The sequence below is a fragment of the Miscanthus floridulus genome, chromosome 9, assembly GCF_019320115.1.
Source record: "Miscanthus floridulus cultivar M001 chromosome 9, ASM1932011v1, whole genome shotgun sequence".
NCBI classification, from domain to species: domain Eukaryota; kingdom Viridiplantae; phylum Streptophyta; class Magnoliopsida; order Poales; family Poaceae; genus Miscanthus; species Miscanthus floridulus.
The window spans coordinates 47,265,681-47,337,398 of NC_089588.1; the positions used below are offsets into that span (position 1 = coordinate 47,265,681).

Here is a 71,718-nt window from a genome sequence, read left to right on the forward strand (position 1 = left end):
AATAAAAAAACCCGTTAACAAAACGAAGAGGCCCGCTAAGCGAACGAAGAGCCCCGCTAAAAAACGAAGAGCCCCGGATGCCAAGCCTTATACGCGCGCGTATATTTGCGCGCGCGAATGGAAGATTTACCAAGTTGTTTTGCCAAACTGTTGTAGGCTATTTTTTCTTGTTTTACTGAAATTATATGGATGCTAAATTAAAATAGCAAACACTTGGAGATGCTCTTAGGAAGGCAAATAGAACTGTTGATGCTCTAGAACCCTGTAGCGCATCGCCGCCAGAGCAATCCCCAGAGGTTTACGATTCCCGCAGCCTGATCTCGATCTCCGGCCACAGCTCCGCGCGCGCGCTTCGCGATCTCGATCCGGCGGCTCCCTCGATCGATTCCGGCAAGGCCGCTGGGGCTCCTCCCTCCTCGCGCGATGTCCGCAGGTGCTCCTCCCTCCTCGCCCGATCCCCTCTCCTCTCTAGTCGTCGCCCCTTCGGATCCCGTTGCGATGCCGAGCCCGCCTCCTCCGTCCCCACCCGTGGTGGCGGAGGATGAGGAGCGGCCATGGCCGCCGATGAAGATGAAGCTCTTTCCGTACGCCATGTACTGCGTGTTCGGCGGCATGGGCCGCATCGGGGAGAACCTCCTCTGCGCTTACGTTGGGATCCACTATCTGAACGTCATCGTCAATCTCCTCTCCTTCTACACAGACGGAGAGCAGGCCCGCCTCTGGACACTCGTCAGCCGCGTCGTGCAGTCCCTCTGCTACGCCTCCACGTGGCTCATCGCGTGCGTGTTCATCCGCTACTACATGCGCGTGGATGGCATGTACCACGTGACGATCGATCCGCCGCAGCAGCACCGGGCGCCGGCAGCGGAGCAGCTCCCACCTCCCCCTCCGGAGATGGACATGTGTTAGGTTTGGTCCGTGTGTGCGGTATGTGTTTTCTTGCTGGCCCCAGGTGCCTTCTCTAACCCATTCTTCAAGTATCTGTTTTAGTTGCTTACTTACAGGTGTTGCTGCTCTCCTTGTTCAAGGTACATGCCCTCCCCTTCCCGGCACGATCTTTGATTGTATTCAGCACCTTTAATGTCGTATTGCTTAATTATGCAGCTATATAAGTATCTGAAATCTGAAATCCTAAGTTTTCAAACAGAAAGTATCTGGATTTTAGGTTCCATATATAATATAGTTTTCTGTGGCCCATATGATTTGGTGCAGATTTCTTTGCTTGTGCTAGACAATCTGTTTTCAATTTGTGTAGGCACCACTAGAAATTGGAAGATGCTTCAGGTGCTTCTGGTTTAGCTAGCTATTAATTGGTACTATGTTCTTCATGTCTATGCTCAATCTATCTTTTATAAAACAATGAATCCACAATGTATTCATACTTCAATAGTTGCATTGTGGGAGCACTTTCAGTGGATAGAAATTTATTAGTATGTTTTCCTGTGTTTATTACTTTCTGAATTTTGTATTATTTGTGATAAACAGGCTTTGTGATGAAAGCAACAATGGGAAGGACCAGCGTGCTGAAAAGATTTTGCTTTCTCTTGCCCCACCTGCCGAAGCAAAGATAGAAGATAGATGGTGGCAAACATCAGTGAAAGCACATCACTTGATGGCCCGATCTGAACGTGACCATCACAGAGAAGTGGAGTAAAAGAGCAACCTGTTGAGTGCCATGATAACAAAAATGCCAGCGCGCTAAATCAAGACAGAACTCAAGTAGAGCTGGAAAATACTGCTAACCAAGTGGGAGAAGAACCAAGTTCGAAGTTTTTAACTGGAATAGCTATTACTTTTGTGCAGTTCGAAGTTTCTCATTTGCAATAGCTACTTTTTATTTCATAGTTTGTTCAGTATCTTTAGGAAAGATTGAATAAGATATAGTTTTTTATGTCTCTAAAAGAATTTCCAGTTGCCACTGTCTGTCCTGTAGTAGTGCTAGAAATAAATTTGTTTGAGTTCTTAATAATTTATCACTTCGTCTCTTGTTACTTGGGTTTCTTTTGTTTTCTGTGTTGTTTCTGCTGGGTTTTTGTCACTCCTGGTGACCCAAGTGTGACCCCTGTAGTATATGCACAGAAATATTACTAGTGTTGAAAAAGGTCTGAAATTTTTTTAAAAAATGATACAGAAGAAAGGTTTCTATAGTTTATTTGTTACATGCTTTTTAGTATCTGACTGTAATGTGAAAATGGGACAATAGGCAACTAGCATCTGGTACTTCCATTGCACGCTGATTGGGAAGTCTAATTGAATTGTGGTGACTGCCTGACTGGTGGTATTGGGTCTCACACAGAGGTGATATGCGACATGTGCCAATGGCTATGTGACCCTTTTCCGCAAAATGGAACAGCTAAGGATTTTATTTTCCCTTTCTGTGCACATAAAAAATGAAATGAACTGACTATTAATACAATTGTACTGTGTCACACTAATTCTGTTTTATGTTTTGGAATCAGCTAGTCACTTGATATATGCCAAAACTGCTAATCTGATAGTATTTTCTTGTTAGTGATGCTGATAGTTAATCTAACATTTTGTTTGCGTGACCTTTTGAATTATTATTTTGCAAACCTTTGAGGTCCGGGGACAAGGATAATGCCAAATATCGCCTAGTTGGTGTCATTGAGCATTGCCGCAGGACCATAACATGGGGGCACTTTGTCGCTTATGTGAGAGAAAGCAGGATTGTCAGTGAGCAGGAGACGAGCAGTAGCTCTTCCTCATGGTTTCGTGCAAATGATAAAAGCATTAGAGAAGTCTCCCTAGACAAAGTTCTCAAGTGCGAGGCTTTCCTTCTTTTCTACGAGAAGGTAGAAGCTTGAGACATGCATCATATTATGCCCAAGTAATAACACAAGCAATCAAATGGCATTGGTAAGCATGGTTTGGTTTGCTAAGGATCCATTCAGTGCACTCAGTCCATACATGTACTGCTTTTGCTGAGGCATTGCAGGGCACCTGGTTAATGGAGGCTTGTAACCAGTTGGGGAAATTGTTACCTAATCTGCTAAGTGTTTCTTCTTGCTCTTTTAGAAGGAATTAGGGCATGCTGTATTGGCTGAACAGGGTAGGAAATTGATCATAGAGTCACAGCATGGTCTGGTTTTGTTAGATGATACTCGATCTTACATGCCAGGGATTCACATTTTGTGACCACCTGCAATTTAATACAGATGTAAGGTGACAGGTGTTCATGATTTTGGTTATGGAAGCATTTCCTTGTTTTGTGAATGGTGGTTGCCAAGGATTTTTCTGTTTGATTGCCTTGGAGAATGACAGTGTAGGGTGCTCCTGGTTGATCAAGATGGCTTAATTCTGATTGCAGGCTGCTAAAGCAATCGATTTTTCACAACGCTGATTTGAAAGAAGAGCTCGATGAAAATTCAAGGGGATGTGTGTATCATGGTTAGCTGAGTGTGGATATATTTGTTTTGGTCCGTGCATGTGGTATGTGTTTGCTTGCTGGCCCCAGGTGCATTTTCTAACCCATTATTCAAGTCTCTGTTTAGTGTTTAGTGTTGTTGCTCTCCTTGCTCAAGGTACATGCCCTCCCCCTTCAGACCATATCTTTGATTCAGCATCTTTAATGTTGTAACTGCTTAATTGTTCAGCTATCTGAAATCTAAAATATTTAAGTTTTGAAACAGAAAATATCTGGATGTTAGGTTCCATATATAGTTGTCTGTGGCCCATATGGTTTGGCACAGATTTCTTTGCCTGTGCAAGACTTCTGTTTCCAATTTGTTTAGGCATCAATGGAAACTGGAAGATGCTTAAGGTGTTTCTCGTTTAGCTATTAAATGGTATGTTTTTCAAGTCTTTGTTCAATCTATCTTTTATAGAACAATGAATCCGCAATTCTCAATGTTGTGGATGATTGACTTGCTCGTTAAAGATCTTCCTGGTGTAGGTGCTATGGTGCCTAGCTCTCCCTGGGATGGAACGAAGGTTGTATGTGTGTGTGATTGCTGGACGAGGCTTGAGGACGCCTGGAAGACGGCGCGGCGGCGCCATGGCTGCTTGCGCACGCAAGTTAGGGCGAGATTACGATGAGACTCCCGGCTCCCTTGGGGAAGCCGAGAAAACAATATGTTTTCTGCTTCCCTTCTCAAAAGAGTCTTACAAGAATATTTATATCTCTTTTCTCTACTAAAAATAGAAATAACTCCCTAACAATACCAATATTTCTAATAATAGTATATAACGATAATTTGGGCCTGGAGCCCAACTCAGCGTACGCACGTAGCCTTGCGTCCTCCTGCTAGCCACCTGAGCTCCTTCGTCGCGTATAAGAGATGCCGGTCATAACATCTCTCCCGGCCTGCGAAAACAGCTCATCCTCGAGCTGGAAGTCGGGGTAGGCAATCTTGAACTCGTCGAGCCGCTCCCAGGTGGCATCGTCAACAGCCATGCCACGCCACTTGATCAAAACCTGCCAAACTCCGCGACGCTGCAGCGCTTGCAAAGCGCGGTCCGGGACTGGCAGGATGCGGCCATCCTGCGTCGGAGGAAGAACACCGGACGACGCTGGAGGATCGCCGCGATGCGGCTTCAGCAGGCTGACGTGGAAGACATCATGCAAGCGCGCGCCGGCGGGTAGCTGAAGACGATAAGCGACACGACCGATGCGTTCCAACACGCGGAACGGACCAGCCCATCGTGGCCCGAGCTTGTACTTGGCACGGGGGTCCAGAGACTGCGCCGTGCGGTGAAGAAGGCGCAGCCAGACCCACGCGCCGACGTCGAACTCCACCTCCCTGTGGTTGGCGTCGTAATACTTCTTTGCAAGCTGCTGGGCTTGAATAAGGCGTTGGCGAACCTCAGCCAGCATCTCGTCACGACTGCGAAGAAGAGCATCCGCAGCCTCGGTACGTGCAGCCCCCGGTCGATAAGGCAGGATGGCCGGCGGGGGGCGCCCGTACACCACCTCAAAGGGCGTCGCGCGGAGAGCAGTATGGAAGGAAGTATTATAGCAATACTCCGCCCACGAGAGCCAATCCACCCAAGCGCGAGGCCGATCACCTGTAACACAGCGCAAATACATTGCGATTACCTTGTTCACCACCTCCGATTGCCCATCCGTCTGGGGATGAAACGCCGTGCTCATACGCAGAGTCACGCCCGCCATCTTGAATAAGTCACGCCACACATGGCCGGTGAACACGGGGTCCCGATCGCTCACGATGGAGGTCGGAAACCCGTGAAGCCGGACGATGCCGTCGAAGAAGGCGCGGGCGACAGATGCCGCGGTGTAGGGGTGGCCGAGCGCGATGAAGTGTGCGTACTTCGAGAAGCGGTCGACGACGGTGAGGATGACCGACTTGCCGCCGACCTTAGGCAGCCCTTCAATGAAATCCATGGAGATATCCGCCCATACCTGGGACGGTACCTCCAGCGGCTGGAGCAAACCAGCGGGCTGCAGGGATTCGGTCTTGTTGCGTTGGCAAGTAGTGCAAGCACGCACCCAATCTTGGACCATCACCTGGAATATAAAAGTCCAAGCGAAGGCGGTGCAGTGTCTTCTGGACCCCTTCATGGCCGGCACCATGGGCGAGCTGAACGGCCTGGTGCCGGAGATCACCAGAGTCAGGCACAAATATACGTGTGCCATGCAGCAAGAGGCCACCGTCCACGTGCCAGGGAGTGCCTAGCTCACTGGCTTGCAGGCGCTCCAGCAGCAGTACAGCGTCCGGAGCAGCGGCTGTAGCACGGCGCACGTCGTCGAGGTAAGCGAAGGATGGCCCGGAGAGGGCCGCAGCTGCTGGTAGGTTGCCGTCATCCCCGAGGGCGGTCTCGGCATCACGGCGGGACAGCGCGTCCACGACCGTGTTGAGGCGCCCCGGCCGATATTCCACGGCGAAGTCGAAGCCGAACAACTTGCTGACCCACTGATGTTGCGGCACCGTCGACAGGCGCTGGTCCAGCAAGTACTTGAGACTGAAGTGGTCCGTGCGTACGAGGAAGTGGCGCCCCCACAAATAAGGCCGCCAATGCCGCACAGCCTGCACCAGCCCAATAAGCTCGCGCTCATAAGCAGCAAGCTTGAGGTGGCGAGCGGCGAACGGATGGCTGAAGAAGGTGAGGAGCCCGGCGCCCTGATGTAGGACGGCGCCGAACCCCGCACCCGAGGCGTCACTGTCCACCGTGAAGAGCCTGTCGAAGTCGGGCATCTGCAGGACTGGCCCCGTAGTGAGGGCGCCCTTGAGCGCCTGGAAGGCCGCGGCGGCCTCGTCGTCCCAGGCAAACGCGTCTCGCCGCAAGAGACGCGTTAGGGGCGCCGCGATGATCCCGAAGTTCCGGATGAATTTCCGGTAGTAGCCGGCGAGGCCCAAGAAACCCCGCAGCGCCCGAGCAGACCGCGGCACGGGCCAAGAGGCAACCGCCGCGATCTTGTCGGCATCCATGGCGACGCCTGCTGCAGAGATGACATGGCCCAGGTAGGCCACGGAGGAGGCCCCAAACGAACACTTGGAACGTTTGAGGTGCAGGCGGTGGGCGCGAAGAGCGTTGAGGACGACGATGATGTGCTGCAGGTGTTCCGCCCAGGAGAAACTATAGATCAGGATATCATCAAAAAACACCAGCATGAACCTGCGGAGATATGGGCAGAGGACGTCGTTCATCAGTGCCTGGAACGTGGCCGGGGCATTGGAGAGGCCAAAAGGCATCACCAAGAACTCGTAGTGCCCCTGATGCGTGCGGAAGGCCGTCTTGCTGATGTCGTCTGGGTGCATCCGCACCTGGTGGTAGCCGGAACGTAAGTCCAGCTTGGTGAAGTAGTGGGCGCCGTGGAGCTCGTCGAGGAGCTCCTCCACCACCGGGATGGGGAACTTGTCCTTGGAGGTCTTCGCGTTGAGGGCACGATAGTCGATGCAGAACCTCCAGGAGTTGTCCGCCTTGCGAACAAGGAGAACCGGGGCAGAGAACGGAGATGTGCTGGGACGAATGATCCCCTGGTCCAGCATAGGGGCGCATTGCCGCTCCAACTCGTCCTTCTGGAGCTGCGGGTAGCGGTAGGGGCGGACGGCAACTGGAGCGGTGCCCGGAAGGAGGTGAATCCGGTGGTCGTAGCGGCGCGCCGGTGGCAGGCCGCGCGGCTCGTCGAAGACCGAGCCGAACTGGAGCAATAGCCGATCCAAGAGGGGCTGGTCGGAAGAGGCGCAGACCGCCCGAACCTTGGGCTCCCTGGTGTCGTCGCAGGGGGAGCCCAGGCCCTTCCACAGGATGTGGCGTCCGGCTCGCGTGAAGGCCACGGAGAGGTTCGCGCAGTCCCACAGAACAGGGCCGAGGGTCTTCAGGAATTCGAACCCCAGGATGAGGTTGAACTCACCGAGACTGATGCCGAAGCAGCTGATGGAGAACTCCTCGGTGCCGATGGTCAGGGCGACGTCACTGGCTAGGCTGTGGCAAGGCACGCGGTCGCCGTTGGCCACGAGCACTCGTAGCGATGGATGCGGAACGGAGGGCAGCTGTAGACGACTGAAGAGGTCGGCGTTGAGGAAGTTAGTCGTCGAGCCGGAGTCGAGGAGAGCCACCAGACGGTGGCCACGCACTGTCGCGTGCAGCAGCATGGTGTGCCCCTGCGGACGGCGCGTTGTTCGTGGGCTCGAGGACAGGGGCGACGGCGGGCTCCTCCCGTAACACCGCCGCCGCGGCGACCTCGACCGGAATCTCGGCGTCGACGTAGTCGTCGTTCTCCAAGTAGAACAAGCGCTGACAAACATGTCCGCGGACATACGGCTCGTCGCAGTTGAAGCAGAGGCCCTGGCGACGCCGTTCCTGTTGCTCAGCCGGTGACAGCCGGCGGAACCGCGGCTGCCCTGGATGTGTAGGCGCGGCCGGTTGCTGGCCCTGCTGACCAGCCCCCGCAGATGGAGCTGCCCCAGGTCTGGGCGGTGTATGGAGCCCAGGGCGCGCCGGAGGACGAAGGCCGCGTTGCTGCTGCGGTTGTTGCGCAGGCAGGAAGGCAGCCGCGCGACGCTCGTAAGCCCGCGCGTAGTACATGGCGGACTGCAAGTCTTGCGGATGGTGCAGCTCCACATCCACCTTGATGTGCTCCGGCAGGCCGCCGACGTAGAGTTGTGCCTTCTGACGAGCATTGAGGTCGCGCTCATGGCAGAGGACGGCGTTGTAACGCTCCGAATAATCTTGGACAGTGGAGGTGAAGGGCAGCCGAGCCAGCTCCGCCAAACGAGTACCCTGCGTGGGCGGACCAAAACGCAGCTGGCACAGCGCGCGGAAACGCTCCCAGGCGGGCATGCCTTCATCTTGCTCGAGCGCGTAATACCATGTTTGGGCAGCGCCACGAAGATGGTACGATGCCAACCATGTGCGAGCTGAAGCCAAGGTGCGCTGCCCGCGGAAAAATTGCTCGCACTGGTTAAGCCAATTGAGGGGATCCACGCTGCCGTCGTAGGTAGCAAACTCGAGCTTGTAGAATTTCGGCGGGTCGAGAACGCCGCTGAACGCTGCTTCCGCATGGGGCAGGGCACCCGGGGGGCTGCCGCCTCTGAGGACCACCGACGCGGTCGCGGCAGGAGCGCCACCGTAGAGGAGCGTCCCGTCCGTGCCGCCGTAGAACGTCCCCGAGGTGGGAACTGAGGGAGCGATGGAGGCGGTCGCTGCGGACGGTGTAGGCGAGGTGGCCGTTGTGTAGATGGGCGCGGCCACCGCCCCTGCCATCGCCCAGGTCGGGACGGGGGACGGTGAGGACGGCCACTGAAGAAGATGGAGGGGTACCCCCGTCCCGCTCTGCGGCATGCCATAGGGGAAACGCGCCTGCTGCGACGCAGAGGGTATAGCCGGCGGTGGTGGTGGAGGAGGAGGCACCGGTTGCGATGGGGGCGGTGGCGGAAGGAGACCCGCCAAGGCCGACTGCATGGCGGCCATGTTGCGGCTGATCTGATCAACCACCCCGGCCAGGGACTCCAAGGTCAGAGGTCCCCTGGTGGAGGCGTCCGAGATCTCGGAGGACGCTGCGGCCAACGGCGCGGAGAACAGCGGCGCAGAGGCCACCGGCGGCGAAGTAGCGGCGCTCGGCGGGGCAGTGGTCATCGTGCCTGAGTCTGATACCAAGCTGCTATGGTGCCTAGCTCTCCCTGGGATGGAACGAAGGTTGTATGTGTGTGTGATTGCTGGACGAGGCTTGAGGACGCCTGGAAGACGGCGCGGCGGCGCCGTGGCTGCTTGCGCACGCAAGTTAGGGCGAGATTACGATGAGACTCCCGGCTCCCTTGGGGAAGCCGAGAAAACAATATGTTTTCTGCTTCCCTTCTCAAAAGAGTCTTACAAGAATATTTATATCTCTTTTCTCTACTAAAAATAGAAATAACTCCCTAACAATACCAATATTTCTAATAATAGTATATAACGATAATTTGGGCCTGGAGCCCAACTCAGCGTACGCACGTAGCCTTGCGTCCTCCTGCTGCCACCTGAGCTCCTTCGTCGCGTATAAGAGATGCCGGTCATAACAGTAGGTTATCCTCTCCTCGATGCTAGAATCTGGGAGCATTTTGATGTTGCTGCTCCCTGCGTAGTATTTCTGTCAGTGTTTATAGCGTGGATTGTTCTGTTTACAATTCTACTAGTGTATGTTGCTTTCTTAGTTTCTTTTGTTAGTACAGTCGTCGATTGGGTGCATTGCGCAATAGTTTCACTGTGTTTGACCATTTCTTGATTTTACAGCATGTAAATTCTTTTGTCACATGACCCATCTTTTAGCTGTGAAATTAAATGCGAATGTATTTCATATATTTAACAACCTGACTTGATTACAAAAGATCATGAGTCCATGTTGCATCAGCACTAAGCATCTGAACATTGTTAGAAGTGCAATCCTTTTCTAGAAATTATTTCACCCGAGAAGGATGCATTTACTTGGACCTGTCAACATATATATGATATCTAACGTCATAATGTTCAAGTGCAGGTTATGTTCAACAAGGATGAATGACGCGGTTCAGGCAAGTCTTCACCGACTACAAGTGGAAGATAGATGCTCAATCATATATGTTGTGCACATAGCATTGATGAAATACAGAGGCAAGATTGTTTGCTAAGACAGCCTGAATCCTATGATGCAGATTCATGGCATCAGATGCCAAACATTGTACTACAGGGCATAGGCATGCATATTCCATCACTATTATTTGAACCACTTGATAGTTTTATCAGGCTGCAAAAGCCTCAGCTTGGAATGGTAGTATGTATGCATATACGTGGCTCAATGGGCTTGCAGTACCATGTACATGGGAGCTACAGTTGTGCATGGACTGAGTGTTGTGTAATCTAGAAGTACATGGGAACTACAGCGTTTTATTTTGAATGTGCTTATCGAATTCAGAGACCATTCAGCCAGCAGAAGCATTACAATTCAGTATGTACAGATTGTGTGTAGCCTACCTCTGAAAAACAGTTTGTGTCTGTCAGTGTGTCACAACTCACAAGTTAAGCTTGATCTGTTTTGTCTGTTGGTGTGTCAGACTGAGCTTCCTGTGTGTTGTGTACTGCTCAATAGAGTGTCAGTGTGACGCAAATTCGAATTGATGCCTTATACATCTATCGCTGTTACAGCTAATTCCTGATTTTTGAGAAGGGTGACCAATTTATTATGACTTTCCCAGCTACATTTCATAAAAATGACAGTATGAAACAAGGGACTTCAGCTTCCATGAAGTAAACTATCATATGGCTGAGTATCTTGCAATGGTATATTGGTATGCTCTGTATGCACATCCATTTTACTTGCTGCTCTAAATGTGCTATCCAAACATGGCAGGCACTATTTTTTACAGTTAATTTTGCCTACAATGAAAAATATTATATGCTGCTTTTTGTAAGGGCTGATGATAGTTAGTGCTCGATGATGCCTAGCCATATTTAAACAAAATTTGAACCTCCTCTCCTTTGATGTTGATTTCCAACCTATACCTGCTTACTGGACTTGACATGTTTTCCTTTCATGAATAGGCAACAGCTGCTGGTACATATAACAATGATGGTTCTACTCTTTAAGGTCAGATTTATCCCTAACCCCTGTCCCCTTTCGATTTATACTGTATACACAGACAACAACATTATATTGTTTAGATTATTGTCGGCATGATGTCTCTAGATTTCACACATTAGTTCCATCACTCTACACAGATATGGATCGTAGTCTAAAAAAAAGGAGACCCAACTGGTATAAATCCCATGTAACGTAGATTCATTTGTTAAATTAGGTCTGCATATACAGACAACAACATTATATTATTGGCGTGATATCTCCAGATTTCACACATTAGTTCCATCACTGTCCAAAGATATGGATTATAGTCTACAAAAAAAAGGAGAGCCGACTAACATGCTTGCCTACTGGAACTATTTTTCCATACAGATCTTCAGTGAAACTAAACTGGACTGTGCCTCCCAAATTTCATTATTTTACTAAAATACATATTCGTCAGGCTTCGATTTCTTCCTCTGCCCAGCACCGGTGCCTCATTCATGGCCATGTACACCAGGTGTTTTATATTTTCCCTCTCAGACCAGAACTGGTTACTGACCAAAAATAATGCCAGTGTCTTTGTATGCACTTTGAGATTATGGATGATTAGTGACCTAAAACCATACCAGGGTCTTTGGATTGTCATCTACCGATAACAGCACATGTGACAATGTATGCAACTGATGACAAGAAATTTTAACCAACAAGTTCATATTGCCTGCTGCTGTTCTGCACATGCCAAATCATAATAGGGACCATGCCCTCTTAAAATGCTGAGTGTTAATACAGGCTAACCGGTTTTCTCATCAACCAGTTCATATTACCTGGTGCTGTGCTGCACGCACATGCCAAATCAGAGGGACCATGAATTCTAATGGCTCAAATAGCTTTCACATTCTTCTCTGTAGTCTGTACTATATAATCATGCTATCTTATATTGTCCACCACTTTCCATGGCTGCACCTGTTGTTTCAGACTGGTTTGCAAGATGACAGCCATATTATAGAGATGTTTAAAAATATTAATTATCCATGGACTTTGCAAGTATTGTCCTATTTGCATAGATAAGGCTTTCCTCAACTGATTTTGTCATTGTATTTGCTATACTCTATCCCACTAATATACACAATTCTGTTATGTAATTACTCATAGGCTAACAAAATACTATCTCATTGTATTGCCTATTGTTGCTGTGATTTTATTTTTAGAAGTGATTTTACCTTTTTGGGCAGATGTCGTCTTCTACAAGTTGTTTGGTTCTTGTATCAGTGAGGGATTAGGAGAACAATATGTGAGCACCTCAGAGTGCTATTTGTGTTTAGACTGTTGGCCCACAGGATCACCGGCTCAGGTGAGTGAACCACTCACCAGTCTTGCCGAGCACCCGCTAGTATTGCCGAGCACCCACTATCCATGCCGACCACGAACAGGCGTTGTCCGTCCCCACACACTATGGCTAGAGCTAGAAGAAGAAGGGAGAACAGAGCATGCACACACAGTACAAGACACCAGCGTTGGTCGAAGCCCTGTCTGAGAGATGACAAATCTGAACCCTCTTTACTGAGTTGCCGTGGTAATCTATTTATACAACTCTATCCATCTAGTCCCAGTACAGCTGCCCTGTTGCAACAGCGACTAGATAACATACAGGACTGACTCTGCGCCGGCCACTGCATATGCCTACAGTGCTGCAGGTGAGCAGTTCGGCACCTGCACCTGCAGCGACTACAGTATCACAGCAGAGAGCCTTTTCGGCGCCGTCTTTCCCTTGTGTTCACACAAGGTAGCAGTAGATTATCTAACAATCTTTCCCTAATCCTACTGCTAACCCTTGTACCCCCTCCTGCCGATCATCTCCTTCAGCTCCGTGAGTCGAAGACGTCCGAGCGGCTTGATGAGGACGTCCGTGAGTTGCCGACCAGTTTCGACGAACTCGATGACGATCTGCCCTCCATCGACACAGTCCCTGAGGAAGTGGAACTTCACATCGATGTGTTTACTTCGGTCGTGCAGAACCAGATTCTTCGCGAGGGCGATGGTGGGCTGGTTGTCCACCATCAGTGCTAATGGGTGAGCTTCCACACCGGTCAGCTCGCCCAGCAGCCGGCGTTGCCACACAACTTGGCACACCGCTGTGGCCGCCGCTACGTACTCTGCCTCGCACGTAGATAGCGCCACCACCTTCTGCTTTAGCGACAGCCATGAAATTGGGGCCAATCCGAGGAAGATGAGCATACCAGAGGTGCTCCGTCGCCCATCGATGTCCCCCGCCAGGTCTGCGTCGCTGAACACAATGAGCTGCAGCCTACTCTCGCCGATCTTCGGGAAGATGATCCCATGATCTACCGTCCCCTTGATGTAGCGCAGTAGCCGTTTCACCGCAGCCCAATGATCCTCTCTGGGATCCTCTATGAAGCGACTGATGTAGCCCATGGCGAACGCAATGTCCGGCCTCGTGTGGACTAGGTAGTGCAGACTGCCGACGATGCTCCGGTAGAGTGTCACATCCACCTTCGCTGTGGTACTGGCCTTCGTCAGCTTCAGCCGCTCCTCCATCGGAGTCACGCATGGCTTGCACTTAGCCATGCCGCTCCTCTCCAACAGCTTGGAGGCATACGTGCTCTGACCGAGCGTGAGTTCCTCCTTCCCTTGTCTCACCTCGATGCTGAGGTAGTAGGAGAGTGCGCCGAGATCGCTCATTCGAAAACGAGCCGTCATCTCGCGTTTGAAGCTGTTGATGTCCTCCGTGCGCGCGCCGGTGACGATCAAGTCATTCACATATACGCCGACGACGAGCTCCTCCTTCCCTTGTTGCCGCGTGTAGAGCGTGTGCTCGGTTGCGCACCGTTGAAACCGAAGCTCACCCAGCCTGGCGTCAAGCTTGGCGTTCAATGCTCGTGGGGCCTGCCGCAGCCCGTAGAGCGCCTTGCGCAGTCGGAGCACCCTGTGCTCCTCTCCCTTGACGGTGAAACCTGGAGGTTGCCTGATGAAGACCGTCTCCGCCAGCTCGCCGTTGACGAAGGACGATTTAACGTCCAAATGATGGACGCGCCAGTCCTTTGCTGCTGCCAAAGCTAGTAGCAAACGGACCGACTCCATGCGCGCTACTGGCACAAAGGCCTCCTCGAAGTCTATGCCCTCGCACTGAACAAAGCATCGGACGACGAGGCGTGCCTTGTGCTTGATAATGGTGCCGAGCGCGTCCCGCTTGACCTTGTATACCCACTTCAGGCTGATCGGACGGCATCCTGGAGGTGGATCGACGAGCTGCCAAGTCTCGTTTTCCTCGATCACCTTCATCTCCTCCAGCATCGCTCGTCGCCAGTTTCTATCGTGTTTGGCCAGCACGAACGTGGGTGGTTCCTCAGCACTGACGAGTAGCAGCTCTGCGTCATTGAGCAGCTTACCCGCCAAGCCTGAGGAACCTGTGCCGCCGACAATGTCGTCCAGCCTGCGGAACCGCACCTCCTCACCTTCGTGGAAGGCATCCACGAACTCAGTGATGTCACTTGGAGGTGAGGCGAACTCGATCGACATCGATGGAGTTTCCTGTTCTGCTGGAGTGCTTGACACAACACCTACAGTGCTCGGCACCTCAGGTTCACTGCTTGGCACTACTTTTGGACTTCTCGTCATAACTCCTGCAGTGTTCGGCCACACTGTAGGAGTGCCCTGCCTCAGTCTTGGAGTGGTCGACACCATTGTAAGACGTCTTGGCTCCGCCACAGGAGTGCTCAGCACCCTTCCTAGAGTGGTCGCCACCACTGCAGAACCTCCCGGCACCACTCCTGGCGTGCTCGGCATCCCTCCCGAAGTGCTTGGCACTATCCTAGGAGTGCTCGGCTCTACCGCCGGAGTGCTCAGCACCTCTTCCCCAACATCTCCACCACCGTGGATGACCAGGTGCTCGTCGACGAAGGTGTTGGTAAAGCTGCCAGCTTCTCCCGTGCTCGGACTGCTCTAGTCCCAAGCCGCCTCCTCATCGAACACAACGTCGCGTGAGACAAGCACCATGTCTCCGCGTGGGTCGTAGAGCCGGTATGCCTTGGTACCCTCCGCGTAGCCTAGGAACACCATGGGTGTGCTCCTGTCCTCCAGCTTGGTGAGGTTCGGCTTTGTCTTCCTGACGTGGCCGATGCAGCCGAATGTCCGGAGAAAGGACACGCTCGGCTTGCGCCCATACCAAGCTTCGAACGGCGTCTTGCCCATCAGGGCTTTGGTTGGAGATCGGTTGAGGATGAACACCGCCGTGGTCACTGCCTCACCCCAAAGCCTTGCCGGCATGCCTTTGGCCTTCATCATGGATCGGGCCATGCCTACCACCGTCTGGTTCCGCCTCTCCACCATGCCATTCTGTTGTGGCGAGTACGGCGCGGTGTGGTGTTGCCCCACACCCTGATCCGCGCAGTACGCAGCGAACTCCACCGAAGTGAATTCGTCGCCGCGATCAGTCCTCAGCACGCGGAGCTTCTTGCCGCTCTCGGCCTCCGCGCGCATCTTGAACTTCTTGATCGCCGCCGCCGCTTCGTCCTTGCTTGTCACGAGTTGCAGCCACATGTAGCGACTGCAATCATCCACGAGCAGGAGGAAGTACCGTCGACCACCGTTTGTAGCAGGCGTGATCGACCCACAGAGGTCGCCGTGGACGAGCTTGAGAGCGTCTTTCGCGCGATACTTGGCCGCATTTGGGAAAGGTAGCCTCCTCTGCTTCCCGGCCAGGCAGCTGTCATATAGCTCGTCTCCGTGCTTGATGTGGGGTAGCCCTCGGACCATCTTCTCCAGCCGACCAAACGCGTCAAAGCTAAGATGTCCGAACCGGGCATGCCACATCCACGGTTCCTCAGAGTGCCTTGCCGCCAGGCACACCGGCTGCTCTACCTTCAGGTCGAGCAGGTACAACCGGCTCAGGGACCTCTTCACCTTGGCAAGAAGTCGCTGCTCCTGGTCCCTGATCCTAAGGACTCCGTCCTTGATTAGTACCTCGCTACCGTGCTCATCCAGCTGACCAATGCTGATGATGCTGGAACACAGCTGCGGGATGTAATATACATCCGTTAGCGCGTGGTGCTCCCCGTTCTGGCACCCGAAGATGATGGTGCCACGCTCTTGGATAGCCACCCTTGAGCCGTCACCAAACTTTACCGTACCGGTAACATCGTCGTCGAGCTCGGAGAAGGATTCCTTGGAGCCCGTCATGTGGTTACTAGCACCAGAGTCCAGATACCACCGCTGCTCCTGGTCGGCGCCCACACGTCCGAGGTGGACTTGAGCGCGTGGTTCGTCGAGGTTGACGGTCTTCAGGGCCTTCCTAGGTCCTGCCACCGTCGTCGCCTCTTCCCTCTCCTCGGCCTCAACGTCATGCAGTGCAAAGAATATCGCCATCAGGATAGTAGCCTCATCCTCATCATCAGCTTGCGCCAAGTGAGCCTGAGCCTTCTTCTCCTACTTGCGGTTTGGGCACTCCCGTGCCCAATGGCCCATCTTCCCGCAACGCCAGCAGGCGTTGGGGTCGACCTGCTTTTTCTCCGAAGAAGCCTTGCCGCGGCGCTTGCCATCGCCACCGCGGTTTGAGGAGGCTGCCTTCCTGGAGTTCCTCGGAGCAACCCACTCTTCCATCAGCAGGAGTTTCCTGCTGTCCTTCGTTGCTGTCACCTGCTCTGGGCGCTCGTCCACCACCCGCAGATGGCCTGTCACATCCTCAATGGTGAGGGTGAACAAGTCTAGCATCGTCTCTATGGAGAGAGCGATCTGGATATACTTTGCCGGCACGGAGTGGAGGTACTTGGAGACCGCCTCCTCTTTGTTGATAGTGACGCCGTGGCTCTTCAGCTTGCTAATGAGCGTCTACAGGTGGAGGGAGAAGTCCTCCACCGTTTCACCATCCTTGAACTTGAGGTTGGCGTACTCCTGCTTTAAAAGCTAGGCCTTTGCCTTCTTTGCACGGTCGGAACCGACGCGCATCGCCGCAATAGCCTCCCACACCTCCTTAGCCGAGCTCTTCGCCCCCAACGGCTCCCTGTACTCCGCTGGTACAGCAGCGAGGATAGTCTCCAACGCTGACATGTCATCCTCCTCATTGTCGGTGTCCTTGTCAACAGCATTCCAGAACCATCGGGCTCTGAGCTTGACCTTCATGGTCACCGACCACTCTCCATAGTTGGTGCGAGTCAGCGTCGGCCAACTGGTGCCGCTGACCTCCCGCACCGTGCGAACAACGACCTCCGGTCGTGGCTGGGCAGCCACAGCAGTGCCACTGTTGTCGCCCATCTCCAAACCGCCCGTCATCGCCAGCGGTTAGTCTGGCGACGGCGCTTATACGACTCTGATACCACTTGTTGGCCCACAAGATCACCGACTCAGGTGAGTGAACCACTCACCAGTGTTGCCGAGCACCCGCTAGTGTTGCCGAGCACCCACTAGCCGTGCCGACCATGAACAGGCATTGTCCGCCCCCACACGCTATGGCTAGAGCTAGAAGAAGGGAGAACAGAGCATGAACACAAAGACACCAGCGTTGATCGAAGCCCTGTCTGAGAGATGGTAAATCTGAACTCTCTTTACTGAGTTGCCGTGGTAGTCTATTTATACAACTCTATTCATCTAGTCCACTACAGCTGCCCTGCTGCAACAGTGACTAGATAACATACAGGGCTGACTCTGCGCCGGCCACTGCATGTGCCTACAGTGCTGCAGGTGAGCAGTTCGGCGCCTGCACCTGCAACGACTACAATATCACAGCAGGGGGCCTTTTCGGCGCCGCCTTCCCCTTGCTGTGTTCACACAAGGTAGCAGTAGATTATCTAACATAGACATCAGGCTGGTTTGGGTTCTCAAATGTTTACAGACAACTTACAGTTTGCATGTAGCTGGTAACTGTTTAAGTCAACGTGTAATGATCTCCAAAAGGTTGTAGTGTGTGGACAAAAATGAATTTTTAGTTGGATTGGCATATACCACACCATAACAAATCAGATATGAGTTTAGTTTCACATATCCCAGCTCAATTCTCATATTCCAGTTTGACCCTATATTTCATACTCGGGTTTCCTTCTATTTTAATTCCAAAATCATGTTCTTCCATTAATTGGTTTTTGTGATGCATTGCAAAATTACATTTGAATAAATACGCTAAACATTCCTAAAAGGCAACCAGTGCATGAAATACTCTTTTTCTTTTGCTGCCAGGTATATGAGACTGTCTAAAATTGGAAGGACAAATTTTTTTCCCATATCTTATATTTGTAATATTGTCGTTAACTTGATTCCATGTAGCAAAGCAAATACTAGCGCCCAAGCAATACTCAGATGCAGGCAATGCAAGCCGCCAAAAGGGTATTTTTTTTTTCTTTTGATCCATTTACTATAAATGAATTTTTGTGCTGTCTTCATGTACATGAAGATATGATCCCTTTCTGTTCATGATACAAATCCACTTCTAATTCTTTGTATTTTCCAGATTTAACTATGCTGAAAATAGTCCGAGCTTAGATTCAGTTACACCAATTTATCTAGGCACAAATATGGAAACATGTTGACTACACCTAAATGATACTGTGTAGTTCAGTTAATAATTTGATTTGCTATGTCTCAAACAGGTAGAATGTAAGGAAATCTATAATCATTGAATATCACTTCTGGTTATGGTGGCTGATTTATATATGTTGTCCTTTTAGGAAAGCATGATCATCCCTTCAACGAGCGTGACTGACAGATTGCTCTTGTATTTTCTTTTGTTTCTTTTCTGCTGCAGAGTATAAAAAGAAGAAGACCTGACATATCAATTTTCTCATATGCTTACACATCAAACAAAACAAATAGCCATGCAGGTCAGATTGTCTCTGTGTCGACTCCGAATGGATTTTTTGTAGCTGTGTTCGTGATACATGAAGATATGATCTCGTTCTGTTCACGATACAAATCCATTTCTAATTCTTTCTATTTCCCAGACTTCACTATGGGAAAAGTCCGAGCTTAGATTCTCGGCTCTTTGCAACGTTAAACACCATATGTACTATACATATTCTGGGCATTATCAACTTCCTTTATTAATCATATATTGCAGTCTATATATCCAGCACATCTTTGTGATCAAAATCTTTCATGTACCCACCTACGCACACATAGGTTATCTACTTATGTGTCAGACTGTAATATATAAATCCTAAATATATATCTATGTACATTCTTATTCACAGCACTTCCTCCATGTTAAAAAATTCCACTGTAACTGCATGTGCGCGCAATGGCGCGCGCCATACACTAGTTGGTATTATAGGCCTCTCAAAAAATAGTTTTCGCCTGATAGCAAAAGTTGTCATGAAAACCATGGTTTCAGGATGATGGCACTGCACCAGTTGATGAATCCATTTGATTTAGGTCATAATTTGTTTTCAGAGTTGTCTCTTCGGAGACATCCGATAATTTGTTTTCAGAGTTTGAATGATAACTAGTTTTTTAAGTTCCTGTAGTTAGTGGTTTGTTTGCAGGTTGTAATTTATATCGTATTTAAACATTCATTAGTGTGTCATTGTGTTCTTGTAGCTAGTCTGAGATGCTTAGTGGCCTTTTTCAACCAGACTGAAAAAAAATCTAGTGACCTAGGTCACTTGTTCTTTCAGGGCTTCTAATATAGTATAAATCACATGGAGATATCACGTGTTCAGGCAATCAATCATTGTTGCAAAGATTTGGAGTACATGTGACATGCGAGAAGCACCAAATTCTTTGAATTTGATGTCTCGTGGCACTACAATGCTTTATGTAGGAATTTTCAGCTTCTTGCCTTGCCTGCCAGAAACTGGCCGTTGATTCAATACCCACTCATCCATCATATCAACTCGAGAGAAAGAAGACATCTCTATAATCTAACAGGATTGATTGTCCTCAGGACTTGTATATATTTCACCTTCAAATGTAACATGATCTAGTAACCACGCAGATAGATGCTAGTGAACTTATCAAGAACTAATCAAGCATCAATTAACTGACAGAGCTAAAAGCATCAGAATTGCATCAACAACTCTTCCGTTCAACCGTTGCTTTGTGTTGCAAGGGAGAAGCTATAAAGCACGACACAGGTACATTAGTTCTTGAGTAAAATTCAACCGTGGTCCTCAAAGTTGTTTGCAGGTGTTATTTAGATTCCCAAACTCACAAAATAATTTTTGGCTCCCTTATGTTGTAACGTGTCTCAACTAGCTCCAAACAGGCATTTACCCAATCCACTATCGTACGTGGCATGGATCTGACAGATAGGCCCACATGTCAACGATAAGGCTCCATCTTAAAAAAATCATATTTTTTTTTCACACGACCTCAAATGAAGATCATTTTAAAAAAAATTATAGCTTCCAATGAGATCTACAACTTTTTAGTTTTCAGTTTTTCAGTTGAGACCATTAAGATGCTAAAAACATAATATAAAGTTTCAGCAACATATTAATCGGATACTAGGGCTTGTCGCTTTAGAAAAAATATCTCTTGCTTGTAGAGTGTCAGATAAAGATACTTTGTATATGAAAATTATAGCTCTCAATGAGATCTATAAATTTCTAGTTTTGAGTTTTGTCATTTATGATCATTAAGATGCTTAAAAAATAATATAAAGTTTCAACACCACAGTAGTCGCATACCAGTCACCTTAGAAAAATCAAGTCTTTGTTGAATGGTGTCGGATAAAGATACTTTGTATATGAAAGTTGTAGCACTCGATGAGATCTACAACATTGACTTGGTTTAAAGAAACCCTAATACTTTGATGAGGACGTCCACCCGGGCGTGTCAGTTTGGACGCCCCGTTCCCCGGCCTTCACAGCGCGGGTCCAACACGCATCCAACAAATAACGGGCCTGCTCCTCAAGAAATCCCCACTTTCTCTAATAAAAAAACTGAAACCCCCAATCCCCACTCGCTTCGCTTCGCGTCGCGGCTTCACCTCGCCTCCTCTCTGCCTCGCCGCTGCATGTCACGCAACACCCCCATCCCTCGCCGCGTCTGTCGCCGCGCCATACTCCATTGCTCCCCCGCTGACCACCGTCCATGCTCCACCTCGCTGCGCCCCTTCCCGCGCAATGAGGTTCCCCGTCCCCGCCCCTATGTGTTGTGTCCCGTGCCCCGTAGTTGAGCGTCGTGCCCCATCCCCCACTATGTCAAGGTGGTGCCGCGGTGCTACCAACACCGCCATTCCCCACCAGAAGGTCATGGCCACTTCGACGTCGGCGCCGCTGCGATGCTCATCCTCAGTTTGCAACATCAGAGATCCGGAGTGGCCAGACCAGGCTAGGCGCCGGCGTAGCTACAATGTATGATCAAGTTTGTACACGCCTTGACTTGGCCTTTACAATTGGGATGCTTAGCAGATATCAGCGCAATACAAGTATTGATCACTTAGGGCCATTAAGAAGACCTTGCATTATTTGCATGTCATTAAGGATTTCATAAAAACTTAATGTTCTATGATTTTTTGGTAATGTTCTATGATTAAAAAAATATCACATGATATTCTGAGTATTAGACATGCAGTTTCTTTTCTTTCCTCCATGCAACACACTTTAAATGGAAAACTTAACCATGACATCCCTCTTTTTAAGAAAATCTGCTATAACAAAACAGGGGTACTAGAGTCATTTCTCTCCTTCACTAATTTGTTTCAAATCCTAGAATATCAAGTTTTTTTTTGGACGGATGAAGTAATATATAAAAAACCGGATAACCTCGGGGTCGTGGGTTATTCAGATTCTGATTATAATGGGTGCTTGGATTCCATCAAGTCCATGTCCGGATATCTATTCACCTTATCAGGGTAGCTATTTTGTAGAAGAGCTCCAAACAAAGTATTATTGCAACATAAACAATGCACGCAGAATTCATAGCTTTATTTGAAGCAGCCCAATAGGCCGCATGGCTGAAGAACTTTATTCCTGGACTAAGAGTGGTCAACAACATATCTAAACCACTAACCTTATATTGTGATAATTTGCCAGCAATTCTCTATGCGAGTGCCAGGTGTAGGGACCGTGACACCTAAGAGGAGAGAGGGTGAATTAGGCAACTTAAAAATTCTAACTCTAAACTATGACCTTTTTTGCTAACCCTAGCAAAACCTATGCAATAGATAAATTATCTAGATGTGCAACTATGGTTTTGCTAGTGCGTTGCTATCTCTACCGCAAACGTAGTAAAGTAATCAATGTAAATGCGGAAGCTAAAGGGCAAGGTAGAGATATGCAAACTCTCGTCGACGACTCCGGTATTTTTACCGAGGTATCGAGAAGCGCGCAAGCTTCCCCTAGTCCTCGTTGGAGCCCCTCGCAAGGAATCCCTCGCAAGGGCCAAGCTCCCGGTCAGGTAACTCCGTGGATAGCCTCGGGCCTTCCCCACGCGCAAGTGGGTCGCCGATGTGCCTCTCGGCAAGCCTCTCCCGGATGCTCCCCGCCGTCTTCACTATCAAGCTTCCGGCCGAAACGTCGCGGACCTTGTTCCCTCCGGTACACGGTGGCGGCCACACCACAAACGCGGTTGGTGTGATCTCGCAAGACTTCAAGCCCCTTCCATGTACAACACTTGTGCTCACAAGCATAGGGTGACAAGAGGTATCTAAACCTCACTAAACACTAGGCAAACACCTAGAGCAAGCGCATAAGCGGTGGTCTAATCAACCTAAGCACTTCGCAAAGCACTTATGCTAATCACCTAATAAAACACTAAGTACTATGTATGTGGAGATCACTAAAATGGTGTATCAACACCCTTGGTATGTTTCCTCAGTTCCACACTCACCAAATGGCCGGTGGGGGGGGTCTATTTATAAGCCATACTGAGAAAATAGCCGTTGGGGATGAAATCCCGCTTTTCTGCTACTGACCGGACTCTAACCAGCGTCCTGTCAGTACTGACCGGACGCGTCCGGTCATGAAAACGGCTCTCTGGAACCTTACTGATGTTGACCGGACTCTGGCACTCAGCGTCCTGTGCAGCGTCCTGTGCATCGGAGTGTCCGGTGCAGCGTCCTGTGTAGCGTCCGGTCGCTGCTGTTGACTCTGCTGTTGCTGTGCATCGGAGCGTCCTGTGCAGCATCTTGTGCCCTCTGTGAGCTCGTTTCTTCGCGATCTTGCGTCCGGTTTGGTTCCTATCTTCGTGCTTGGACTTTGCTTGATATCTTGTATCTTTTCTTGTGCTCCTAAGGTCTTGCTTATGGTGTTGATTATCGGATCATCACGTCGCCTTTGTCCAAGTCACGTCTTGCACCCTATTGAACTACAAAACATAACACTTGCAAATTCATTAGTCCAATTTGGTTGTGTTAGTCATCAAACACCAAAATCCAAAGTAAATGGGCATAGGGTCCATTTTTCTTACAATCTCCCCATTTTTGGTGATTGATGACAACACGACCAAAGCAAGCAAAATACAAAAAAATTAAATTGAAAAACTATCTACTTGCTATGATGCAATGCATGGGACAAGATTATGTGATGCTAAAAGATACTATATATAAGATACTATATGCAACCTTATCTTGCCCTTGCAAATGTCCTCATGTGATATTATGGATTAAAGCCTAGCTTTCTAAAAAAAATTCTCCCATTACTTAGACTAACCCATAATTCACTTTCCTCCCTTTCTCGGACCATTACTACTTGTAACTAAATGCTTGTTTTTTGTCCTTCAAATTCTCCCCCTTTGACATCAAACACCCAAAAGGAATACATTAGTAGCACAAGGAAGGGTCAAACTTTGTGAACCAAATGAAGGATTTGATTAGCCTGGAATAGGTCACAAAACTTGACTATCACATTATATAGGCTAAGCTCCCCTTAAATTTATGCATACATATGATAAAAAGCAAAGTATATGCATAATTAGCAATTCATTGTACAAGAGAGGTTAATCTATATAATGTATAAAGAAAGCAAATAAATATCAAAGTGAGATCAACATGGTGATATCGGTTTAGAAAATACCACATGTGAAAATCAATTTGATTTCTATCAATTGAAGTATAATGCTTTCCTCCGGGGACTCCATTTTCTTTGCAATGAGACTACTACACAAGATAAGCTTGAAAAGGTGTTAGTCTCAAAGCATCCAACTTGTAGATTAAGCTCCCCCCTAAATTTGTGCACACAAGTGTTGAATACTTATAAAATTTGTGCACATTTTTGGAGAGATTATCTACAATTTGGACTTTAGCACATATTAGATAAATAATTGTAAAACAAGCTATGTGCCATGCTCTTAAACAATTTTAAACCATGTTGCTCCAAGGGTTGATAATGAAACCGAGCAAGCCTACTATATGATATACCTATTGAATGCATGACAAAAGATTTAACTCGCATGCAAAACTCCTGCTCTGTTGCCCACATGCACTTGCACGCCCCCGCATACCGCATGCACCTGTTGTGCTTTCACGCCCGCCCCAGCATGCTGATGGTGCGCGTAAAGCTACGCGCCCGTGCCTGCTGATGTGCAGGCAAGTGAGGACCACCCACGCCCGCTTCGCTTGCCACGAACATGGGGCCGCTGCGCTTGCTTCCTGCGTCTGTTAATGTTGCAATATGAAGCACTTCTACAACATGCATCTGAAATAGGTGAAACATTTATAACAGACGCTTGCAACATATATGTATAGCAACTACAACATATGCAACATTCAGATAAAACACTTGCAATATACGTTTGAAATAGATGAAACGATTTAAATAGATGCTTGCAACATATGTGTATAGCCACTGAAACATATACAACATCTAGATCAAAACACTTCCAACATATGTCTAGAAACAGATGAAACTGTTGAACAAACGTTTGCAACATGCCTCTGAAACACTTGCAACATATGCAACATTCCTCGATCCACTTTTGCAACTTTCATATGAAACTATTGCAACATGGTTCTGAAACGTCTGAAACAATTGAAATGTACATTTGCAACATATGAGGAGAGAGTCTTGGGCCGGTCGATTCCGGCCGACGGGGTGGGAGTCGGCGGCGAGCGACTGCGCGCGAGCACCAGCACCACCAGCGCTAACAGCGCCGAGCTTGGCTCGGCGGCGACGGTGGGGGATGGGGGGCGGGGAGCGCCATGGCCGTCGGGGTAGGGGGAGCTCGGTGGCTAGGGTGAGAGAGGGCGCCACGCCAAGTTGAGGGAGAGCCGCCGACTCCCTTACAACACCACCGCGCCACACCTCCATGGATAACGCTCGTGCTCCATGAATTTGTAATGGTATTATCGCATCCGTATGTGCCGACATGCATACGAGCGTGCTCGGTTGCCTTCAGCCCATCGCCCAGGTTAGCATTTTACTAAGAAGCATTTTGATCCGGTTGATGGCTTCATGTCGCATCCACACGTACAGCACGCGTGCAGCGTGCAGTCCACTAGCTAGCCGGTTTGCATTTGCAACTAATCAAGTGACCACTCAGTAGCCAAAGTGCTGTGGCACGATGCATGCAATCACCAGCCTTAGGAGAGGGCAACACAGCAGCAGCCTCACCAGTACAAAGTGTGTAATCAAACTGATTTACACACTAGTGGAGCTAGTAGTAGAGGTTAATCACCAATAATGAGGCCACTCCTGGTTTCGCTTGCTCTGATTTTTGTGATTGCCGGTGTCGCGCACGGCGCGGGGGAGTGCGGGAGAGCCTCCGCTGACAGGGTGGCACTAAGGCTGGCGCCATGCATCTCGGCCGCCGACGAGCAGCTGCTGCTCGGCCGTGCACGCCATCGGGCAGAGCCCCAGCTGCCTTTGCACCGTCATGCTGTCCCGCACCGCCAGGGCTGCCGGGATCAAGCCGGAGGTCGCCATTACCATCCCCAAGCGCTGCAACATGGCCGATCGCCCCGTCGGCTACAAGTGCGGAGGTACGTCACGTGTACATGCATATTTCAAGAATATGTATATCCATGTAGGTGTGGATCCTACAAAACTGTGAACAGTATACTGCTCCCTCCGTCCAAAAAGACGTTTACGTTTTGTTCATTTCTAAAACAACGGTATTTTTAGGATGGAGGGAGTACACATTTGTACATTCGTTCTCACCTGAATTTGTTTGACTTTCACATATTGACTGCGTTCGCCCGGTGGAAATTTCAGCCAGAATTCATCGTTCACGGCTGAAATTCACTGTTCACACACTCACAAATTCCTCCAGATTCATCCAGATTTCTTCAAATTTCTCGAAGCGAACAGGCCCATTACACGCTGCCCTGACCACATCGTCAAGGAGACCGTACGTGTGCCAGGGATTAATAACAAGGTGATGAATGGCATGCAAGGCATTGTGTTGGAAAAATCGAATCCTCCGCTAGAATAAATAAAGCACACGTGGACGACGGGCTCTTGCTGTATCACTATTGGACTTTGCTTGTGTTGTATCTCAAAAATAATAAACATGTTCCGTTTCTCTAATATAATAAGAAAAAACTGTATTGCTTGTTAAGCTCATTGCACTATACCATGACACTAGAAAAGGGCAGATTTGGTATTACGCGCCAAAGATCCTCCCATCTCAGCACACTATCTGACGGGACTGACATTACGGCAAGCATAAATTTACGCCCTGTTCGTTTAGCTTATAAGCGCCGTACTTTTTCAGTCAACAAACAGTATTTTTCTCTCACAACGAATCAGTCAACAGTACTTTCAGTCATGGCTTATCAGCCAAGCGAACAGGACATTAGACATCAAACAGATTTATCGACCAACGTACTCTTTATCGACCGACGACAGTCTGTTGATTCAATATTCACCATTTTTGCTACGATAATGAACCAGGCCAGCCATTTTTGCTTTGGCACGCATATGAACTATCAAGTCGACCATAATATCAAAATACAGGTGACGGAAAGAAACCAGTCTCAAGAAAGGTCAACAAAGTTTCAGCTAGAAAGGTCAACAAAGTTTCAGGTATTTCAGCCTCTACTTTTTTCCATATCACACTACAATAGTACATGTTAATTTGAGGCGGGCAAACAGAGTTTTGAGGTGCAGACGCGGAGACACCTTTCCCATAGCATCTGTATAGACCTAGATTTACACATGTGGTCAACGCTCACCTCTGCAATTGATATTTGAAAATAAGGAGTTTTGGATTGGGATTAGAGTAGTTTAATATATTAGGGACCTAAATATGTAATTCCATAATTTTGGGATTTCGAGGAGAATATTGTGATAGTTTAGAGATTGCTCGTGTAATTATAAGCTAAGGATGCATATGTTGGTTTCACATTGAAGCACCACATCAGCTAATGACTTGTGATGTGGCTATTTTGGACCGTGATTGGGGTACTTAAATAGTATCAGGACTTTTTAAGGGTCAGCAGGGACCAGAGAGGCCGCTACTTAATTTTTATGTATATATGAAAGGGAATATTTACAATTTACAAGGCTTGTAAAGCCCAAACAGGGGAAAACTGTTTGAGCTTTAGATATGCAATTTCATAGTTCAAGGATCTGGATGAAAATGACATAATAGTTTAGGGATTACTAGTGTAATTTACTCTTTATTATATGGCTAAAAAATTGAATTCAACAAAGGGAGGTGCTACGTCAGCAGCTTTGGATTGAATAATCTCACTTTGTTTGAGATATCAGGTAGCCAATCAATTACAGATGGTCATTATGGAGATTTCATATTTCTTCTATTCTACTAGAAAACTAGAAGAAGCCATTTTACCAAATGCTTTTCTAAAAAGCTTTAGCTCTACCGAAGAAACTGCTTCTGTAGAGACGCCAGAGCCATTTTAAAATAGTTATCAATATGCTTACATATATATTTTATTGAGGTTAGCACTCTTGGTTCCTCCTAGATCTCACACTAAACTGCACCGTTGATCTTGAGCACCGTAGTGTATGCCTAAACGAAGGGGAAGCTAGAATTTTATGTCACCGAATCAGCGGAGTGACTCCTGAAGTTGCAATGCTATTTTATTGATTAGAAAGAGAGATTTAGAAATGTTAATGAGTAGATTCTAGTGGGAATAAGAAAAGCTAGTGGGCTTAGCCGACCACAATAGAATTATGTACTCCCTCCGTTCCAAATTATACGACGCTTTGACTTTTCTATATACACTAAGTAATGTATTTAGAAAAGTCAAAATGTCTTATAATTTGCAACAAAGGGAGTAGCTCTCTACTTAAATGATTGTTTATGCCATAGTAGCGCTAAGAGTGCAGCCTGCATACAAAAATCATCATTTTTAATACCACACAATGATAAGACTGTTTTATACCATATATGTAATGTAACGGTGCATTTAGCAAAACTATTTTTGGTAGGCTTTGGTCAAAGAATATTTTTATTTAAGATAAAACTAAAATAACATAAACTTTTAGAACCAGTAGAGTATGACAAGTGGTGTTCTTTTAATTGTTATTATGAAATGTTCTTTTCCATGAAGCACACATAACACATACCGATCAATCTGTCTCGACTTGACAAGAAATATTCTCTTTTCCAAACAGGTTACAGGTCCACATCTTTAAGGTGTGGTAAGACATTGTTGCAGAAACACCACTGCACATTAGTGAAACTGAAAGTTGAAGGGCTCAAGGGGGGCGACTGTGTTTTGCTAGTCAACGGCTAAGTAAATATATCAGAGAACCAACTCAGCTCACGGATCTGGCCAGGCAAAGACTTGCTTTGCAATGTCCCAAACTCCCAGTTGACTATGTTCATGCCTAGCTGATATCCCCATGTTCCCATCTCTAGGTGCGCGGAGGTTGCACAATTCCTCCGATCATTAGCATCACTAATCACTAGCTGCTACCACAGAGACAAACACACTGGAGTGTCTAGGAAAGACGGGAAGCAATGGCGGACCTGGCAGTGAGCTTGGCCAAATCGGTGGTGGAGGGGGCTGTGACCAAGGCCCTGGCGGCGATTGAGGAGGAGGCAACGCTGCGGCAGAGCACGCAGAACGACCTGGTGTTCATCACCGGTGAGTTCCAGATGATGCAGTCCTTCCTCAATGTCGCAGATGAGGAGCGCGCCAGGAACAACGTGGTGAGGACCTGGGTGAGACAGGTCCGTGACCTCGCATACAACGTGGAGGACTGCATCGAGTATGTGATCCACCTTGACAAGGCGTCAGACTGCCACTGCCGCTGCCTCCCAGGCTTCATCAGGCCAGAGCTGCCACTGGACAAGGCGGTCGCCGAGATAAAGCTGCTCAAGGGCAGGGTTGAGGAGGTGAGCCTTAGGAACATGCGCTACAACCTCATTAGTGATTCAGGTTCCAAGCCCGTCACGCAGCAACAGTTGGTGCCTGGTGCTTCTGTCGGTGCCACAACATTTGACATGCTCGTCAAAGCAAGAGATACCACAAAGATGCAACGAGGATTAGGAGATCTGACCAAGTTGTTGATCACCAAGAAACCTGGTGGAGACCTTGGAGTGATCTCAGTGTGGGCAGCAGGTGGCAATGCTGATACCACACCCATCATCAGGGAGGCTTATGGCAAACCAGAAATATGTGACAGCTTCAGATGCCGTGGCTGGGCAAAGCTGTCGCACCCTTTCAATCCCCATGAGTTCCAGCCGAGCTTGCTGATTCAGTTCCACACAAACTCATGCCTACAAAAGAAATCGGGTGTAGACGTTGGTACCCTCAAGAGATTGGAAGTGGCTGCAGAAGGCGAACTTATTGAAGAGTTCATGGAGCAAATGAAGGAGAGGTACCTGGTTATCCTGGAAAACGTTTCCAGTATGGTAGAGTGGGACACCGTCAGAGCTTACCTGCCTGAAGAGAAAAATCACAGCTGGGTCATCATCTCTACTCAGCAATCTGAAGTCGCTAGGCTGTGTGTTGGAGATCCATGGCAAGTGTTTGAGCTTAAGCAGTCCTCAGCCGAACACTCTGTATGTGTCTTCTTCAGGGAGGTAAGCAGCTGAAACACAATCGAATAACTTTCTGGAAAAAAATGGTCTTTTGCTCTTATAGTTTTGATCATTACATATTCTAATCATATGCTAGAAATATTAATTTCAAATTATTGATAGATATAGAAGTACTTTGATTAAAAATGTACAGTAGCAGTTCTACTTATTTTGCTCATCACCAGTGAAGGGCTGGCTGTGCAAACAAAACGAAAATGTGCAGACAATGCTAGTCATTGGTATATTTATCATTAACAAAAGCTCCCCCTGCCCCTGCACACACACACACACAATGAGACTGATTTCCTATAGTCCCCACATAGGGAATAACGGAAATAGGTTTAGGAGAAAGTAGTGGAATAAATTCTTATATTTGTTCAGTCAAATCATCAAATCCAAACTCATAATGTAACACTTGGCACAGGATTCAGAAACTGTGCCATCCCTCCAATGTTTGTTGCATGTTACATTAATTCTCTCCTTGACCACCCTTCTTAAATTTTCTATATTTTCAGGGTTCTCAAGGCGACAGAGATAAAAGCAAGCAAACCACTATGGTGATGGCTAACAATAATGAGGCATCATCATCAATGGGTGTCCAAAACAACACTGATATGTGTATTGGTCGATTCCCCCTAGTTGAAGTACGTGATTCACAGATGAAAGATCTCCGTGGCTATTTAGCCAGGGCGTGTGTTAATGGTGTTCCTGTGATATCCGTGTGGGGGATAGCTGGTGTTGGGAAATCAGCTCTAGTCAGGAACTTATACTACGACATAATGTATGACAGTAGCAACAGAATATTTACCATGTACAGTTGGGTGGATGTATCACATCCATTCAATTTAAGGAACTTGGCTTGGAGCTTACTTTCACAACTTCAGTCAGATTCTCCTCAGCAAAATGGAATCAGCAATCCCATTCAAGAGTGTCATGAGCTTCTGGAGAAGCATCGCTGCCTTGTCATTATAGATGGTTTGCAATCCACAGAAGAGTGGGATCTAATACGACATTACTTGGTATCTACACAATGTAGAAGCATTATCGTTGTGATTACAACTGAAGCAAGCATAGCCATACATTGTGCAAATCGAGAAGAGGCCATGTACAATGTCAAAAGTCTAGAAGACGATGAAGCACGTGATCTCTTCAAAAAGAAGGTGTGTTTTCTTGCAAGATACTTGCATATTCTCTTGGTCTTGCTAAATCATTTCTCAGATGAATCTTGATGCTCAAATCTATGATTTTTCTTCTTTTCCCCCTCTAGGAGATTAAACTGTGTTTTGCAAAACATGAAAATGGTGTGAACATTTTTTCTTTTGCATCAAAGTAGTTTTATCCAAGCTTTTTTTTCTCTGTTGCTACTATGCTCATCCAAACTTCTTAAAATACACAGAATAATCTTATCCAAGTCTTCTATAGTAAGCTTAACAAAACTCCTTATCCAAATGGTATCATAAAAATTCAGAACAATTCTTGGACCATGAGTACAATTTTTTTTCTATTAACGAACTATATGTTTAGCAGTATAGATTTTATAAACAATAGACCATATTACAAGCATACTATCAATATAGATATGTCGTAATATTTCAACAAAAAATTGTATATTTTTCTAAATAAAAACTTACAGATTATAACAAACAACAAGCTGCAATCCACAATTTGTAAGATAAAACAAACAGATCTTGATGCACATGTATTTTTTTTCAATTTTCAATACATGAGTTTATGCATGTTAACAGCACAAGCTAAAACTAAATCTAAAGTGTGATTGATTGATCTACTAATTTAGCTTCTTTTCAATAATACAGGTAGGCACATTTCCAGATTCGTCCGCTTTAAGGGATTCTGAAGATCCGGAGCTTCGAAAACTTATTTCCATGTGTGGCGGACTTCCCAAAGTAATAGTTGCTGTAGCCAACTTTTTGGCACCCATGACAGTCAGCTGGATGAAAACCGCAATGAATCTTAGTGACAGATTTATGCATGATCTGGAGACTAAACCAGAATTTGATAACCTGCGTGGACTATTTGGTTGGATGCATTCCTACTTCCGTACTTGCCCAGATTATCTCAAGCCATGTATCCTCTACCTGTCCATTTTCCCGCAAGGCCAAAGCATTCGACGGAGGCGTCTAGTGAGGCGGTGGATCGCAGAGGGTTACTCGAGGGACACGTCCAACAGGTCAGCTGAGGAGAATGGGGAGAAATTCTTCTCAATGCTCCTTGATCTGAGTATCATCCAGCAGACTCCACATTCAGTCACCACTGCAGATACAAGAACGGTCATGTGCCAAGTCAATGGTTTCTTCCGTGAGTACATCATATCAAGGCAAAAGGATGAGGACCTTGTCTTCGAACTGGAGGGCAGGTGCATATTGACCAGTCAACGCACAGGACGTCACCTTGTCATAAAGGATAGCTGGGACAGAGACAAGATCGTGTTCAGTAGTATTGACTTCTCAAGGCTACGCTCCCTCACTGTGTTTGGACAGTGGAAGCCCTTCTTCATCAGTGACACTATGAGGGTGCTCCGGGTGCTTGATCTCGAGAATGCAACAGGTGTGACATATAAATACCTGGAGCAGATGCTGAAGCTGCTTCCTCGCCTCAAGTTGCTCTCTCTAAGAGGAATAAGAGAGATCTGCCATCTGCCAAGTTCATTTGCGGCTCTGAGGCAACTTGAAACTCTGGATGTCAGGGGCACCTCCATAGTCACTTTGCCACCATCCATCACCAAACTTACCAAGCTGCAATACATCCGTGCTGGCACAGCCAAGGAACCATCAGTAGCATGTGCTCATTTGTCATGGTTGCCTTGCTGCCGCAGAGCTTGTCCTGTAGGTGGTGTTCAGGTGCCTGCAGGGATTGAGGAACTTACATCCTTGCACACTCTTGGTGCCGTCAATGTTGGTTTTTCAGGGGGCAAGACCATCCTGAAAGAGCTCAAGAAGCTCACCCAATTGCACAAGCTCGAAGTGACCGGTGTCAACAAGAAAAACAGCAAAGAGTTCTGTTCTACCATCTCAGACCACGTTCATTTGGAATCCTTATCAGTTTGGCTCTGCATGGGCAATAATGAACCATGTTTGAATGACATGTTCTGGCCTCTGCAGAAACATCTGGAAAAACTTCAAAGCCTTAAACTATATGGTCTTGCAAAAGTGGTGCCACCATGGATCAAAGATCTTCCTAAACTCACAAAGTTACATGTGAAAATGGCAATATCAAAAAATGTTAACATAAGCGAAGTTCTTGGGGAAATAAAAGGACTATGTATTCTACGTCTTGATATCAGGCCACTTGAAGATGGTGATGGTGACCTTAACTTTTGTGTCAAGGTGAATGGAGTAGAGCAGCGCAGTTATTTGAACGTCAGGATACTTGAGATTGCTTGTAACTCTGAGTTAAATGTATCCTTTGGATCATTAGCAATGGAAAATCTTGAGCTGCTGACAGCTAAATGCTGTACTGGGTCGGCAGTGAAGTTTGCTGAGCTAAAGAGTCTGTCTAAAGGAAAACTCAAGGAGGTGTGGTATTTGGGTTCCCTTGACAACAAAGTTAAGGTGGACATGGAGAATCAACTTAACCAGCATCCTAAGACACCAGCTTTGAAACTGGAGGAACCATGTTCGTCCTGATGCATGCTGACAATCTGTCTGCTGTTTGCTGATTCTGGCACCAGAGCAGGATCAGGACTAAATGACTGGTGCTTTTCATTTATACCTTCCCGCGTCCTTTTCCTGCACTCTAGACATTTTGAACTGAAACATCTGCGTCCATGGCAGTGTAAAGATAATTGTTGCTTCTTCGATGTCAAAATGTACATGGAGAAAAATAAGGAGTTAACATATATAGCTAAAATGCTAAATTTACTCGAGTTTGTTTACTCTGTACTGCAAACGTTATATGCATCCGTGGCATATAATGGACCTGTGCATTGACATCGTAATTCAATTATCTTGCTTTCATTTTGTGCTTGTTTTCCCCTGATTCCTTGGGTGATATTGTGTAGATGTCGTCTCTCATAGTCTCGTATTATTGGTTCATGTTAATTCCAGGTCTCATTGAGTCGATTTGTCGATGTGCCTAAAGTCTTGACCAGATCTTTCTCCATTAGAGTACACTATCTCTCTCCTGTGCAAGGTGCTTGTCAGCAACCTGGGTTCTACAGCTGAAGCCGGTGCCGACCAAGGCGTCACGCACGACTAAAACCCTGAAGATGGGCCGAGAAGGAGCACAAGGGCGCGCCGGCCCAACACACGCGTCCAAGGCCCGGCGTGGGCATGAAGACGAGCAGCTGGCAAGAGAGCCGTAAGCTAGTGGTATAAGGATAGAGCGATGGTGAGGAGAGGGAATTAACAAAGAATTGAACCCTGTTTTGTAACAATCACTCCTCTTTCTATGACTCTTCCTCCGAACTGAATCCCAACTACTGCTTGCTATCCTATTCTTCCTCTCTTGTATGCTGGTGCTAACAGTGCTATGCACATATGTTTTGTGCTAGTCAGTATGGAGGCTAGAAAGGATCCTCTAATTAGTAATAGTTCTAGGAAGTCTTGTGAGGATCAGTATGGAGGCTAGAAAGGATCCTCTAATTAGTAATAGTACGATTGCTAAAAAATCCAATAACCTAAACGGGACATCTTCAAAATGATTATATGTTTATATTCTGTACCATTCGTTTAGAACAAGTCACAATTATCATATCAACTGATGCACAAAATCTTATGCCCATGACAAAAATCTGAATTTTAACTTGCACTAGAAGTCTTGGGTTTCAACCAACCTCTTAGTAAATTTAATTTCCAAGGACAAGGCTATCTAGAATCTAGAAATTCCCATCTTTAGACCTCGTCTTACACTGGAGCATTTTAGAACTGGCCCAGTAAATCGCAAGCAATGTGACTCAGAGAAGCAACAGGCAAGGTTGCAAGTTAAGCATCGACAGGAAAACTAGATCTCTACAACAGACCCTCTTATCCACGAAGCACGAAACAGAGGAACAGCTTTGAATCCGCAGATTCCTTCTCCTGCTTGCTTTGTAAGAAAAAGAAAAAAGAATTTATTGTACCTTGGGCCAGAAGGACGTATTGGGGCAACAGGAACAAGCGACGCGCAGGTGTGGACGCCCTTCCTCTTCAAGCTCAAGCTGCTAGTCTGCTACCGGTTCGAGGTCGATGGCGTGGACTGGGGCTGCAGTGTCGTCGCTTATTGTGCTCGGCGGCGGTGGGGATTCCATGGAGTAGCGAGGAATCTGGGAATCAGGCGGTGAGCTGCATCATTGGCGGGCGCTGGGACTGCGAATTGGGGAACGCCGACCGGTGGCGGGGCCCTGTATTGCCTGGCCTGGGCACCAAGTCCAGCAACGCTGGAAGCGCATGAGCGAAGGACTTGAGACAGCAGAGCACAAAAATGTTTCGTTCTTTTTCGAGGCACAAATGAGAAACAGAATTCCATCGCATTTATCCCCTAAACTTACAACCTATTTTGATTCCAATTAAATTACAAAAATCTTTATTACGATAAGATTATAACATTATTAGGCCGTTTAGGTCTCTTGATTGACTATAGAGGTGGACTATTATTAGTTGGAGTATAAATTATCTATAATTTCAAAAAAAAAAAGGGCTTTGGAGACAGATTGAGGATTTTTGTAATCCGGATCTGCAGTGTTTTGAGCATCTTCAGATTATTTTATCTGATTACTGTAATTCAGTTGGCATCCAAACAACCTCACAATAATATCTTGATCATCTTGCTTATTTTGAAACACCCACTTTGTTCCAATGACTCTGGCACCTTTGGGCCGCTCTTCAAAAGTCTAAACTTTATTGTGGGTGAAGTTGTTCAACTCTTCATGCATTGCATTTATCCAATCCAGATTTTAAAGAGCTTCTTCTACCTTAGTAGGCTCAAAGCAAGATACAAAAGAGTGATGAACGATAAATGAAACAAGTTTTTGTGAGCGAGTCATTACACCCTTTGATGGACTCCCCATGATGAGATCTTGCGGATGATCTTGTAGTAGAGGTGTATTTCTTCTATTGACCACTTGAGGAGGAGGTAGTGGAGCATCAACATCTTATGCTTGTACCACCATTTGATCATGGGAGACATGAGTGTCTTCACTTTCTACTCTCCCATCTTTATCACCATCTTATGGCACATTTGATAAAGAATGTGGATCAATCACTTGTACATCATCTTTATCATCTTTAGGCTTGATGTCTCCAACCAAAATGTTCTTCATAGCCTTCCTCAATGGTTCATCACCTACATCATCAAGATCATATCATCAAGATTCTCATGTGCTCCTTAGGAGCCGTTAGATTCATCAAATTCCATATCATATGTTTCTTCAACCAAGCCGGTGGCATGATTAAATACTCTATATGCTTTGGACTTTGATGAGTAACCAACAAGAAAATCAATATCACAACGTCTTTGAAACTTTCCTAGGTGTTACCGCTTTTTGTAGATGTAGCATTTGCAATCAAACACCCTAAAGAAAAAGACGTCTGGCTTCTTCCCATTGAGCAACTCATAAGGTGTCTTGCCAAGGAACTTTTGAAGGAATAGGCGGTTTGATGCATAGCATGCGGTGTTGATAGCTTCCGCCCATAAAACTTTAGGGGTATTGTACTCATCAAGCATTGTTCTTGCAAGAGTGATCAATGTCTGGTTTTTCCTCTCAACTACACCATTTTATTGAGGAATATATGTTGCGGAGACCTCATGCCCAATCTCAACTTCATCACAATAGGCTTCTATATTTGTGTTGTCAAATTCCTTCCCATTGTCACTTCTTATCTTCTTAAGCTCCACTTCAAATTTATTTTGTGCTCTCTTGGCAAACTTCTTGAAACAAGATGTAACTTCGGATTTGTCATGAAGAAAGAATACTCATGTATACCTTGAATAGTCATCAACAATCACAAGACAATAAAAATTTCCTCCCAAACTCTTGTATGTTGTTGGTCCAAATAAATCCATATGAAGGAGTTCTAGCACTCTTGCGGTTGACATAAAAGCTTTTGTTGGATGGGTATTTGCAACTTGCTTGCCGGCTTGACATGTACTACAAAGCTTGTCCTTCTCAGACTTCACATCCTTCAACCCTCTCACCAAATCATTCTTCATTAGCTTCTTGAGTGAGTGTCGATGCGGGACCCATAGGATACCCCATAAGGGAGAGAGAAGATCTAGTGCAACTAGGATTCTTTCTATGTAATCTTAGTAGTGGAACTATTAAGTAATCCTACTAGGAAATCTCATTGTAAACCGACTAGGACTCTGACCTCCTAACTATATAAAGGAGGGCAGGGCTCCTGAGAGAAGAGGACGACAATTGTACAACACAACATATCACAATCAATCCAACGCAAAGGCTAACGTCGACTGGACGTAAGGTTATTACTCGATCTACGATCGAGGGCCTGAACCAGGATAAATCGACTGTCTTTTGCGTTAACCATCGGGTTTAGCATACGCCGAAGCCCGAACATACTGCCCCGGGTACCCCCGTGGCAGGCTATCGGTGGTGAAACATCGACAGCTAGCGCGCCAGGTAGGGGCTTTCAGCGACTTTACATCTGAAAGCTCGATGGACCTCGATAACATGATCTTCCCGACGGGATCAACTTTCATCTTCGGCTCATGGATTTGCGAGGCGGACAACTATGGTAGGCTCCAAAGCCATCTCCTCAAAGATCCGGATCAGCATGAAGAATTTCCTATTTCGACAACTACGATGGATCAGCTCACCAGAAGATTCGCGCAGCTCATAATATCCGATTCAAATAAGATTTCACGGCTACGCGCATCCGACTCGAATTCAAGCTCCGTGTCCAAGATGAAGTCTTATTCGAGTGCTTTCAAGAAACCGAGTTCTTTTTTGGCAGGATTCCAGAGCACAACCCAAAACAACTCGGATTACCCTCAGAGTTCTTTCAAAAAGTCGAGTTCTTTTCCATTTGGGCTCAACAACACGGCAAAATCCTATCAGGGACAGATCGAAAGGTCTTTCAAACCAATGCTTGGGATACCACTGACAGGAGCCCAGGAGGGTCTCGTGCTAACAATAACATCACAAGACTGTATCATCCACTGGCCAGGTTCTATTCCTGAAGATAGCGGAACCCAACTAGTCAGCACAACAACAACAGTTATTCTACCTTACCAAGAAGGAGACTCGATCTACGACATCGAGGCATCTACTAAAGTTATCAGCGACTCCGACAGTATGAAAACTAACACCAATAACAGAATGGCTCACGCACGGGAAGTGCTCATGGTTCGACATCCTCGGTCACCATTAAACCCCCCAGAAGCACCCGATGTCAGGTCATCAGATGAATTAGAATCCAACATATCACCCTTTGCCTAGGGCTACGATGGAGAAACCGAGAGTCAGAAACAAGCTAGAGAAAGAAAAAACAAGTTGAAGCAAGGGCGCCAACACCGTGCTAGGCAGCGCAGGGAAGCTTGGATCAGATATGAGTCAAAGTTGGTTGAGTACGACAAAAGAAAATCGCAACGAGAAGTCGAAGGAAGACGCACGGCAAATACGCCTTACGATAAGATTCGAGAAGCATTAGAAGAACTCGGAGCAACTTCACATCCCGGTGAGAAGTATGAACAGCTCTAGGACTTCCGATCGATGATCCCGAGAACGCATGAAGAGAGAGCTCGATCAAGACTACCCGCCAGATTAACAACCCACAAGCAAGAAGATCAAAATTAAAGGAAATCTGCTTTCGAAAGACTTGGGCTGAGTGGAAGCCATGACGGAGGAAGTAGGAAGGAACATAATCAAGGCCACCGATTTGAACAACCAAAGAAGACCAGGAGTAGGGTGCCTACCCAGACAACCTCGCAAGATTATTCCCATCAAAACGATAGTTGGCCAGAAGAAGGTGCCGAATCCGAATTCAAAGAAACCAGGACACACGACAGATTCCCCTGTTTCACGAATAGGCTTGCATTGGTACGATTACCTCACAAATTCAAGCCGTCTAACCACTCCAAGTATGATGGCAAAACTGAACCAAGGCAATGGCTCAGAATATATTCACAATCAATTGAACTAGCCGGAGGAGACGACAATATCAAAACCCTGTTCTTTCACATGGCATTAGAAGCCATGCCCCTCCAATGGTTCGACAAACTGAATCCAGGATCTATCAGAAATTGGGAGGATTTACAAAGAGCTTTTTGTGAGAATTTCGCAGGAATCATTACACACCCAATCACTCATGCAGAACTAAAAGGACTCAAGCAAAAGGGAGGTGAAAGTCTTAGAAATTACTATCGATGATTCGGCGAACTACGAGCTCAAGTGCATGACATAACCGAACGAGAAGTAATTGAAGCTTTCTCTCACAGAATCATGGCTAGGTGGCAATTTCAAGACTTCTGCAAAGAAAATCCGAGAAACAATGAAGAATTCAGACGAATAGTAGAAAAGATGATTACTGCAGAAGAAAAAACACGAGAGAGGTTCCCGGACAGAAGCAACCAGGACAACTCAGACAAGCAAAATCACCGAAATAGCAGACATCAAGAAAGAAAATGTAGACCAGACAATACTGTGGCAATGGCCGACAAATCAAAGAAGTTTTCCAAACCCAGAAGATATGATGACATTGAAAACATACGTTGCCCATTGCACCCTAATGGGAGGCACACCATCGAAAATTGCTACACTTTCAATGATCGATACACAAGAAAAGATAGTAAGGAAAACACCAAAGAGGACAATCAGAAAAGAGATGAAGACAACCACGAGGACAAAGGATTCCAAAAACCCAGGGGAATGGTAGCAGTGATCTTCTCAGGGGCTCCGGATTGCAGAAGCAAACATTAAGAAAAACTAGCACTATGGACCATTATGACAGCAGAACCGGCTACACCAAGATATCTCAATTGGTCACAGTATCCTATCCAATTTACCAGAGAAGACCAATGACTAGCGTGGGAAACGCAGGCCATTATCCACTGGTTCTAGATCCAACTATTGCTGGTATGACCGTCACCAAAGTACTAATCGATGGGGGAGCTGGACTCAACATCATCTTTTCAGAAACTCTAAGGAAAATGGGACTACAACTCGCCGGGATGATCACGCCAACAAGCACACCTTTTTATAGAATAGTACCCGGCAAAGCAGCCATGCCACTCGGACAAATTACTTTACCCGTTACTTTTGGAACTCCTTCAAACTACCGAACAGAGTTTATCAAATTTGAGGCCGCTGACTTCGATTCGTCATATCATGCAATCCTCGTACGCCCAGCACTGGCCAAATTCATGGCAATACCACATTATCCATACTTACTGCTTAAGATGTCAGGACCCAACGGTATCCTTTCTCTTCGAAGCGATTTGAAGCGTGCTTTTGACTGCGATGTTCAGGCGATCCAAATTGCAGCTAAAACACAAGCCGATAATGGAAGAAAAGAAATAGCCGCAATCGCTGCAGAGACAAGCCAAGAAGAATTAGAAATACCAGCTAAAAAGCCCAGCATCATCGCACCACCAAAAGAAGCCAATGTCAAGCAAATCGACTTAGGCACAGGCGATACCTCCAAGACAGCAACCATCAGTGCTCACCTCTCAGCAAAATAGGAATCACGCTCACCAACTTTCTTCGGGACAACAAAGATATCTTCGCTTGGAAGCCGGCCGACATGCCAGGAGTCCTAAGGGAGTTGGCTGAGCACAGAATTGATGTTAATGAAAGCTCCAAGCCTGTAAAGCAATGGCTACGACGATTCTCACCCGATAAAAAGGTAGCAATTAAAAAGGAAATAACAAAACTGATGGCAGCCGGATTCATCAGGGAAATCCTTCATCTAGACTGGCTAGCAAACCCGGTCCTTGTGCAGAAGAAAAACATGGATGAGTGGCGCATGTGCGTCGACTACACAGATCTCAACAAACATTACCCAAAAGATCCGTTCGGGCTACCACGCATTGACCAGATAGTTGACTCAACAGCAGGATCTACACTATTATCTTTTCTCGATTGCTATTCAGGGTATCACCAGATCGTGCTAAAAGAACAAGACCAGAGCAAGACATCTTTCATCACCCTATTTGGTGCCTACTGCTACAAGACCATGTCGTTTGGACTAAAGAACGCTGGCGCCACGTACCAAAGAGCTATCCAAACTTGCCTTGGGAATCAAATTGGTGAAAATGTGGAGGCATACATGGACGATGTAGTGGTGAAAACAAAGAACCCAGACACTCTAATTGAAGATTTAAAGCAAACCTTCGAAAACTTGAAGAGATGGAGATGGAAATTGAACCCAAACAAATGTGTATTTGGAGTTCCCTCAGGACAACTACTCGGATTTTTGGTCAGTCAGCGCGGGATCGAAGCCAGCACCAAGCAAATTCGAGCTATAACAGAAATGGGCCCACCTAGAAGTATCAAAGATGTGTAGAAACTAACAGGATGCATGGCGGCCCTCAACCGTTTCATATCAAGACTCGGCGAAAAGGGGTTACCTTTCTTTAAACTACTAAAGAAGACAGACAAGTTCGAGTGGACAATAGAGGCCGACGAAGCTTTCAAAAAACTTAAAGAATACCTCACCTCGTCGCCTGTCCTGACACCTCCAAAGAAAGACGAAGATATGATGCTATATATTGCGGCGACTTCTACCGTAATCAGCACGGCAATAGTCATAGAAAGAGAAGAACAAGGGCACGTGTATAAAGTGCAACGTCCCGTATACTACATCAGCGAAGTACTATCAGAATCAAAAATCCGATACCCGCATGTACAAAAACTACTCTACGCTCTACTCATCACCTCACGCAAGCTTCACCACTATTTCGAAAGCCACAAGATTACCGTGGTGACAGATTTTCCACTCGGAGACATCCTACACAATAAAGATGCCACGGGGCGCATATCCAAGTGGGCAGTTGAAATCGGAGCTCTTAACATCGATTTCACCCTGCGGAAAGCAATCAAATCTCAAGCCCTCGCCGATTTTGTGGCTAAGTGGACAGAGATTCAACAGACTTTATCAGATACAATCCTTGACCACTAGAAGATGTACTTTGACGGATCACTCAAACTAGGCGGGGCTGGTGCAGGCGTTCTCCTCATTTCTCCAGAAGGAAAACAACTCAAGTACGTCCTTCAGATATTATGGCAAGCTACAAATAACGAAGCAGAATATGAAGCCCTCATCCACGGGTTACGAGTGGCAATTACTCTCGGAATAAAGAGATTACTCATATACGGCGATTCAGCAGTAGTCATCAACCAAGTCAACAAAGATTGGGATTGCACCAAAGAAAACATGAGTGCTTACTATGCTAAAATACGGAAACTTGAAAAACATTTTCAAGGATTAGAAATTCTACACGTCCTGCGTGATTCCAACATTGCAGCAGACATCCTCACCAAGCTCAGATCAGATAGAGCGAAGGTTCCACCCGGCGTATTCATAGAAGAGCTATCAGTTCCCTCTATCAAACAACCCGATGAAACAACCCATGAAATTTAGGCTAAAGGCGTTCAGATCTTGGTAATCAACACTTCATGGAGCCAAGTTTTCATCGACTACATCAAAGAAAATAAATTGCCAGCAGATAAAGCAGAAGCCACCCAAGTTGTTCGTAGAAGCAAAAACTACGTTCTAGTAGGAGATAGACTTTACAGAAGAGCATCATCATCAGGAGTACTCCTAAAATGTGTCTCATTTGAAGAAGGAAAAGAGATCCTAGATGAAATACACTCAGGTTGCTGTGGAAATCATGCCGCTTCAAGAACACTAGTTGGCAAAGCATTTCACACCGGATTCTACTGGCCAACCGCTTTGAAAGACGCAGAAGAACTTGCCAGAAAATGCAAAGGTTGCCAAATGTTTGCAAGACAAGCCCATGTGCCAGCTCACAATCTTATCTGCATCCCACCCGCTTGGCCTTTTTCCTGCTGGGGGCTGGATCAAGTAGGACCTCTGAAGAAAGCAAAAGGCGGCTTCGAGTACATCTTTGTAGCAATCGACAAGTTCACCAAGTGGATCGAATACAAACCACTCGCAAAATACAGCGCAGCAAAAGCAGTCGAGTTCATCCAAGACATTATACACCACTTCGGGATGCCCAATCGAATCATCATAGATCTAGGTTCCCCCTTCACGGCTACATAATTCAAAAGCTAGGCACAGGACTGTGGTTTCAGTATAAACTATGCATCTGTTGCACATCCAGAAGCCAACGGACAAGTAGAAAGGGCTAATGGACTCATACTAGCCGGATTAAAACCAAGATTATACGAAGAACTAGTGGACTATGGAGCCAAGTGAATTAAAGAATTACCTAAAGCAGTATGGGGGCTACGAACTCAAATGAGCAGAGCAACCGGCTACTCACCCTTCTTCCTAGTTTATAGGACAGAGGCCGTACTACCTGCCGACTTGATCTGGACATCACCAAAGATAGAACAATACAATGAAGGAGAAGCAGAATACACAAGAAGATTAGAACTCGACAGCTCAGAAGAAGTCAGAATAAACGCTACCCTCCAATCAGCCAGATACCTACAAGGTTTAAGACGACACTACAACAAGAGTACCCATCCTCGATCATTACAAGTCGGAGACTTAGTGCTAAGAAGGATACAAAAGACTGATGGACAACATAAGCTACTCAGTTCATAGGAAGGTCCGTTCATTGTCACAAAAGTCACCAGACCAGGCATATACAAGTTAATAACCGAAGATGGAAGAGAAATCAACAATACATGGCACATCAGCCAGCTAAGAAGATTCTACGCGTAAAAACAAATCAAGAGAAAACAGATATGCAAGTCACAAGGGACCAACGTTCACAATCGACGAAGGACAATATTCTTCGACAACATATGTATTAGTTTATATTCATGATCAATAAAGATGATATTCATCCACAGCATCTTTTATCATGACTTTCAACGAGTTGTAATGAAACAAAAAGCAAAATGGCTGAAAACATGCCTGAGTATCCCGGCCGAGAGCAAAATAGCTGAAAAGACGCTTGAGCCCGCCGATGAGGGTAGCTAAAAGCTAACACCCGAAACAAAAAAGCAAAATGGCTGAAAACATGCCTGAGCATCCCGCCCGAGAGCAAAATAGCTGAAAAGACGCTTGAGCCCGCCGATGAGGGTAGCTAAAAGCTAACACCCGAAACAAAAAGCAAAATGGCTGAAAACATACCTGAGCATCCCGGCCGAGAGCAAAATAGCTGAAAAGACGCTTGAGCCCGCCAATGAGGGTAGCTAAAAGCTAACACCCAAAACAAAAAGCAAAATGGCTGAAAACATGCCTGAGCATCCCGGCCAAGAGCAAAATAGCTGAAAAGACGCTTGAGCCTGCCGATGAGGGTAGCTAAAAGCTAACACCTGAAACAAAAAGCAAAATGGCTGAAAACATGCCTGAGCATCCCGGCCGAGAGCAAAATAGCTGAAAAGACGCTTGAGCCCGCCGATGAGGGTAGCTAAAAGCTAACACCCGAAACAAGAAGCAAGATGGCTGAAAACATGCCTGAGCATCCCGGCCGAGAGCAAAATAGCTGAAAAGACGCTTGAACCCGCCAATGAGGGTAGCTAAAAACTAACAACCAAAACTAGTCGACCAAAATTAAGCTTAAAAAGACCCTCTAGCTCTTCGTTTTGAAAAGCAAGAGGCTCAGGGGCTACATCCAGATAGGAATACTCTACATCCAGATAGGAATACTCTTTTCCTCAGAAAAGCACAAGCGCCACTCAAGAAAGCACTCAGATGCCGAAGTTTGTCAAGGCAACATTCAATGCCAAGTTGTTTTACATAGCGCAGACGAAAGGTTGTCAACGCAAAAATCTACACCTAACAAGTCTGCCAAAGTTTGCCAAGCGCGGACAAGGTACTCGGCGGATCACAAAAGAGGAAGAAGAGAAAAGTACTCGACAAATCGAGGGATTTCGTCAGGATAACACACAGAGTTGAGCAGAGACGAAAACAGGACAAAGTACTCAGCAAGTCAAGTAAATCCGACCACACCCAGGCAAAGAATACATCAACGAGAATAAAGAATCTTCATTTTAAGAGGAGTGTAATATTACAAGAGGCTGATCAATTGGATCCGGCATTGTCATCAGGAAGGGAAATATCAATGTTAAGACTATCTACAACCCTACTGGCTAAACCTTCGACCTCAGACTCCATCCTCTCAACAGCATCAAGGTATTCTTGGCTATTAGCTTCCTCCGCTATCTTGGACAGAGGCGCCTCTAGAGCAAGGACCCGGACCTAGGCCAGCACATTCTTGGTACATACTTGAGCGCACTTCTTTGCAAACTCTTGGAAACGAGTCGGAATCCGAGGAATGAACTGAGCCCAAGATTGCCCGTCATCCGCTGGAGTCCAGAGAACATCAGCTACTGAACGAAAAGATTTTCACAAAACATTCCAATTTTCAGTAGCCGTCGCTAGTTTCCCAGACAAGCCTTCAATAGTTTTTGGGCCTGCACAAGATCTCTATCAGCTCCACGCCTAATCAGCTTAGCAAGGGCGAGTTCTTCCTCAGCACGAGTAATTACCTCCTCAGCCTTGTTATGACTGGAGCGGACAAGAGCCTTCATTTCATCGATACTCTCCGAGAGCTTCTGCTTCTCAACTCGGAGAACTAGACAAGACACCCAAGAACAAGTCAGCGAAAAAAGAAGTCAAAATACAAGAAGAAATAGGCAGAACCCGCGGCACCTTTGCATTCATTCTTCGCAGACTCCACCGCGGCATCTCTCTACTTCTCTGTCTCCACTACCCGGGCACGAAGGATCTTCTCCTCCTTTTGGTGCATTTGACGCTCTGTCTCCAACTCAGCCCGGAGAAGGTTGAGATCAGCTTTCAGAGCGTCCACCTCAGAAGACAACTTTCTCTCATTTTCAGATGAGAAAAAGAAGCCAGAATGATCACGAGAAAAAGACTGAGCAAAAAGAGGCAAAGAGAAACAAGGCATAAGGACAGAAGAAAAACAAGCACGCAAAAAAGGAGTGGCAGTAAAACCTACCTGGAGCTTTTCACCAAAAGAAGTCGCGAGGGTCGACAAGCTCCCCTAGGCCGTGGTCAGCTCCGATAACCGATGGGTGGCATCGAACTGTTGCACCACGTCACCGGAAAAAGAGGGACCGCCGGAAACAAGAGAATGGGAAGGAGAGGCCGGCTAGGGCGAAGAAGGAGCAACCAAAGCAACCTCTAGGGAAGCTAGAGTCAAACCCTCAGAAGGACCCGACACGACAGCCACAGTCACCTCCGGAGCGGCCAAGTCCACAACTTCGCCAGGTAGCTCCGAAGCCCCCGCAACAACTTCATCAACAGAATGTTGTGAGTCCTGAGGCTCAAAACTCGTTGGCACGGCGGGAGGCAGAGAAGAAGTCGATAAAGAAACAAGAGAAGATGAAACACTAAAAAGTGATAAAAGAAAGCACCGATAAGAACCAGAAGAAGGAAGATAGAAGCCAAAAAAGATAAAAGCCAGAATCTACTCACCCGACCACTTTCTTCTTCGCGAAGCCAAAAGAAGGCCTCGCAGGGGGAACCACGACGGTGAAAACGTCCCCGCCACCCGGCGACAGGAGCGGGGTAACCGACAACGGAGCCGCGGAAGAAGCCAAGGCTGGAGCCATGAAAGAACTCTGCACTAGAGGAGCGGTAGAGCTCAGTACGGGGGCCACCAAAGAACTTGACACCGGAGCTTCAGAAGAAGTCAGCACGGGAGCCCTAGAAGAACTCATACGCGACGTTCGATTACTTCAAAAGGTTCAAGACTAAAAGTTAAAACAAAGAAGAGAGATTCAATGCAACAGGAATATGAAAAACAACTCACCGCCACATGATGAGGGGTACTTTGTCATCCTCATCTCCCTCAGCCAAGGAAACCATGACGGCGGCAGATTTCTGAAAGCTAGGGTTTAAAGGCAGGAGCTGAGCAGGAAAGGAAGATGAAAGGTCTTTAAATAGATTTTTCAGTAATAAAAATGGCCCACTAGGCCCGTTAAAACACAGTGTGAGAACGCAACGGTCCATTTACCGACGTAGCTAAAACAACGGAGGGCACGAATCCACACAATGATACAAACCAACGGGCAGATTTCAGACTTATCTATCCAGCACCACGGCAGGGTTATCAAATCGCTACAAGAACAACTCGTCAAACCAAGAAGAAAGAAAGGGCTACCTTGCAAGGAACAAAGGAACCCGGTTATTGAAGAAAGAAACTAGGTAATCTCATGAACGATAGGGATCACAGCAGAAAAGTAAAAGACAACTCAGAAGACAAGATTCGTTACATTACAAGCGACTTCAAAAGTAGAAGATTACAAATCTTACAAGACCCAACGAACTCGGCATCACGAAAAGCAAAGTAGCAAAGAGGAACATGGACACGGCTAGGCTCTGGAATGACTACGTGTCCCAAATTGCTACTCGGAAGGACAAACTACCATCAGCTACACTGTTTTCTTCAAAGGACGGACGCAGTGCATCCAAGGCGGAAATCGGCAGCACGATAAGACAACATGGAGCAAAGAAGGCCGGTGGGCATCTGTCTACCCAAGACCGATGTGATGCTAGATATGATGTTGATCTATACCGGACAGTCTCAGGACAGGCGACGAGGATCAACCCAGAACTGCCCGATGAAGAAACGAAGCCCACATCACAAGACTTCCTCCAACTACCACCACGTACATCCTGGCACAATGCTGTCGCGGGATTAGCCTACCTCTAATCCCTATCACAAGACTTCCTCCAGCTATGACAAGACACATAGGAACTACAAAATATGCCTGGGGGCTGCTCTACTTCACAAACTACCATGTTCATGACCACGAAGGTTTCAACAGAATGTCCAATGGATGAAAACAAGCACTCCGGGACAGTATTTATAGACCAAAGGAGCGGCGCACATGGACTAGGAGTACCAACAAAATAAGCCTAACAAAGGACACAGTGAAAAGACATGACTCAATAATGGATGACTCAGGCGAGAGGAAATAGTACTCAAAGACGGGCATATTCGAAAGAATATACCAGCATAGTACAACCCATAAACAAAAGGCATTTACACTCAACCACCACCATACAACTACATCTGACAACAGCAGACTATCAAAGAATACGCCAAGACCTCACATCCGAATTCTTCCTGAACAAAACAACACGGATATACGCTCGGGGGCTCGGCCAGCATCATAGCTTAATCAACACTAAGCTAGGGAGCTCGGCCTTCATTTCAACTACTCCCGGAGGCTCGGAACCAAAGACAAAGGACCAAGAATACAAGAAACTCAAGACTACAATGACGACGACACATCAAGACTCTTCATCCGACTTCTTTTCTAAAGAGAAGAACTCGGAGAAAGCACGGGGCTGCGGGATACATAGCCCCATAATTTTTTGAAGACAAGAATCTAGACCCTCCAACTTTTGCAAGCAAAAGCAAGAGGCTCGGGGGCTACACTCAGTGAGTGCAATTTTTACGAAAAATTGCACCCACCCAAAAAGAACCCGGACATAAGCTCGGAGGCTGCATGCCGCGAAACTACTCGGATGATGGTTTAATCCAAGACTAAAGGGCCGCTTCGGAAAGATGCCGCAAAACTACTAGGATGATGACATAATCCAAGTCTCGGGGACTACTTCAGAACACAAATTTTCAAACAACATAAAGGATCAAGACCCTTCAACTTTTTGTTCCAAATAGCAAGAGGCTCGGGGGCTACACTCAATGAGTGCCCTTTTTCTTCGAAAAAGCGCACGTCACCAAAAGACTTCCTCAACGTAGACCACTTCAAGACATTACGACAAAAAGAACCCGGAACGAGCCATATTCGAGTTCTTTTTGATAAAACTTCAACGAACAATCAGAGCAACTTCAAGACAAGATCCTCCAGCTCCTTGTTCCAAATAGCAAGAGGCTCGGGGGCTACAACCAGATGGATGTACTTTTTCTTCAAAAAGCACTCACCACTCAAAGATCCCAAGAAGCGCTACAAGGTTTCACTCTAGAAAGCACTCGGATGACATTTTGTTCCTACTCAACAAGACTTGAAGGAGCAAAGCGAGACTTTCAAAGCTCAACCATGAAGTGCTCGGGGGCTTGTCGATGCGGGACCCACAGGATACCCCACAAGGGAGAGAGAAGATCTAGTCCAACTAGGATTCTTCCCATGTAATCTTAGTAGTAGAACTATTAAGTAATCCTACTAGGAAATCTCATTGTAAACCGACTAGGACTCTAACCTCCTGACTATATAAAGGAGGGCAGGGCTCCTGAGAGAAGAGGACGACAATTGTACAACACAACATATCACAATCAATCCAACGCAAAGGCTAACGTCGACTGGACGTAAGGTTATTACTCGATCTATGATCGAGGGCCTGAACCAGGATAAATCGACTATCTCTTGCGTTAACCATCAAGTTCAGCATATGTCGAAGCCCGAACATACTGCCCCGGGTACCCCCATGGCAGGCTATCGGTGGTGAAACATCGATAGTGAGCTCATCCCAACATGAGCAAGTCTTCTATGCCATAGCCACCCAAGTGTTGTTTTGGTGAATAGGCATGTCTTCAAGTTTGCATCTTCGGAGGTAAAGTCCACTAGATATAGGTTGTAGTATCTAAATCCTTTGAATATCACATGATCATCATCCTTCTTGGATACAACAATCTCCTTCTCGGTAAACAAGCATTGGAAGCCAAGATCACACAATTGTCCAACGGATAGCAAGTTGAAACTCAATGAAGCAACATATAGCACATTGGAGATGGAATGATCATTTGATATAGCCACTTTGCCCAATCCTTTGACCTTGCCCTTTGAGTTATCTCCAAATGTGATTCTTTCTTTTCCATCTACTTCTTCATCTAGTGAGGTGAACATACGAGGATCACTGATCATATGTTGTGTGCAACCACTATCAATAACCCAATGACTTCCACCGATCTTGTAGTTCACCTACACACAAGAGATCAAGCTTTAGGAACCCAAACTTGTTGAGGGCCCTTCACCGTCTCAACAAGTGACTTTATAACCCAAATTTTCTTAGGTCTATTCTTGTTGGGAGGACCTAAGAACATGACTTTCATCTTTTCACTAGAATCCTTTCTAAGCATGTAATGAGCATTAAAGGCAAAAGGTCTAGCATGCTTGGGCAATGGTTGTGGTGGTGGAGTTTGACACTCATGAGCAAAGTGGCCTTCTTATCCACACTCAAAACATCTCTTTGGCTTTGGCTTGGACTTATGTTGTTGTTGAGCTTGAGCCTCCTTCTCTTGGTTTGCCAAGTACCCAATGCCACTTCTATCTATTTTTATGATGATGTTCATTAGTAGCTCACTTTGAAGATGCTTGCCTCTAGTGAACTTGCTCAATCCAATCTTAAGATGCTATTTCTCTAACTTGAGCTTCTTATTTTCTTCCTTGAGAGCATCATTGTTTTTCTCTTCCTTGAGCTTCTTGTTCTCATCTTTGAGCTTCGCATTCTCAAGGATCAAACCATCATCATGAACAATAGTTTCTAGCACAATAGATTTGGTGGTTTTGAGTTCTTCAAGATCTTTCTTGAGCTTTTCATTGTCATTCTTGAGCTTGACAAACTCATCATAATCATCGGCTTCAACCACTTGCTTGCCCTTGCTACTAGAACTTTGCTCAATGCTCTCAATAATCAAGTCATCACATGATGTAGATATATCAATCTTAACAACATCGTTAGTAGCATCATGTGGCTCATTGGACAAGAATTCTTGAGTAATAACAAGATTATCATGATTAACCTTAAGAGTAGTATATTCTTCTCGTAGCTTGTTGTGGCTAGTGATGAGCTCATTATGTGTCCTCTCAAGTTTATCATGTTTTTCTTTAAGCTCTTTCTTAGAAGATTTGAGCTCCTCGAGTTTGGATGATATAGCATCATTTGCTTCTTTAAGCTCAACACTAGCCTTTTCTGCTATATCACATTTGGCTAAAAGAGAATCATTTTTAGCTTCTAGCTTTTCATTTTTAGCTCTAGTTTTTATAATGATCTTAGTGTATTGTTTTAGCACTCTAGCAAGATCATCATAAGAAGGTGATTCATATTCATCATCATCACTAGCATGCTCATCATCACTACTATCATCATTGTTAGATACCTTGCGGTCACCCTTGGCCATAAGGCATAAGTGTGTAGAGGATGATGGTGGTGGTGGCGGTGAAGATGATGAAGAGTCGATAACAATTGCGGCCACCTTCTCGTTGTCACTATCATCATCGGATGATGCACTAGATGAATCAATGTCCATGAGCCAATCACCGACAATGTATGTCTTTCCACTCTTTTTCTTCTTGTGGAAGTTCTTCTTGCCATCTCTCTTCTTGTATGACTTGTTCTTCTTCTTCTCTTCTTCTTCATTACTTGAGTCATCTTTCTTGCCCTTGTATTTGTTCTTGAACTTGTCTTTCTTGGGCTTAGTGCATTGGTGTGCTAGATGACCAAGTTCTCTACAATTGAAGCAATCCATCTCGGAGATTTACTTCCTTCTAGAGCTAGTGAAGAACTTCTTCTTGCCATCAAACTTGATGCCACTCTTGTTGAGCTTCTTTAGCATCTTGGCGGTCTTTTTCACCATAAGAGTAAGACTTTCATCATCAACTTCATCATCACTTGAGCTCTCATACTCAAGTCTTGCTTTACCCTTCTCTTGGCTAGCTTTGAATGCTAAGTCCTTATCTTTCTTCTTGGTAGAGAATGAGCCATCTTGTGGCGTGATGTGCATGTACATCTCATGAGCATTGATCTTTTCCAAGATTTGTGTCGGTGTAGCAGTAGAAAGATCACCTTGATGAAGCACGGTCACAATATGCACATATTTATCAATGGGGAGGACACTCAAAATCTTTCTTACAAGATCGGATGGTTGCATTTAAGTGAGTCCAAGCCCATTGACTTCCTCTACAAGAACATTCAAACGTGAATACATCTCATTAGCACATTCTTTAGGAAGCATTTCAAAAGAGTTGAGCTTTTTCATGACAAGATGATAGCGTTCCTCACGCTCACTCTTAGTTCCCTCATGGAGCGCATAAACGTTCGACCATAGTGCATGGCGGTTCCTCACCCGATTGAACACATCTTTGCAAAGGCCTCTAAAGATGGTGTTTCGAGCCTTTGCATTCCACTTCTCATAGTTCACCTCATTGCCTTATAGGTGAGTAGCATCCTAAGGTTTTGGGAAGCCTTGTGAGGCAGCTCTAAGAATACCAACATCTAGAGCTTCTAGATACGTCTCCATGTGAATTTTTCAATAAGAAAATCATCTCCCTCAAAGATAGGAGGAGGTCCATCCTCGTGAGACATCTTGCTCTAGGTGGTTAAGCCTAAATACGTGAGCACGAGGCTCTGATACCAATTGAAAGGATTAAGATGCCCAAGAGGAGGGGTGAATTAGGCTAATTACAAATTTCTTTGCAATAATCAAATCCTATGGTTAGCCCAATTAACCCCTTATGCCTAGAAAGTGTTTCTATTGATCTAACGCATAAAAGTTTAGCACCCTAAGTGCCAATCTTACTCTAGCATGGCAATTCTAGGAATGTAAAAGACAAGTATTGAATTGCTCAAAGTAAATGCTTAAAGTAAAGAGAGGAGAAGGAACGCGGCGATGTTTTGCCGAGGTATCGGAGAGTCGCCACTCCCCACTAATCCTCGTTGGAGCACCCATGCAAGGGTGTAGCTCCCCCTTGATCCGCGCAAGGATCAAGTGCTCTCTATGGGTTGATTCTTTGACACTCTATCGCGGTGAATCACCCACAACCGCTCACAACTTGAGTTTGGTCACCCACAAGCTCTAACGGATGACCACCAAACTCCCAATCACCACCAAGCCGTCTAGGTGATGGCGATCACCAAGAGTAACAAGCACGAACTCTCACTTGACCACGACAAGCCTAATGAGAAGGGTGGATGAACACTTTGCTACTCTTGCTTCACTAATGAGGGCTCTCTTTGGGATTCTCAAATCTCAATCACCTCACTAGGATCTTGCTCTTCTTGGCACTCTCAAATGTGTTTCTTAGATATTGGAATGAGCAAAAGTGCCCCCCACACGAATGGAGGTGGTATTTATAATATGGGCTAAAAAACGAACCGTTATGTGCTTCTGCGGGGTGACCGGACGCTCCGGTCATGTTGACCAGATGCGCCGGTCAGTTTACCCCGAACTCCAGTGTTTATAGTGTGACCGGACGCTGGCCAACGTCCGGTCAATACTGACCGGACGCGTCTAGTCGCAATTTACCCTCACTAGAACCTTACTGATGTCGACCAGACGCTGGCCCTCAGCGTCCGGTCACTTCTAGATGACTTCACCTTGATCAAATGAACTGACCGGACTCTAAGCCAGCGTTCGATCACACCGAAGCCAGTGTTCAGTCAGTATTTGACCCTCCATTCACTTCCAACTCTCGATCATACGTGAATGAAGTTTGCTCCATTTTATCTAAGGGCTATTTTGGAGCTACCTAGTGCTAGTTTTAGTAAGTGTGCACCACACCTAACCCACTAGACTCACCTAGGTCAAGCTACCCGTTCGTACCCCCTTAATAGTACGGCCAAAGGAAAAACAAAGTCCTAAACTACTCTAAGTGTCAGTCCAACTCCAATCGACACTTATAACTAGTCCATCCTTAACCTTGCCGTCCATCCTTTGAAAACTGAAATGATTTCCATCGTAGGGGCATGACCACCATGATAGCCCAATCGATCTCCATTACCATGACCTAACTTAATTGCCTCTGCAAAACACATGTTAGTCACAGTAATCACGTATTGTCATTAATGACCGAAACCCAACTAGGGGCCTAGATGCTTTCAAAGAGAAAGACCATCAATAGCTTTTTTAAGCCGATTGGTTCAAGTGCTAATTGTATTGAAGCCATTGCAAGCCGAGGCGGTCAGAGTAACGTGCAAGTGGAAGCTCCTAATCTGAAAGGGGGAACTCATAATGATCATGTACAAAATCCTAATAATGAGAGTAATGTTGCTGCTATTGCTAAACCAATCGAAGCCGAGGTTGCTGAGCATCCACTAGTTGTTGCTACTAGATTTGAGAGAGACCCTGGTAAACGTGTTCAAATATTGGAACTGCCAGCTGACCAACAAGATGAAGCTCGGAGATTTTATATTTTAGAGGGTCCATATCAACCTGTGTTGGCAAAGTACCCACTCAGTGAATTAGCTCATCGTCGTCAATTTTAGAGTAACTGGTTCAAGCAATTTACTTGGCTAGAATATTCATCTCATACAAATCGTGCTTAGTGTTTGCCATGTTTTTTATTTTCCAAGAAGCCAATTGAGAAAATCGGATCAGATACATTCGTAATAAAGGGGTTTCAGAACAGGAAGAAATTTAATTGCGGAAATGAATGTTCTTTTCTAAAACACATGGGAGATGTCAACTCAGCCCATAATTATTCTGTTCGGTGTTTTAATAATCTTAAGAACACGATGGCTCACATTTGATTTTGTGTTTATTCTACTCCTAATGGAAAAGATTATGAAGATCACCGGTGTGTTGTGCCAGACACTCCAAAAGAAGAGCATTGATATCTTAAATGCGGTGAATTCTGTTTCTACCACAAAAGTGTTGCTTGGTGAGTTGCGAAATAATGGCTGGGACCCTCTTCTGGAGGAGGTCAAATTGTTTTGTGGAAAGCACGAGATTGATATTCCGGATCTGAATAAGAAGTATGTTTTTCCTCAAATTATTTATTCTTTTGTAAAATTGTACTTGTTCATCAATCAATCCATATCTTCTCATTTGTAGGTATGTTGATGTGACTAAATCTCGAAACAAGAATGACAACACCACAGCCTTTCACCATTACAAAGTAGATGTGTTTAATGTTGCAATTGATCAACGACTAGCAAAGTTAGAAGATTGATTCAGTTCTCAAGCGACAGAGCTTTTGTCCCTTTGTGCTTCTTTGATCCTAGGCAACATAGATAATATATGCACTCTGGTGGAAACAATATTATCCTGCTGATTTCTCAAGTCAAGAAAGAGCTCAATTGGAGTGTCGGCTGCCACATTTTCAAATTGATGTATGCAACAGTCCAGAACTAAAGGAATTATCAATACTTGCTGCTCTAACAAGTGGACTATTTAAAACATGAAAATATTCATCTTATCCTATGGTGGACAGGTTATTAAGATTAGTATTAACTCTTCCGGTATCAACTGCAACCACCGAAAGATGCTTTTCAGCTATGAAACTTGCGAAGACACTTCTCAGATGTACAATGGGAGATGGATTTCTTCGAGATTGTTTGGTAATTTATATTGAGAAGGAATTGGCTGCATCAATCAGTACTGATGATATTATTATAACGGTCTTGCTGCTAGTCGAAGAGCTAAATTTAAGTTGATAGATATGTAATTTTATTTTGGTTAAGACTTGTAAAACATGCTATTATTATATCATTATATGTGACTAAAACCAGCTCACGTGGTTATCATTTCTACGTTGCTTTGTCCATTGCCCCCCTTACCTCAAATCCTGGCCCCGCCCCTGAATGTAGATGAGGGTTTAATTAGTACATTCACACCAGCCGGCGTATTATAATAATAACAGCTCGTTTAACAGTTGAAGTGGACGGACAAAGTGACAAACGTAGTTGGTTCCAAGTTGAAAATTATTGACTTGACTTGGTACATGTGCAGGTAGTGATGGCACGACAACTTGCAAGTTGCAACCATTTAAGTAGGTTCACATCACATGGAGATGGAGCCGTTCGAATACATAATTGCAGACCAACTGATAATACTCTGTCTACTTATCCTGTCAGCTCTTCATCTACTGCTATTGTTCCGCTGACAGAGCAACTCACCAATTGGCATAGTAAACACCGTTGTCATGTGTGGCGCCATAGACAGCATCTCAAGTTCTCCTTTCCCACTCGAAATAGACATGTGCCCTCATGCATTGGTCTCTGTATTATTACACTGACTGTACATGGATTCCAATAGTACACGACATGTAGGTTGTACAGATCCAGGTGCGATCGGTCATGGATCTTGTAGATTAGCGGGCGGGCGGTAGCATCCTAGCAAGCAGTTATGCTAAATTGGTGGCCAACGAAACAAGAAAAACTTTTATTCCTGCAGTACACACTTGGAACAAATAACAATGCATCCGAACAATTAACATGCCTCCCACCTTCCATTTTTGCATTAGAAACGGATCCATATCATATTAGATGATATGATATCGTTGACAGTTGAGATAGCGATAGACTTGAGATAGAATTGTTGTACACGGTATATCCCTAGTATCTAGGAGAAGTTTGTTGTAACAAATGTAATCTCGTGTATACCATGGTGATATAAATACAAGAGCCGGGACCCAGGATTGGGTAACCCGTTCCCATATCGTTTTATATGGTACCAGAGCCTTTCTCTCCTCACGGAGTAAGATCCAATCCACGAAATCCATGACGGACTCCTCTGCCAATGCGCCGCTCGCCTTTGGCCTCCTTCCCGTCGTCTCTGAAAAGCTCACCCGTGGCAACTACAATATGTGGTATGCCACGGCGTCCTCGGCGTTGAAGGGTGCCCGGCTCGGTGGGTACATCCTCCCCACTGCCACGCCGCCAGCCGCGTTCCTCGCTGTCGACGCTGCATCGACGGCTGATGGCAAGAAGCTGGATCCCCAGCCAAATCCAGCCTATGAGAAGTGGGTCGCTGAAGATCAGATCGTGCTCAGCTACCTCTTCTCCTCTCTGACCAAAGAGATCTTTGGCCAGGTCGCCAAGGCGACCACCGCGGCGGAACTTTGGGCTGCCATTCAGGAGCTTCACGCGTCGCAGTCACGGGCGTGTCTCATGACCACGCGCATGGCGCTCACCACCACCAAGAAGGGCACGTCGTCCATCGCGGAGTTCTTCGTCAAGATGAAGGGTCTTGCTGACGACATGGCATCGGCGGGACGCAAGCTGGAAGATGAGGAACTTGTGACCTTTATCCTCACGGGTTTGGGCGAGGACTTTGAGTCCATTGTCAGCGCCATCGCCTCCCGCGTCGAGCCGATTTCTGTCAATGAGCTCTATGCTCAACTCGTTGCTTTTGAGCAGCGCAAGCAGATCAACACCGACGGCGGTTCCCAGTCGTCTGTCAACACAGTCACCAAGGGTGGCCGTGGCGGGCACTCCTCCAGCCCCAACCAACCTCGCGGCCATGGTGATGGTGGCCGTGGGGGCTTTCGTCACGGAGGCGGCGGCCGTGGCAATGGTGGCCGCGACAATGGGGGTGGCAGTGGCGGCGGTGGCCACAACTTCCTCTCGGGCGTCTTCTGCCAGCTCTGTGGCAAGGAGGGCCACACCGTGGTACGCTGTTTCAAGCGCTTCGACGCCACATTCACTGGAGTTCCTCAGAAGAGCGCCTCATCTGCCACCACTTCACAGTACGGGGTGGACTCGAATTGGTATGTGGACTCTGGGGCCACAGACCATATAACTGGAGAGCTGGAGAAGCTGTCATCCTTCCGCGACAGGTACATGGGAGGAGAACAAGTGCACACGGCAAATGGGGCAGGTATGCGAATTGATCACATTGGTCACAGTATTTTGCATTCTCCAATTCGTGATGTTCATCTGAAAAATATTCTTCATGTCCCTAGTGCAAATAAAAGTCTCCTTTCAGTACATCGTCTTGTTAAAGACAATAACGCTTTCCTTGAACTTCATCCCAATCACTTTTCTCTTAAGGAGCAGGAGATGAAGAAAACACTCCTCGAAGGGCAATGTAAGGGTGGCCTTTATCCAGTGAAGCCGCAGAAATCCACTCCATCAAATAAACAAGTTCTCGGTGCCTTCAAGCCGTCTACTTCTGTGTGGCATGGTCGACTTGGTCATGCCTCCACTCCGATCGTCCAGAGAGTTCTTAGTTGAAATAAGTTGTTTTTTCAAGTAGTCCAAATAAAGGTGTGGTTTGTGATGCGTGTCAGATTGGCAAGGCTCATTAGTTACCCTATCCTAAGTCAAACAATGTTTCTTCCAAACCTTTTGAGCTTGTGTTTAGTGATGTGTGGGGGCCGGCTCCTACTTCTGTTGGCCGGCACTCCTATTATGTGAGTTTCATTGATGATTTTAGCAAGTTTACGTGGATCTATTTGTTGCGCTATAAATCTGAAGTTTTTCAATGTTTTCGTGACTTCCAAAGCATGGTTGAGCGTCAATATAATCATAAAATCCTAGCTGTCCAATCTGATTGGGGAGGAGAATATCAATCTCTCAATTCTTTCATTAAACGTCTAGGAATTGCTCACCATGTGTCATGCTCACATGCGCACCAACAAAATGGGTCTGCGGAACGTAAACATCGTCACATCGTTGAAGTTGGCTTGTGCCTTCTTGCACACGCCTCCATGCCGCTCAAATATTGGGACGAAGCCTTCTTGACGGCTGTCTTTCTTATAAACCGTCTTCCATCCAAAGTCATAGCCAATGCCACACCACACGAGCGTCTTCTCGGTTCACCACCGGATTACTCTTTTCTCCGAACCTTTGGCTGTGCGGTTTGGCCAAATTTGAGACCCTACAATGCAAAGAAAGTCCAATTTAGATCTAAACGCTGTGTGTTCCTTGGTTACAGCAATTTACATAAGGGCTTCAAATGTCTTGATCCATCCACCGGGCGTATCTATGTGTCACGAGATGTAGTTTTTATGAAACACTTTATCCTTTTGCTCAACTACATCCTAACGCCAGAGCGCGTCTCCATGCTGAATTTGCCCTCCTACTAGAAATTCTCCAAAATCCTTCGTCCGAGTTTGGGAATGCAAAAATCGGTGATCAAAACGTGATTGATTCTAACCCTGCTAATGTTGTACCAAGCACTGCCTTTGTTGTGGATGAAACAGGTGAAAATCCGATGGAAAATCGTGAAGAAACGGCGCGTCTAGGGGGTCATTTTGTGTTGCCCTCGACAGCACCACGTCAGGACAATGGCGGCACAGGTCCCGGAGGTGATCAGCCTGCCACGCCTGATCCTCGTACCGACTCGGCGGCGGGATCAGCCTCGGGTGCTGGGCTGTCGCCTCCACCGCACGGGGGCGCGTCTGCCCCTGGATCTTCTACACCATCAGCATCGGCACAGCTTTCTTCGCCTGCGTCGTCCTCTGACACAGCGGATCCGAGCCTGGGGGGGCTGTCTCCTCCGACAGCGATTCTGCCTTCTCCGGATTTGGATGCGGGAGGTGCGCCTGTGCCTTCTCCTGTGTTTAACGCTGCATCACCTACTCCTTCACCGCCACCACCGCATCAACATGGCACTTGACTTCAGCATGGCATCGTTCAGCCTCGAGTTCGCACAGATGGGACTGTTCCATGGGGCTTGCATAGTTCTGTTGAACCCGAGGAGCCAAGCACCGTGAAGTCTGCTCTCGCGGATCCTCGTTGGGTGGCAGCCATGGATAAGGAACATGATGCTTTGCTGGAGAATAAAACATGGCACCTTGTTCCACCGCCTAAAGGCAAAAATGTTATCGGTTGCAAATGGGTTTATAAGGTTAAGAGGAAAGCTGATGGCAGTGTGGATCGCTACAAAGCTCGGTTGGTTGCCAAAGGATACCGGCAGCGCTATGGTGTTGATTATGAAGATACGTTCAGTCCAGTTGTGAAGGCCGCCATTGTTCGTTTGATTCTCTCGGTGGCAGTCTCCAAGGGGTGGTCGTTGCGGCAGCTTGATGTGCAAAACGCCTTTCTTCATGGTGTTCTTGAGGAAGAAGTTTTTATGCGGCAACCTCCAGGATACGAGGACAAGCAGCATCCACATTTTGTTTGCAAGCTGGACAAGGCGTTATACGGTCTTAAACAGGCGCCTCGTGTATGGTATGCTCGTTTATGTGGCAAACTAGTTCAGCTCGGCTTCACTCCTTCCAAAGGTGACACCTCCTTGTTTTATTATAGCAAGGGTTCTGTTACTATTTTTGTGCTGGTCTACGTCGATGATATTATCGTTGCTAGTTCGTCATCAGCAGCGACTAAGGCCTTGCTTGCTGATCTTGAGAAAGAGTTTGCTCTCAAGGACTTGGGTGATCTCCATTATTTTCTTGGAATTGAAGTAAAGCGGGGTGAAGATGTTTTGGTTCTGTCATAGCAGCGCTATGCTGCTGATGTTGTACACCGAGCTAATATGGGGAGCTGTCGGCCTGTGGACACACCTATTTCTACATCAGAAAAACTCAGCATCACCGATGGATCAAGTCTTAGTGAGGAAGATGCTACACGGTACCGCAGCGTCGTTGGCGCACTCCAGTACCTTACACTCACCAGGACTGATCTTTCTTTTGCCGTCAACAAAGTGTGTCAATTTCTACATTCTCCAACAACAGCACATTGGAGTGCAGTGAAGAGAATTCTGCGCTATGTCAAAGGCACTTTAAGTTTGGGTTTGAAGATCAGAAAGTCCAGCTCGTCTCTTGTCAGTGCTTTCTCTGACGCAGATTGGGCTGGGTGTGTTGATGATAGGCGTTCGACTGGTGGCTTTGCAGTTTTCTTTGGCCCCAATCTCATCTCTTGGAGTGCTCGGAAGCAGCCGACTGTGTCACGTTCTAGCACTGAGGCGGAGTACAAAGCGCTTGCCAATGCAACCGCTGAAATGATGTGGATTCAGCGGTTGTTAACTGAGCTTGGCGTTTCTCATGTTCCTGTTGCTCGGTTGTGGTGTGACAACCTCGGAGCTAAGTACCTATCGGCCAATCCGGTCTTCCCCGCCAGAACAAAACATATTGAAATCGATTTTCATTTTGTTCGTGAGCGGGTAGCACAGAAGCTCTTGAATATACGGTTCATAAGCACAGGTGATCAGCTCGCAGATGGATTCACGAAGCCAATCACAGCGTCGAAGTTGAAAGAATTTAGATTCAATCTCAACCTTGTTCGTGGCTGAGATTGAGGGAGGATATTAGATGATATGATATCGTTGGTAGTTGAGATAGCGATAGACTTGAGATAGAATTGTTGTACACGGTATATCCCTAGTATCTAGGAGAAGTTTGTTGTAACAAATGTAATCTCGTGTATACCATGATGATATAAATACAAGAGCCAGGACCCAGGATTGGGTAACCCGTTCCCATATCGTTTTATATATCATTCTGGCAAGCTGAAAGTTCATGACAAAAACAAACTACAGTGTTGATGCTTTTATGCTACACCGTAATGGGCTCACTGTTAATGGTACGTCAACCACCATTAAACTTAAGCAGCAAACTTACCAACAATACTAAATGCACATACAATATTATATTTAGATGAAAATTGGCGACTAATAAGAACAATAAAGCCATCTAAAGAACATTACAAAAGGAACAAAGAGAAAATTCAGGATTCAGTTGGTATTATCGTTACACAAAATTACAAAACGATTACAACACCAACATAAAAGTCAAATCCATAAACATGCACACAAACAAGAGAGCATTCTTTATGAAGATACATAAACTCAAAGCTCAACGTTTCGAGTACAGAGTAAATAAACTGAACTGAATATGTCTTCTCCTAGCGATGTTACACATAGGATAAGTGCCAATTATCTTGACACCTTGAAGGAAGCAGATGTTTCAGTTTCCACTGGCATGAAGGATGTATTGCAATACTGGATCAATTGGCAGGGAAAACAAAGAAAAATAAGTGAACAGAGTTCTGCAGATGCCTGGATCAATTGGCAGGGAAAATAAAGAAAAATACTGTGAGCTCAGCGTCCTTCCAGTTCCTCCAGCTTCAAAGGAGGATTCCTTGGATGCTCCTCCAGTTGCTTCTCAATGTCATCCTTGAGTGCAGTGTCATGGGAACCGATAAGCCGGGCTTCCTTGAGTTTTTGTTTAGAGAGATTCTTTATCTCCATAAACTTCAACATTGACCCACTACAGCAGCGAGCTGTCAGCAGCTCAAGATTTTGCATTGCTTCTGATCCAAAGGATACATTTAACTTTGAGCTGCAAGTAATCTCGAGGATCTTGAGGTTTAAATAGCAGCGCTGCTGTATTCCATTCACCCAGACACAAAAATCAAGCTTGCCATCAGCACCATGATGTGGCTTGACACAAAGACGTAGAATACATAATTCCTTTATTTCCCCAAGAACATTAATTACTTCAACTTCTTCTGACATGGTTATCTCCAGTTCCAGCTTTGTGAGTTTGGGAAGATCTTTGATCCATGATGGCACTTGTTTTACAAGACCACATAGCTTAAGGCTCTGAAGGTTCCCTAGAGGTTTCCCCTGAGTCTTCTGGTGAGGCTTCTCCTGGGGCTTATGCTGAGGCCTTTGCTGAGTCTTCCCCAGACCCTTCCCCTGGGGCTGCTGCTGAATTTTCTCTAGAGGCTTCTCCAGATGCAAGGAAATGTCATCCAAACATTCTTCATTGCCCTTGCTGAGCCACACTGACAAGGATTCCAGACGGACATGGCATGCGATGGCAGCACAGAATTCCATGCAGTTTTTCTTGTTGACACCGAACACTCCAAGCTTGCGCAATTGGGTAATCTTCTTGAGCTCTTTGAGGGAGTCTTTGCCACCTGCAAGACCAGCATTGACAACACCAAGCGTGTGCAAAGCAGTCAGCTTGTCAATACCTACTGGCACCTCAACACCAACTAATTGATGAGATCTGCATGTTGTTGATGGTTCCCCTGCTGGGAAAGTTGTGCCAGCACGGATGTACTGCAGTTTCTTTAACTTGGTGATAGATGCTGGCAAGGTAAATATGGAGGTATGCCTGACATCCAGAGTCTCAAGCTGCCGTAACTCACCCAATGAACTCGGCAGATGGCGGATCCCACTGCTTCCTCGCAGAGATAGAAACTTGAGACGAGGAAGAAGCTTCACCATTAGCTTGAGGTCTTTATCTGTCACACCTGTTGCATTCTCCAGATCGAGCACTCGAAGCACCTTCATACTATTAGAGATGAAGAATGATTCCCACTCCCCAAACACTGTTAATGACCGTAGACGTGAAAAATCAATGCTTTCAAACACAATCCTGTCTCTGTCCCAGCTGCTCTCTATTACAAGGTGGCGTCCTGTGCGCTGGGTGGTTGGAAGGCAACGCCCCTTCAGTGCAAAGACCTCCAGTGCAAATATAATATTCTCTTCGTCTGGACGTGAGATGATGTATTCGTGGAAGAAAGCACTGACTTGGCATTGGATCATTCTCATGTGTGTGATGGCTTTGCACATTGGTGGCTGGATCATGCTCAGGTTGACGAGCATTGAGAAGAGGATCTCCCCTTTCTCCTCTGCAGTAGTGTCTTTAGTGTCCCTAGAGTAGCCCTCAGCAACCCATCGCATCACCAAACGCCTCCGCCGAATGATTTGGGACCCAGGGAATATTGACATATAGAATATACATGGCCTTAGGAAATCTGGGCATGTACGGAAGTAGGAATGCATCCAACCAAACAGATCTCTCAGACCACGAAACTCAGGGTTGCTCTCAAGCTCGTGCATAAATCTGCGATTAAGCGTTCTAGTGCTCTCCATACATGTGACTGTCTTGGGTGCCAAAAACTTGGCTACAGAAACTATTACTTTAGGAAGTCTACCACACTTCACAATAAGTTGTTCTAGCTCTTTGTCATCTGAATTCTTTAGAGGTGATGCCTGGTTTTTATTTTGTACCTATTGTAAAGAAATTTGGATGATCTTAGTCATTTGGGTAAACACAAAATACATTAGGTATTTATTTTTGTCATATAAAATGAATTTTCATGATGAATTGCGCTTGATACTTTAGAAAGACCAATGGAACACGAAACAAAAATAAAATGGTCAAGTGAGGAAACATAGAATTATCTAAATACTATAAGAATCCTAAAAAACATTATATGCATGACATGGCCAACATAAATGTTTTGTAGCTATGTGACCAATCATAGTAAAAATAATTTGGCCACACATACACGTGTACCATTGGGTAGATTATTAGTAAAATAATTTGGCCACACAGGACGAGGACACGCCTATTTGTTTCTCAAAATTATTTGAATAAGTGCACTGGATTATAAATGCTTGATTAATTGAGAAGCACATGTCAATATCCCATGCAGGAGCATGGTTAAGAGTATACATAATCCTTTACATCATGATGTCCTTCCTAAAAACCATACATGAGTTCGATGTTAAGGAAAGCAAAGCTTTGTAAAGTAAAGTAACAACTTGTGAAATGGAGAACTAATCTTAACACTTTGGAGAACAGATACATGGTTCACCTCCTAAATTTCTGTTTGAGCTCTGCATTGTGTTGTGAAATCAATGAACAGAACAGTTTGTGTTCCACCACCAACTAGTAGTATGGTGTACAGTAAAAGGTGCTCTCCAGATTAGTAGTTCCAAATAACAATCTATTTGTTAGACATTATTATTCGAAAGAAATTGATGCAGAAAATTGAAACACAAGTGGCAGATTTCAGACAAACTTATGAGCATTGTGGTGCAAAAGCATATCATCCCTTGGCAGACAATAAACCTAAGAAAAAGATAGAGCACCCTGTTTTGATTTACTCTAATACATGCTATACTTCTGGGCAAACTAATTGCAGTTTCATACTTCCACTAGATAGATTGCTTAGAACTGTTGGGTGAAACATGTTTGGAATTGTTGGCAATATGATAGAGAAAACTATCTGCATTCCTCAGCATTGCGTGGACTAAGTTTAATTTTTTACTATTTTTGCAAACAACATTCAAACTCCGGTAAAATGGTAAACCATCTATCTAGGATGCAGCCGTGAATAAAAGATTATTGAGTATCGACCAACATGATATGGATGAGATGGTAATCACTCCTTATTTTTTAATGTCTGTAACTGTGGGCGAAGGAGACACAACTGGTAGTTGCGAATGAGATGCTATGTTTGTGGTAAGACTCATGCAGGACAATAGATTCAAGTATCTAGAAAACATGAATGTTTCTTATGATTAAGAATACCTCTTTTCTGAAGAGATCAAAGGATGCTTGAGCTTCTAGGCCCTTCACGTTAAACACAACCTCTTCATTGTCAGCACAATATGTGGCAATGCTTTCTTCGGTTGTGATGACAATGATAACACTCTTGGAATGTCTAGATACCAGGGAAGGTTGTATTAAATCCCATTCTTCTATAGACTGTACATCATCAATAACAACAAGACACGGATGTTCTTTTAGAAGCTTATGGCATTCCTGAATAGGGTCTTCGATTCCCAAGGCTTCAATAGGTTTTGAATGAAAATCCAAAAGTAAGCTCCGAGAGAAGTCCCTCAGATTGAATGGATGGGACACCAGAACCCAACCATACTTGTCAAATATTGGGTCCTTTTGAAGCATTCTTTCATAATACAAATTTCTGACTAGAACTGATTTCCCAACACCTGCTATCCCCCACACAGACATCACTTGCCAATCATTGAAACGTGCTGTGGTCTGATAGTTACGAAGTTCGTTCATTTGTGATTCACGTCCAACAAGGCTAAACTGGTCAAACCAGCTACTGGCTACAGCCTTTCTTGAGGTCGGAATTCTGTGATAGGAAGTAAGACCTCCCCCGTGATTCACTTCATCCTCCATTAATTTCTCATTGTTGCTTGACATTACTCTTCCAGTCTCCTTGCCCTGAGGACCCTGAAAATACGAAGCAGTTAAGGAGAGAAGGGAGAAATCCAAGAGTTACTAGGAGAGAGAGTTCTCATATTTTCTCGAGATTAGATCTATCTTTGATAGATTGAAGTGTTTCTAGATTTTATGCAAAATGCAATAGACTGTGAAATATATTAAGTACAAAGAATCTATAAACTAGTCACTTGTCAAGTAGATAGCAATCGTTTAATTTTCTTTACAGGCAACCATTTTAAAGTTTTTAACTTGTGACGTACATTGAGTAAATATGTGACACCTATCGAAAATTTGCTTTATATATGAATTTATTTTGACATTAGAAAACATAATGACCAATACCGTGCATCAGAGAGACAGAGACTAATGCCAAAAAAAACTACATATAACAGAAATATGTTTTTTTCATAAAAGTGAATTCACTCTGTTCCTGTCTCACCTCCTTGAAGAACACACATACAGGGTGCTCGGCTGAGTACTGTTTAAGCTCCAACACTTGGTACGAGTGTCCAATACACAAGCTTGCGATTTCTCGTTTCTCTGTTGACACGATAATCCAGTTGCCCTTCTGCCTATCGGGTAGGCATGCCCTGATGGCATCCCACTCTCCCATTGTGCACACATTTTCCAGGACGATTAGGTACCTCTTCTCATTCGCTTGCTTCATGACTTCTTCAAGGAGCCCTCCTTGCTTTGCTCCTGTTCTCTCCATCCTTTTCAGTTCAGCTACATCTACAGTGGTTCCTTGTTGTAAGCAAGAATTTGTGTAGAACTGAGTCACTAAGCTCTGCTGGAATTTGTGGGGATTGAAAGGATATGTCAACCTGATCCAGCCACGGCATCCAAAGTTTTGGCAGATTTCTGGATCTTGGTAGGCTTTCCTTATGATGGATGTCCTACCAAGATCACCACCTATCCCCCACACCGAGATCACTCCAAGATCACTATTTTCCTTGGTGATCAACTGTGTGAGATCCCCTATGCCTTGCTGCTTTTTTGTGGTGTCCCTTGCCTCAGCAAACATGTCACATGCTGTTGCGCCATTAGCAGGGCTGGTTGTGGGTTGTTGCTGCATGACTGGTTTGGATCCAGAGTCACTGATGAGGCTGTAGCGCGAGTTCCTCTTGCTAACATCCTCGACCCTGGCCTTGATCTGCTCTATCTCGGTGACTACTGCATCTATGGGTAGCGCCGATGCTGCCATACATGATGGTATGAAGCGGCGCCACCAGTGGGGCCGGTTATCCAAGTGAACAACAAACTCAATGCAATCCTCCACATCGTAGGCTAGGTCACGGACCTGCCTCACCCATGTCCTCACCACGTTGTTCTTGGCACGCTCTTCATTGGCGACGTTGAGAAAGGAGTGCATCATCTCAAATTCACCTGTGATGAACACAAGGTCCCTCTGTGCACTCTGCCGCAGCTTTGACTCTTCCTCAATAGCCGACTGGGCCTTGGTTAGTACCCCCTCCACCACCGACTTCGCCAATCCAACCACAAGATCCCCCATTGCACGCTCCCTCCCTCTCCCTCTTCCTCTCTCCCTCCCTCTCTCCTTGTGCTTCTGTGTCGTAGCAGCTAGCAAGTGATGCTGCTAATGTAGTAGAATTGCATATTTTGAGTACCCAGAGATGGGACTAATGAAGGCAAGACCAGCTCCAGCTGTGAAACAGATAGACATTATTGTTAATCAAGGCTGGCAGGAACTGTGGAATGAGTCAGGTCAATAAAAAAGTAATCTAGCTGTACGCTCAACAACTTTGTCTCGCCAAGTGAGCCTCTTGGTCAAGGGATCTGCACCAAACCCAATGTCTTATAATAAAGAAGCCCTATTCGAAAAAGAATAATTTTTAAAGTTGGAATGTGGGGCAACTGATTGCACATGTTGTCACATGGGGCCAAAATGACATCTTAAGAACAATACCGTTGGTATATGCCTCCGGAAGAAAAAAACAACACAACAATTTTTTCCTACAAAAGAAACCTAACCCAGAATAGTTGATTAGACACACTTTTTATTAAGCAAAATGAAAAGCGCATCATAGTAAGTCAGAAATGCTTTTTACTATGAATTGGTTGCAATCAGCTAGCTGCGAAGGAGGAAGAGAACACCCTGCTAGCACCATTGATGATGACTTCGTTTTGCACATCTTTTGCTAAACTAACTTTTCTTCTGAGTTCTGAGGTACTGTACTCACCTAACTGATTAATAAGTACAACGTATGGTTACCGAAACAGGTTTGTATGTTGTTTTGCACAGGTTATATTTCGAAAAATTGCCAACTGAATGTCATATGGAGCAGTAGCATCAGGTCAATCACCAATACTGAGCCATTCTTTTCTATTCTCTAATCCACTCCGTCTTTTCTATTCTCCAAATCCACCATTCTCGCTCTTCACTAATGTAGAGGCCACATCACTCTCTAAATTCAATATAAGGCAGTCCTCAACATGCATGCAAAATGCTGAGCCATTTATTTCATGGTATATGCAACGAAGTTAAAAATTTCAAAAATCCAAAGTAGAAGTATATGTACAAAACACAATTTTGTATGCATAGCACAGAAGATAATGTACAGAGTATCGAATATCTTCTACCTAGTCCAACTAGGATTTGGCATCTAAACTGACTGAAGTCTCCATTAAAAACATGCATGTATATAAAAATGCATATACCAATTCAAAATTTAGAACTAAATTTTAATATTTTGTTACATTTTGGACTCCACACAATTATCAGAGCATGGATTAGCATGTAAGATATTCTTTCACAAGCTATCTATCATATCAAAAGATATATTTCTTGTACCTGGATGTAAATAATATGTTTCCATCCACTGAGTTAATAGTAATCTTACTATTACATAATGGAGGACCCAAAAGAGGCTCCACATTAATTCTTTTTTAGAAGCACCAAGGCTCAACATTAATTCACATGAGGCAAGTTATCAAAAAAAAAAAAATAGCTAATAGTTGGGGCGGAAGCAGGGATTCCAAAACATAATGGAGCACCGTACCTTAAAATGTCCATTGCCACATACATTAGCTATCTCACTAACAAAGTAAAACAAAACATGTAATTAGTTGATTTCTGTGTACCTTGCTAGCTTACTGTATGTCCGAGCCCAACCCATGTCAAACATATAGCAAGTTGTACATACAAGAAAGAAAAAAAAAAGAAAACTTACTAAGCTTCGCAATCTGATGTATTTAACCCGAAGGCAAAAACTGATATTGGCAGAAAGTTTCTACCAAAACAAATCAAGCAACTCACACCAATTTGGAGATAAGATGAACGGGGTGTGCTCGCCTTGGACGAAGCTGGGGTCAGCTGAGCGCGGGGCCGTCCGCACTTGCTGGTCTCCTGTAGGCCGAGCCGCCGGAGCCCGTAGTGGTAAAGCTCCAGAGATTGGTGGGTGGGGGAGGGAGGGACTGGAGTGGGAGAGCGCGGATCTGCTGGTGGTGCCTGGTTGATGTTTGGGACAGTAAGAGGACTCCAGATAAAGGAGGCAATGACAAGCTCCGGGCCAAAGCATCCATCGTGTACGTCTGTTTGAGAGGCGCCATGAGACGTTGACTAGACTCGACCCCAAAGCTGCAGTCGTCGTCAATGGCCTTACGCGGTGCCATTTACTTTGTTTAGTTCTTAAAATTTTTTCCAAAAAGTGCGGGTAGCCATCACATCGAATCTTGCGATACATGCATAGAGTATTAAATGTAGATAAAAAAAATTAATTACACAGTTTGATTGAAAATTGCGAGACAACGTTTTGAGCCTAATTAGTCCATGATTGAACAAAAATTACCAAATAAAAATAAAAATGCTACGGTAGCCAAATTCCCAAACACGCACTAAGAACCACTCTTGTAATGTTGCAGAAATTGCCGAGTAATTCCAAAACCAAAACCCATGCATGCTGTCAGTTGTCATAACCGCGTCCGGTTGTGTTGGATGAGAGCGGACTATTGTCTATTTATATTAAATTATTAGCTTAGTAGCCAATGGAGCTAACTGTTCTTTAATTGATTGGTCGACTCTCTTTCCAGACAGGTCCATTTGTATACTAATAGTACTACATAATATTTTGCCGCTGATTGATGGCTAAATGCTACTACCTGTACTATGTCACAGGAAATTTACACTGATTTACCCTGTCGACCGCTATTTTGGTACCAAGAACAAATCCGGGATGACATCTGCTCCTTCTATTTACACGTTCAGCATTTTTTATTCTTCGCTTCCAAGTTCCAACCGTTGAGCGGTAGCTGCAAAAGCTGTTCATTTCTTATCTCCACGCAGAAGAGCACTATTGCAGAGCTTCCTAGGAATTTGTTTCGGTTCAAGATGGCATCTAGCTGCTAGATGGAAAGCTGCTTCCATCAAGCTGCATGATAATTTGCCCTATGGAAGGCCTTTCTTTTGGATTTTCGCTGACACAATTTAGCCCAACATCAATGCATCTTTTAACTTGTTGGAGGCTGCTTGCTTCCAACGTCGGGTACTTCGAAGCTATCTGCGGCATTTTGTCCAAGTTTTTTGTACCTGGAATTGCAAAGTTTCATTAAAGAGCATCAATTACACCATTCAAAGTACGGTTCAATACCTCTATTTGTCAGAACAACATTCTTCAGGTTAAGGATAAAAAATCAAAACATGTTGGACTTACATTGTCGATAAGGTTCTTAGAGGACAAATCTTCAGTGTTAGAATCTACTTTTAACCCTGTTACTATCTCGATTATAAGGATACCCAGACTGTATATATCTGTTTTGGTTGAGACTTCACCTCTGTAGTAATATTCTGGAGCCATGTACCCTCTGCATCACATGAAAGTCAATGTTGGAAGCAGTACAGGTAATCTAATCCATTTGATCATGAACACACAGAGAATTGTTCTTAATTTTCGTCAAGCTTACCTTGATCCCACAACATTTGAAGTGAGTGTACGTGTTTGCTCTTCGCCAAAGAGCCTTGATAAACCAAAATCGGCAATTTTGGGCATTAAATTATCATCCAACAATATATTGCCAGGTTTGAGATCCATGTGAATTATGGGTTTGTGCAATTCATGTAAGAACTGTAAACCCTGACAAATCCCCTGTATTATTATGAAGCTGATGCTCCAGTTAAGCTCATGAGATGCACCTGTACAAATACACAAATCAGTAAGTCAAAAACTAGAGAAAGTTGTATTTTTGTGTAGCACTCATAATTTTGCATTATTACTAGCAAACTAAAATACTTTGAATGCAAATTTACTACTATAAGTTTTGGATCCATCCTCAAGATATATGGACATATTTAAGGAAATCTAATATGTAATGTGGACAAATACCTTTATAGTCTCATACTAAATTGCACTATATTTTGTGATGGGTTCAGTAAATATCTAGTAGGCACACCTTAAGTTTAAATTTAACTGATCGTTGTCACCTAAACATAAGGAGCAGAAGTATATTTTTCCCTGGTGTCTGAACAACTTGTTAAATAACCCTGCCTATGACTGTTAATTCGTGTTTGATACAACAGAAGACAATATTCCACTAAAATCAGAGAGAGAATGAGATAAAGTAGAATACCGTAAAGATACTTGTCAAGGCTCCCCCTAGGCAAATACTCATAGCAGAGTATCCTTTCTTGTGTGTCTGCAAAAACATATCTTTCCATGGGATTCCACCAGTTTCTTATGTATTTCATAACAATACCCGATTAGCTTCACTATATTTCTATGATTGAGATCAATCAGACTAAATACTTCATTCTTAAATTGCTTATCCAGATTGATTTGTGGAACTACCAAAAGCTTTTTTACCGCAACAACTTCTCCATTTTGAAGCATTCCCTGAGATTAATTAATATCATTAGTACAGAACAATATTCAGATAGCTTCTCCCATATTTTTTCTCAAATTGATGGTGATGGAAATTAAAATATACCTTATAAACTACCCCAAAAGAACCTTTACCAATTTCGCGTTCATTGGCAAAGTTCCCTGTGATTTCCTCTACAAAGTGTAGCTTTGGTTCCCTTGGGAATTCAGTTATCAGTTGCAGCTTCTTCTCCATGAATTTGTGTATGCTAGCTTCATGGCTGATTTCTGCTTGAACATATTACATTTAAAACAAGAGAATGCATATTTTACTCTAGAGGTAGAGA

At 45.5% G+C, this 71,718-nt stretch overlaps 2 protein-coding genes, 2 long non-coding RNA genes, 1 other non-coding gene and 1 pseudogene across 12 annotated transcripts; 3 read left to right on the top strand and 3 right to left on the bottom strand.

Moving 5' to 3' along the window:
- Positions 1–250: 250 nt before the first annotated feature.
- On the top strand, positions 251–19,093 carry LOC136483697 (uncharacterized). Of its 4 annotated transcripts, XR_010765564.1 has the most exons (7): positions 251–433; positions 701–1,313; positions 1,486–3,913; positions 9,483–10,721; positions 10,975–11,020; positions 18,266–18,325; positions 18,744–19,093. It is a non-coding gene; the product is annotated as an uncharacterized lncRNA (long non-coding RNA). The 4 variants fall into 4 exon arrangements; XR_010765563.1 differs by having other exon boundaries at positions 9,483–11,020; XR_010765566.1 differs by having other exon boundaries at positions 1,486–3,806; positions 9,935–11,020.
- A 9,266-nt stretch (positions 19,094–28,359) lies between these two features.
- Positions 28,360–34,942, top strand: LOC136483693 (disease resistance protein Pik-2-like). The gene is made up of 3 exons (XM_066480837.1): positions 28,360–29,878; positions 30,391–31,035; positions 31,690–34,942. Exons 1-3 carry the CDS (start codon positions 28,811–28,813, stop codon positions 33,517–33,519), a joined length of 3,543 nt encoding a protein of 1,180 aa, XP_066336934.1. The 5' UTR covers positions 28,360–28,810; the 3' UTR covers positions 33,520–34,942.
- LOC136483698 (uncharacterized) lies at positions 29,436–35,288 on the bottom strand. Of its 2 annotated transcripts, none has more exons than XR_010765568.1 (4): positions 34,953–35,288; positions 30,746–30,898; positions 29,678–29,886; positions 29,436–29,572 (listed from the first exon to the last, which is right to left on the bottom strand). It is a non-coding gene; the product is annotated as an uncharacterized lncRNA (long non-coding RNA). The 2 variants fall into 2 exon arrangements; XR_010765567.1 differs by having other exon boundaries at positions 30,684–30,898.
- Positions 35,289–56,895: 21,607 nt separating this feature from the next.
- Positions 56,896–57,034, top strand: LOC136484599 (small nucleolar RNA Z247). The gene has a single exon (XR_010766107.1). It is a non-coding gene; the product is annotated as a small nucleolar RNA Z247 (small nucleolar RNA).
- Positions 57,035–61,268: 4,234 nt separating this feature from the next.
- Positions 61,269–69,203, bottom strand: LOC136483691 (disease resistance protein RPM1-like). 4 transcript variants are annotated; one of them, XM_066480834.1, is made up of 4 exons: positions 68,872–69,203; positions 65,998–67,223; positions 64,896–65,567; positions 61,269–63,586 (listed from the first exon to the last, which is right to left on the bottom strand). In XM_066480834.1, exons 2-4 carry the CDS (start codon positions 67,069–67,071, stop codon positions 61,661–61,663), a joined length of 3,672 nt encoding a protein of 1,223 aa, XP_066336931.1. In that variant the 5' UTR covers positions 67,072–67,223; positions 68,872–69,203; the 3' UTR covers positions 61,269–61,660. The 4 variants fall into 4 exon arrangements, with proteins under 4 accessions (XP_066336931.1, XP_066336932.1, XP_066336933.1 ...); XM_066480835.1 differs by having other exon boundaries at positions 68,836–69,203; XM_066480836.1 differs by lacking the exon at positions 68,872–69,203 and adding an exon at positions 67,628–68,525.
- Positions 69,204–69,353: 150 nt separating this feature from the next.
- The window catches only part of LOC136483694 (cysteine-rich receptor-like protein kinase 19), a 2,807-nt pseudogene continuing 442 nt past the window's right edge, over positions 69,354–71,718 (bottom strand).

Coding starts and splice junctions, on each gene's coding strand:
- LOC136483693 (XM_066480837.1), top strand. CDS start 28,811: ATGGCGGACCTGGCAGTGAGCTTGGCCAAATCGGTGGTGGAGGGGGCT. Junction 29,879..30,390: donor TATGTGTCTTCTTCAGGGAG/GTAAGCAGCTGA, acceptor CTATATTTTCAG/GGTTCTCAAGGCGACAGAGA. Junction 31,036..31,689: donor GTGATCTCTTCAAAAAGAAG/GTGTGTTTTCTT, acceptor TCAATAATACAG/GTAGGCACATTTCCAGATTC.
- LOC136483691 (XM_066480834.1), bottom strand. CDS start 67,071: ATGGGGGATCTTGTGGTTGGATTGGCGAAGTCGGTGGTGGAGGGGGTA. Junction 65,568..65,997: donor TATGTGTGTTCTTCAAGGAG/GTGAGACAGGAA, acceptor TCGTATTTTCAG/GGTCCTCAGGGCAAGGAGAC. Junction 63,587..64,895: donor TTGATCTCTTCAGAAAAGAG/GTATTCTTAATC, acceptor TCTTTACAATAG/GTACAAAATAAAAACCAGGC.